We start from the raw sequence: 62,672 nt of genomic DNA on the forward strand, positions 1-62,672 counted from the left end.
GTCTTCTAATAATAATATCTGCCTTGTAGTATTAGAAAAGTGAACCATGTGTCCACATATATGCATTTAAATTAACTATATTTTAATTGAATGTAAATGTAATTGGACTGGGGTAAGCCATTGGCCATTTAGATACAAGAGTCATGACATACTTTTTTTACCTGGCTCTCTTACCACTTTATTAATGTGCTCTCCTGCATCACAGGTTCAGGTTCAAATTAATTACTCTTCCTAAATTTATGATCGCATGAATAATTCTGTGTATTGTTGCCTGGAAACAAGGGGTGGCTCATCTTACCCACGGGCTCAACTTACACCGTCCTCCCCTATAGGCTATTTAACTGATGAGGGAGACTCCCACGCAGAGAAGCAAGGTCTTCTAATTTTGTCTAGACTTAATCCAAGCTGAATAAAGAGGCTCACAATGACTTCTGAATGTTTCTGTCAAAGTAAGTCAATTCAAACAGAAAACATTTGTACTTTCAGAAAAGTCCCTCTCCCAATAATTTAAAACTAATTTGGGAGGTGGTTTTTGTAGTCAATACAAGCCTGTCAAAATGATCCTGGGCTCTCAAAACCATCTGTTGGTTCCCTAAACAGCCCATAAAAAATGGGTTTAGGTCTGGAGAGAAGATGATACATGAGTGGGTGGACGGGTCTACCTCATGGACTTGGGGTTTCTTGAGCGTGAGGCTGATGCGTCCGCCAAACTCTGGATCCGTGGATTGAATGGGAACAGGGGAGAAAAAAAGGTGGAGAGACAGAATGGGGAGAGATCAGAAAGGAAGAGAAAAAGTGGGAAATTGGGTCCAGAATTACAGCATATCCCATGTAAGTCCCAGGTGTAGGGGTTTGCCCCCTCAACACATTCCCATAAAATCTCCAGGAAAGACTATCAGCGCCGTAGATCTAGTCATAACGAATATATCATTAATCTGCCTACCTCAAACCTCGGGGGAACCCTATACGCTGTGGATAAAACGCCGAAAAGATTCCTCTTTTACAAGGTATGTTTTTCGCAGAGGAAGGGGGGTAAAGCCGCAGGAATGTTTACCTATTTAGGGCATGGGAAGTAGAAGTTGGGAGGGGGGTGAGGAGTTACAGGTCCTAAGTTGACCACATCAGAATTTTAAGAACATTTCCAAGGGGTTGAAACCGGTCAGCAAGGGCGAGGCGGAAGCGCTTAGGTTTCTTTCAGTGTGTTTGACCTGAATATTGAGACACCAGACTAAAGCGCCAGGACTTGGCTTGAATTTCTGGTCTAATAGTTAAAGATACGGCCTGATGATGAGAAAGTCTATCCACATGTCACAGATGTGATTAACACAGGTATTCTAGTAGTAGGGTGTGTGTGTGTGTTTTGTGCTATTGTATGTCTTTATTACTGTCCCTTTAGGCGTTTAGCTGGCTCTCTTATCCAGGGTGACATACAGTGAATGAGCAGGTAGGGGTTAGGTGTCTTGCTCAAAGACACTTAATCAGAGACTTCACCCAAATGGAGCATATTTACAGCGTCTCAGTTAGCGGGGATGTGACGCTTTTCTCTGTTGCAGCCCTACTTTGTGATTTAGGCTGATAGGACGGGTGTGTTTTTAGATGTGAGTCACCCTGTGGATCCAGAAAGTAACTCACTCATTCATTCATTCACTCACTCACGGTTAGCCTATCTGCCCCTAGTGGCCGTTAGGAGGCATGGCAATGTCTACAGATGACATTGAACCAGGATCATTCACTCGCCTCCTCTCTGCAATACTGCCGAACTGTTTAGGCTGCTTCACATCTATGACACTGTGTGAACTTGTTGTTGTTGCATAGAAATCATGCCTAGTTTGATTGGGGATTGTACTCTGTGTGCATGTGTGTGTGTGTGTGTGTATTGAGCTACTGTACGTCGAAACTGTCTATGCTGTATGTGTATGTGTGTGTGTTCTGAGCTACTGTATTTCATGTGCGTGCTGAATCTGAATCTGCGTGTATGTGTTTGAGAGACTGAGCGTGGGTGTGCTGATCTGTGTTTGTGTTCAGAGGAAGTGCACAGAGCAGATGTCACCATCAAACCAGTTTTTACACCACTTTTTTTTTTTTTACATGCGGGCTTCAATGTTGCTTCACCCCCAAAAGGAAAATTTTTGAAAACTCTGCAGCAGATAGATGCATAGTGGGGGGGGGGGGGGGGATTTCCACAATGGCTACCACTGTATATCGGTGACCCACTGCCCTGGATGCCAGACACCAATAAAGCAGCCATAAAGCATGCAGCAGTGGTGCATGGCTACCCCTGGTCTGAGTTACACAGCATGGCACCCAATTTACAGGGGCCACAGGTTTGTCAGGACAGAACAATGGCCACTGTTTAGAGGGAGCCTTAACGCTGCCATTTTATTTGCCCCCTGGGAAGCAAAGCAGAGTCTGCAGGGCTCTGTGTGTGTGTGTGTGTGTGTGTGTGTGTGTGTGTGTGTGAATGCACACGTGTAAGATGATGGTGAAGAATTTGTGCATTGTGTATGATCGCAAAACTTTTTACTACTTCCTGACTCTTGACCCCTTTCGGCCCCATTGGCTTTCCCCAACAAAAATCTACACTGAAACAGAGTTGATGTCCTTCATATAATCGTTGCCAGTTTCATCAGTATAATGTGAACATGGACAACTCTCTCCCACAACCAAAAGAGAACCAGAGAACTAAGAATCTTGAAAGAAACTTTGATGGCAACAAGAAACAACCAAAACTGAGTTATGTGAATTCTGTTTTAGGGTGTTTTTTTCTCTTTAAGCAAACAAACACCAAGAAGTGACCATGCTTATAGCAAATTACGCCCCCCCCCCCCACACACACACACACACACACACACACACACACACACTAATCACCACCAACACCTCATTTAGTAAAAATTGTGCCAGATAGTGCCACAAAAAAAAGCACAGTACAATGTAACACCATGTTGGCGTCTGTGGTGTATGTGTGTGCAAGTGTGTGTGTCTCCTTGTCTACATGTATGTGGACCCTTGCAGCGATAAACACACAGTCAGAGTACAACATTCTCCACAGTTTCATATGTGATTTATGCGTCTACTAGTGTAATCTAATCTGTCTCTGCACTGGAATGCAATTTTCTGAATGAAGTCCTTGGAGCAGAGTGCGAGCGGGAGCCTGGGTTTTTACTACGGCCATAAAGGCTCAGCTGAACGAGCACGGGCAATGACAGAGCCTGTTAAACTTGCTGAGAACTGCCTGTGGTGGCCTAACTGGTTAAGACGCCTAGACCATGTACACAACAACACAGTCCATGATAGGGAGCTGAAGTCGACTGGTAGGATTTTCACTGTCTCCCATCCTGAAGTGCCATGCTGATGTTTTTCTCAAAGTTTCAACAGTGACCTACATGGATCAACAAAAACTAAAGCCTCATGATTTGCAGACTGGTTAGTGATATCTGCTTATACTCAGTGTAATAGCGTATCTATGGGGATCTGTACTCCTATCGCTAATGCTATTATAGTGGGCTATCAGGTGATGTAGCGGCCATATTGGAGGTCCTCAGCTCTTGGGCAACAGTTGGGCAGCTGATTGCATTTCTAACTGGTTGTTTCCCCATCTGAACGGTTTTGTTTAGATAATGCCAGCGTATTAGCTAGCTAACCATCACAGTCTTGTAAACATCTGATTTGCACACTAGTTACTATATCTAGAAGCTAGCATACCCTGTTGAACAAAACAGCCAAGACCAGCTGAAGCTGTTTGATGGTCCCAGCTGGTTTTTGATGGACTCTGCTGGTCATTTGCTGACCTTTGCTGGTCTTAGCTGGGCAGAAATGGTCTGATGCTGGTTAAGATAATAAATGAGAACACCAGCTAAGACCAGCATAAAGTGCCCAAAAGATATACAATGTTACTCTGCTGCTAAACCAGCATTTATGGTTGGAGCATGATAAAATGGTCACCAGCGTAACCAGTTTGGCTGGTCTAGGCTGTTTGCTACTATAATGACTGTCTGTTGAAGTTATAGGCTACAAGCTGACTCTTCTCAAGTTACAACAGTGTTTTGAAGTAGCGGTTAAACTTTATTAAGACATGTTACAGACTGGTTAATGTGTCACAGGAAGTTTGGGAACTTTGTCATTTGGGAGGTTAACCCTAACCATCCACTTTCACTTATTATAAGATTACTGAATTCTACACCCACACCACTGTAAGTAAGTGAAAGAATAAAATCAAGGTAAATAAAAATGTAGACAAGAAAATGAAATATAAAAGGTGCTAGAAACTAAAACAGAATGACAATTCATAATTTGTCTTATTTATTTTCACCGAAAAACGTGTAGCCCACTACAACACCCCGCAAGGCTGTCTCTTTTGCAAGAGCACCGGGGTGACTTCATTTCCTCGCAGCATCATTGTAGCAACTCAGTCAGTCGCCACCCATCAGTGAGGCCGGACACCTCTCTATTGTTATTAACGCTAGCCCCCAAATGTAGCTCCAATGTAAAACTGTATTGCTGCGCTGACCGGTGAGCAGCCTGCGGAGAGCTGCCCCGGAACAAACCATCTGAATCAAGCGGACGGGGGGGTGGGCGCAGCGGTCTGCAAGAAACGCGGAGGTAGGCTGTGTCATTTTTCATTCCCTGTCCTTTATCCTTATTTACGAGATTCACACGGACAGTTAATGTACATTTACACTGAAACGAAGTGTAGTTTCGTTCAAAAATAGACGTATATGTTATTTATAACAGGGTCGTGAGAATTTGTAACCACGCCTCTACCATTCAGTTCCGCAACGACACTCATGAAACATGAGGTTTCCTAGGATATCTAGGATATTTAGGAATAAGCTAACAGAAATTGGCTTCAAAGCCTCGTCTCTCTCTTACGACGTGTTTTTTTTTTTGGTTTCACTGTCATTGTAAGGCAACATGTGCTGCCGTTGCATTGTAGTTAGTTATATCATGACCACAGAGTCACATGGCACAACAGTGGGCCACATGAAGGAAAAGGACGAGTTAAAAAGGGCAGCAGGGTTGAGATTATTTTCTATGCAAACCAATACATGTAGGAAATGGATTTTCCTCAAAAAATCAACAGCTGGAACCCCAGTAGGGTTGACATCAATAAATGCTCTATCATTCTGCCATTTTGAATTCAAAATATTTGCATTAGTATATGAATTGATAGTACAGTAACCATAAAGTATGATAAGGTCATTATAAACTCACTATTGAGTACCACCAACACACTGTCCCTATAACAGCATTACAGCAATATCATAGTAACTTTCAAAATGTCCGACTCATCTCTCAGAAATACTTCACATCCCTACTCTCCCTCCTGAATCAGATCCCTCTCAAATCTTCCTCCTCTACTTTAAAAAAAATTGTTGGTCAGTCTGGATAAGGGCATCAGCTAAATCCCTAAAATGTGAAGTTCATCTTTCAATATCTCTAATATATGCAGGATCCTGTGTGTAGAAATGTTATGCAATAACAATCAAGCACTGCTACCTCCTACCCTGTAAAAGCAAATCTTCAGCAATGGTAGGTTTCACTTTTTTTCTCCAAATGTTGGAACAAAACTATTTATGTATTGTCAAAAATCTACATCTGTGTGGAGAAGTGACAGAAATGTGCGTTTGCCTCAAACAGATGCAAAAGTTGTGTTGAGTGTAAAACAGTTTTTAAGATTGCCCTTGAGGCTGCAGAATCCAGATAAAGGACACACACCCACATAAGTCCGTCCCTGAGAGGAGCGTCACAGATAAGTCAGGCAGCCAAACCAACCGTCAGAGAAGACACCCTAATACTACTCACTATATCCTGCCTGCCACGATGTAAGGACCCTGCTTTGCTTTCTGTACCATTGTTTTTTTTAGTGCGAGTGTATTATCTTTGTGGCAGCATGTGCGCGCAAGTGAAAGCAAGACATTTGTTGTTGTATTTACTTTCTCTCGCTGTTTGTCTTCCTCTATGCGGCTTATCTAACTGGTTCAACATCCACTTTTTTTTATATGTGTCGTCCTCACTGGTTTCTCTAATCCTAACTTCTCTCTCGCCGTTGTTTTTCTTTCCCCAGACGTGTGTGTGTGTGTCTCTGCCGGACCCAGTCATGGCCGACCTGGCTCCAGAGAAGGGGGCCGTGCTGCTGAACGGATCCCAGCGAGGGAAGCTCTCCAAGGGGAATGAGGCCAGTAAGGAGGGCCTGCAGGCCCGGGGCCAGTGGGCCAGCAAGGCCGAGTTCCTCCTGGCCGTGGCGGGGCAGATCATCGGCCTGGGCAACGTCTGGAGGTTCCCTTACCTCTGCTACAAGAACGGAGGAGGTACAGCATTTGGCAAGGCAGAGGGAAAGCGATTGAAAAGACTGAATAACGTCTCTCTGTAAAGTCTGTCTTCATCTCTCTATCCCCCTTCCCATGGCACTTACCACCTGTCAACTGCCTTTGTCTTTTTATCTTTTTTCACCCTCTCCCTCCATGTATGTTCTTTATCTTTCTCTCTCTCAACCCAGGGAGGACTGTTTGTTTACTTTATTTGCCAATTTGTCTCACAGCTATTTTTATGCATCTGCTTGCTAAAATTGAGGAATTGCGGAAACATTCTTTCTCATGCTGTGTGTGTATGAATTTATGTGTGTGTATGTTCTTGTATTTCGGTATTTGTGAGGACCAGATGTCCTCACAGGCATAGAAAGATGAGGAAAATCCTCCAAAGTTCGGACATTTTGCTGGTCCTCAGGTTGGGGATAAGGTTTAGGGTTAAGATTAGAATTAGGATTTTGTTAGGGTAAAGGTTACTTTACGGTTAGGGGTGAGGGAATGAATGTCATCAATGCAGGTCTTCACAAGTATAGTATATGTGTGTGTGTGTGTGTGTGTGTGTGTGTGTCCAGGTGTGTTCTTCGTGCCCTACCTGTTGTTCCTGGTGCTGTGCGGCATTCCCCTGTTCCTCTTGGAGACCTCGCTGGGACAGTACACCAGCCTGGGAGGGGTCAGTGCCTGGAGGACCATCTGCCCGCTGTTTGGAGGTACTCACATCCACACACACACATACACACATACACACACACACACACACACGCAAGCCGTAGGTAGAAATTGAATAAGGAAAACTTACTCAAACACAGACTCTTGCTTGTATCTCCTTCCTGACTCACTGAGCCTCTGTCCCTCTCATTCTCTCCCTTTCTCTTCTCTCTCTTCCTGACTCCCTCTCTCTTTTACCGTTTCTTTTTCTTTCTCATTCTTCTCCGTACGGGCACAATCGTTTGAAGAAATCACGTCCGCATCAATACAAAAACAATATAAACAATTTGACTGCAATCAGAAAACGAAAGAAAGTGCCAGCGACGTGCACGTGTAGGTAGTGCACAATCAGAGCGCTCCCTGACTGCCAGTAAAAACACACACACTTGAGGCTGAATATCTCGTTCTCATGGTGTCCTGCTATATAAACAAAGGATCATGGTTAAACATTAACTTGATACATAATTACACCAGTGGAACAGAAGCTGGCATGATTGACAACACTGTGTGAAGCTATTTGAGTCGTACACTAGATCCCGGCTAATCCAAACCCTTCGGGAGCGGAGGCCGGTTGAGACAATGAAATGTTTGGATGGCAGGAATGCATTGAAGTGTTCAGAAAAAGGCTCATTCAAAATATGAAGCATGTACGCACACAAACTCCAAATTTCCTGTTTAAACTAACCCTCAGTGGGCCTACGATCTCTCGGTAGACCTGTAAGATATACTCCATCACCCCACACTTTTATTTTTTTTGGATAGCAAGCTAGACCGCCCATACAGCAAGGACATGAGGGACTTTGATCTGTCACTCTGCCCAGTCATACTTATTTCAAACTGGAATGGAATGACTAATTTGTGGGTAAATGATATGAATCCAAACAGTGGCAGTCAGTGTCCATGCTGCCCCACAATGGAGTGACATAGATGAAGCCATATCAATAGACAGACCTGCGATCGGTTTACTCAAAAAGGCTCTAATCAGAACAAAAACCCTCCTCATTACTGGATGTTACGATTTAGGGGTGCCGGATCACTATCTTGCTACACTGGCTGTATGGCCACTGTCTTGCTGAGCTGGAGCCAGGACAGCTAGAGACACAGGTCACAGTCATACAGCAGCACACATTCATACCTGGAAGCTGCCCAGTACAAACACAGGGCCTTTCTCAATCTGCATTCTTGTCTGTACTTGTGGTCAGAGTCGGGTACAGAGCAGATGGGAGGGATTCAGTGTCTTAAGGACACGTCATCAGGGTGGATGTTTGCCGACACAGGGCCTGAACCCAGGTTGTCTGGTTGAAACACGGTCTCTTTAACTAGTAGGTCAACCTGACGTCCAAGTGCCATGCTCAAGGGCACATTGACAGTAGCTGTTGTGTGTCACTTGCTCCACCCAGCTGTCCATTAATTCCAACAGGCAACATTCCAATTACAGCCATACCTCTCCAACCTTTAGGCTATCGTTTGCAAAAATGTCAAAAATCGTAATGGAGAAGAAACTCAGGAGGCTTTTGTCAGATTGATGGCTCTTGTAAAGCGGACCTTGTTGTTCTCAAGTGCAGGTGCAGCTAAGGAGCGTAGCATGCTAGCTAGACCACCTGGCAAACACACTGCAAACACAGAAAGTGCATGTAGAGCTAAAAGGCTTGATATGGCTGCTTTTTTTTATTTAAACCTGTTCCATTACATATATATTTGTGTGTGTGTGTGTGTGTGTGTGTGTGTGCTCAAGAACTAGTGCTCAAGACAGCTGCTGTGCCCCTTGGTCCATATGGCCCGCAGCTGCATACTCAAACGCACACGCATATATGCACATACGCATGCACACACACACACAGACACACAGAGTTACCAGTGCTGTGTTGACAGGTAGTTGTGCGAAGGCCATGTGTTAGCACAGGGACAAACTCTGCGTGGAGAACATGGGTTACTTCCTAAGGTGCCTATGTTTGTACACAGCCACTGATGATACAACTTACACAGACAAATGTTCAAGAAGTGCTTCTGTAGTTTTCACATTAAATAGGTGATCATTGGTTAGCAGGGAAAGACCTGAATTTCGTAAAAAGGATGACAAGACATTCAATTTGCTGATATAAACAGCCATTTGTCGACCCACTCAAGCCCTCACGAGACACTCATTCATTCCTTGTGAAGATCTATGTGGGCTGCAAGGCGTGCGCCTCAATAAATGGATGCTTTCATCTGAAAGTCAAGTGACTTGGAACCACTCATGAAACTGTGTGTCATTATGTCTGATAATAGAATATCTGTGTGTGTGTGTGTGTGTGTATGCCCATTTGTTAGTGTTTATGTGACTGCATGTGTCTCTCTGTCCTCTCCATCTCCATTGACAACACTACTGTGTTACTCCTCCTGCTCTGCCTACATTGCAGCGACAACCCGCTCCTGTAGGTTCTTCCTCTACAACATCCGCAAAATTTGACCGTTCCTTACGAGGGAAGCGGCACAACTCCTGGTCCAGGCACTTGTCATCCCCCGCCTGGACTACTGCATCGTTCTTCTGGCCGGGCTACCTGCCTCTGCCATCAGACCTTTACAGTGCATTCAGAATGCTGCAGCCCAAAATTCTCTCACGTCGCTCCCCGCTTCCAGTCGCTTCACTGGCTTCCCATCTCTGCACACATCAAATTCAAGACACTGGTACTCGCCTACAGGGCAGTACATCAGACTGCCCCTCCCTATCTGCAATCTATGGTCAGGTTCCAAACCTCAGGTTCCAAAATTTCAACGAATGCTACTTATTCCTATTAAAAGTTGTAGCTGATGAAGACTGTGATGCACAGTTGATTTCACTACTGTTGACAAAATGAACTATTGTAAGTCGCTTTGGACAAAAGCGTCTGCTAAATGACGTAATGTAATGTAATGTGTGTGATCCCACATGGCTTAATGCCAATATCTGCTTGTGTAAACCATTACAGCCGTTGTCTCTCTGTGTGTATGTGTGTGTGTGTAGGTCTTGGGTATGCCAGCCAGGTGATGATCCTGCACGGCTGTGTGTACTACATTGTGATCCTGGCCTGGGCTCTCTTCTACCTGGCCTACAGCTTCCAGGCGGAGCTTCCCTGGGCTCACTGTAACAACACATGGAACACCGGTCAGTAAGCAACATCCAACTGTACCTGACAGATAGGGAGCGATATCTGAAAACTAATCTGTATCTCATCAGCAATAAAGGACATTTTTGAACATTAATATATCATTGTCTATCAATTAATCATGATACCTTGGTATAATTATCAAATTGACTATTGTGGAGACGATGGGTAGCCTCTATCTCATACCAGAGGTATCGTTCTAGTGTTTCTCAGTTAAGACCACATTTCCCATAAATAAATGTAAAATGCAGCGTACAAGCCGGTTAATGCTGCCAGTGTTCTCAGCAATGGTCTCGTTGGTTTACGATGTTTCAAATTTAACTTAGTAATTATATATAATGATGTGAAAATGCTACACTTTAATGATGATCACATGCTTAGTTGTTCCCTGTAGGGAAATGCTCTTTCCGCTCACCCCCCCTCCCCTATATCTGACACCTCAGGGGAGGTCAGAGGTCAGGGTCAGCTACACAACAGCAGCCCTGGAGCTGGGAGGGATTTATAGTGTTGCTCAAGGACGCCTCAGCAGGGCGGATGCGACATGGAGGCTTGAGCACGTGTCCTCTGGTTGAAGAACAGTCCCCCTACTCACGCGAAACTTTAAATGTTTTTTTTTATATCTTTAAACCCAGATTAGGAAGTTAATTTGTATCTGATCTGTTCATAAATTGGTGATGTTTGCTTTGATTTCAAGAATTGATAGCTCACGTTTTGATAGCCTAAGTATAGGTATATGAATAGTTTCTGTCAGAGGATTAAAGCTGATTTTGTGATCACTGTTTCAATGTGTGAGGTGTAACTAGGGTGTGTGTATGCGTGTGTGTCTGCGTCCTACAGAGGCTTGCGTCCTGTTCAGCTACCAGAACCAGACAGCCAATGGGACCAGCCTGCCTGAGAACGCCACCTCCCCAGTCATGGAGTTCTGGGAGTGAGTGTTGCTTCCTTGTTTCTCGCTGGTGGTTTTCAGTGTGCTAGATGCAAGCCAGTACTGCGGGGTGTGAGGTATTAACAATAGTGTGTTTACAAGCGTGTGTGTGTGTTGTTTGTGTGTGCGTTTCAGGCGTGAGGTGCTCCATCTGTCCAACAATTTAGACGAGCTGGGTCCAGTCAACTGGAGGCTGGCTCTGTGTCTGGCCATCGTCTGGCTCGTCTGTTACTTCTGTGTCTGGAAGGGAGTCAAGTCCACCGGCAAGGTGAGAGGAGAACACACAAACTCGGTCGCCTTCTCCTCCATGTTCAGGAGTGTCACGGTTTCTGTCTTGACAGGCAGAAAGAGCAAGGAAATAGGGAATTTAATCTGTTTTTGAAGACACAGAACAGAGGGACATGTGCGTTGGAGTTTATAGCAGCAATTAGTGAGAAGCAGGTCACCTTAAATAGACCGCCTGTCCTGCCTGAACCATAGAACGCTTCCATTTCTGCTTCATGAGACAGATTATAGTGTGTAAGTGACTTGAAACCTAATGAATCAAATTAACCCCCTGAGCCACTTGGTTGCCCCACACATTCTCTCTTTTTATCTGTCACTGCCGTCTTAGGCTTACCGTCTCTGTCCGTTTAAATAATGTAATGTGACCTCAAATTGAATTTTCAGAAAGCAGCCGTAATAATTAGATTTCTTGCGTACTGTACCAGCCTTGTCAAGAGCCACCGTCGGCCCAAATGTTTTAAGAATGCGACGTTTCAGGGTCTTCTCTTTTAGTCTTTCATCCTTTTTCGAGCACACGACACCCATTCATTTGTAACGGAGATTCCTTTCCTGTTTCTTAATATTTCTATTTTTTTTCCTGTCCTGACCACATCCTTGGATGCTGTGTACATTCTAGGTGGTGTACCTGACAGCCACCTTCCCATATGTCATGCTGTTTGTGCTGCTGGTGCGCGGTGCCACCCTGCCTGGCGCGACCGAAGGCATCATCTACTACCTCAAACCCAACCACACCCGACTGGCAGACCCACAGGTACATAAACACAAACACACACATACACTTAAGATGCCTTTAGACCATGCAACATTACAACTCTCCATTGCAGCCAATAGAAATTCTTCCAGTCAGCTCCTATAGGTAGGCTGACCCACCCTGTCACCCTGCTGTGTAACTGCTCATCGCAGAAACATAAGTTGTAGCTCTAGTTGTAACGGGGCCCGGTAGTGACCACAGGAGAAAAAAATCTCTCTTTTCAAAGCCACAGTTTACTGCATTGAGGGCACAAGATGGTATTGTGTGTGCACAAGATAGATGTCATGCCCTCATTTCACTTAATTTGACTGCACAAGATACATTCCCTCGTTAATTCTTAACCTAATTTTTTATGCACAATTTCATAATTTGTGTGAGTAAGTTAGCAACACGTGCCACAAGTTAATAAATGCATACATTTCTAAAGTGCTCGATTTAGTTCCTGCAGCCGGTTTCAAACCGATTCCACTCGCTCACCATAATTAGTTGCATTGGCTCTACTTATTACATGCACATATTTTGTATCTATTGGCACACTTTTTATGTAATACATTTTTTTTGCACACACAATGGCAGGTTGTGTGCATGAGTTAATACTTTGTTACCATTAAATACTTTTTTTCCCCCTGCAGGACAGCCACTGCCGGGCTCCATAAGTTGTTAATATCACTTTCAGCTTTTGTGTGATTTGGTACAAATACACCTTCAACGTTTTAAACGGACATCTGAAACCATGTCTCACAACGTTTCCATTAACGCCAGTACATTTTTTATCCTGACGCACTCTGTGATGACGTCTCAGACATGGGTCAAATACTATTTGCAAATAATTCTCAGTGTTTGTTTTAACATTCTTGTCATACCAGATGGGTGGGGTTTGCCGGCATCAGCACATTCAGATAGTGTCAGGAAAGTTATCAATCACAGGAAAATACATTAAATGAACTCTCAAGTGCTGTTCCTGCACTTGTGCAAACTTCCAGGTACTCATTGTATTGTAAGACTGATTTGCACACACTATTTGACCCACATCTGCATACTGTACTGGGTGGAGGAGCAGTGTTAGACTGGGCTTTGATGTAATCTATTTAACAGCCATATGTCTTTAAGATAGACAGCTTGGCAGTATCTGATCGACCTTTGACCCCGAGTCCCATCCACCAGAGGAGAAGACAGTGAGAGGCCCCAGATATTACATACAGTACATTCTGTCCTGTAGGCTTTACACTGTGGGGCTGCTGCCCTGCTGCTAGCTGCTATTGACTCTTCTCCTCTCCTCTTCTCTTCTCTTCTCTTCTCTTCTCTTCTCTTCTCTTCTCTTCTCTTCTCTCCTCTTTTGTTTTCTTTTCTTTTCTTTTCTTCTCTTTTCTTGTCATCTCTTCTCAACTCTTCTCCTCTCCTCCTCCTCTTCTCTTCTCCTGTCTTCTCTTCCCTTCTCTTCCCTTCTCTTCTCTTCTCTCCTCTCCTCTCCTCTCCTGTCTTCTTATCTTCTGACCTTTTTCCTAATTTGCCACCAACCCCCCCCCCCCAATCCCCCCTTCCCTCTCTCTGTCTGTAGGTATGGATGGATGCAGGCACCCAGATCTTTTTCTCTTATGGAATCTGTTTGGGGAGCCTGACAGCCCTGGGCAGCTACAACAAATACAACAACGACTGCTACAAGTGAGACACTTTGTCACACACACACACTCACACACACACAAAAGCAATTTACCCACATAACGGTTCCTGAGTCTCCACATCAGACGAGTGGAATTCGTTGAAATGGATGAAAGCTCCCACTGGTCTGATGGCTTCCAGAAGGAATGGCTGGAATGGACAGAGAAAACACACTGATACAGCCCCACCTTAAAGAAAAGCCCTCGCCGCCATGTTTCCCACACTCTAGGACTCACACACCTACACACACCCACACACAGAAACACAGACTGGGCCCAGCAATTACCCCATGTCTTGTATGTAGCAGGCCAGAGCCAGACAATATTTTTGAAAATAATGTGTTGAATCATAGCCAGGTTTTACAGGTTTTTATTGCCTTAAGATTGTTTTGGCTCATTTTTGTGTTGCATAGCTTAAATTGTTTCTCCTAATTGTACCTGCATTCCTTGAAGTTGTGTCCTCCCTTAATGATGAATGGTGTGTGTGTGTGTGTGTGTGTGTGTGTGTGTGTCTCCTTCCAGGGACTGTTTCCTGCTGTGCCTGCTGAACAGCGCCACCAGTTTCCTGGCAGGCTTTGCCATCTTCTCTGTGCTGGGCTTCATGGCCCAGGAGCAGGGCGTCGACATAGCAGCAGTGGCCCAGTCAGGTGACCCGGGGGCTGGAGATGGAAACAGTGTTTCCCTTAGTAGAAGTGAAGAGGTCTTGTTTAGGAAAACAGTTCAAGGGACAGCGAAAAAGAGGCTAACCTCTAAAGAAGCTAATTAAAGTAATTTGCTGCAGTATTTCAGGCTGAGCTGTTTTAAATGTCATCTGGTTTAGAAGAATAAGAGAAGCAAATAGAGAAATACTCAAATCAATCAGTTCTTTTAAACTTGGATCAAACTTATGTGGCTTAATTGGCATTAAGTGGCATTTTGTCATAGTAATCATTAATAAAAGGCATCTCCAAATGAAATACTCCATATCAATAATTTACATCTAATGGATACTATGGTAAGAGTCCAGTGTAGCTCAATAGGTACAGCATGCTGACCTACATAAGGCAAACAACAGTACTTAGTGTTTTAAAGGTTAAAGGTCATGACTTGGGTTTACAGTTTATATCAACAAATATTTTACTCATAAATGCTACCAAATGATATATAGTCCACTTCGGTACACACAAGACATTTGTTAGAACAGGAGATAAACTCATTTTTCTCAGTTTCACTAGTGACGCAGTTACTGCTCTTTGGCTTTGTAACACTCCCAGGGTTAGGGCTTTGTTTCCCACTGAGGCCTCTAATGCTAAAAATGAACACACTCATGGTTCTGTAATGTGCTTTAGATGAAGATGTGATTGGCATGTGTCCTGTTGTTTAGTGTCCTGTCATGTTGTGTCTTGCTGTGTCATGTCATGTCTTGTCCTGTCCTGTTGTGTTGTGTCGTGTCTTGTCCTGCCGTGTTCTGTTGTGTGCTTTCCTGATGTGTTATGTCATGTCCTGTCCAATAGTATATGTCATATGTTTAATGTTTGAATAAGAGGTATCGCCTTTATTCATTATACTTCTTCTTTGGTGGTGTGTTCCTCCCAGGGCCGGGCCTTGCCTTCATCGCCTATCCCCGGGCCGTAGCCATGATGCCTCTACCTCAACTCTGGGCCGTCTGCTTCTTCCTCATGATCATCATGCTGGGTCTGGACACACAGGTCGGGCATGTACACACACACACACACACACCCAGACTGACTTTGATAGATCACTTCTAATGGCATTGATGTATTATGTGTCTTAACCATTTAACACCTACCACACGTACGCACACTTTGGTAATTGACGTTTGACATGATTTGACAGATGATGATGCAGTACGATTTCCTTTTGACCTGCACCCCAACACACACACACACACACACTCACTGACGACACACACGCTGACCCTCCCTCCCCTTGTCTTCCAGTTTGTGAGTCTGGAGGCCCTGATGACGTCGGTGAGTGACCTGTACCCCAGTCTGATCAGGCGCGGCCACCGCAGAGAGCTGCTGCTGCTGTTCGTCTGCATCGTCTGCTTCCTAGTAGGACTGGTCATGGTCACGCCGGTAGGTGGATGGATGTGTGTGTGTGTGTGGTTGGAGTTGGATAGGGATGGAGGAGAAGGTGTGCGTGATCCTCTAGCCTGTTTGGTTTTTAGGGAATAATGGAATTCTCTGTCTTTTTGTGTGTCTCTCTCTCCCTCCCTCCCTCCAGGGCGGCCTGTATGTGTTCCAGATCTACGACCATTTCTCCTGCAGTGGAGCCAGCCTGCTGCTCCTCTCCATCTTCCAATCTCTGGCCATCGGCTGGGTCTACGGTACGAATCTATCCTTTTTCCTCTCCTCTCCTCTCCTCTCCTCTCCTCTCCTCTCCTCTCCTCTCCTCTCCTCTTGCCTCACACACTCTCTATCGTCTCTTCTGTTTCCTCTTCTCTGTACGTTAAATTCTGTTACTCAGTTACTCTACGACAGTTTTGATAGGCAGGGGATGTTGTGTGTGTGTTGGCACATGCACATACATGCATGTGTATGTAGGTGTATGTGTGTTGTGTGTGGGTATAGTTAGAAACATACAGTACAGGGATCAGTTCAGTTCTGTGTGCTTTATTGTCATGACAATGGGATTTCACACACTGCCAAAGCAGAAAGTGACAAAATTAATTACATTTATTTATTTTTTATTATTCATAGCATAACTTCAAGTGGATTATTGCTATTATACATCAGTTTTATATAGAAAAACATACAAAAGAACAATGCCATGCATTGATTTAAACTATTTTTATTACTCTGCCATCACATATAGTTCAAGTTTGATGCACACACACACACACACACACACACACACACACACAGTCACAGTCACACAGTCCACTGCCTCCCCTCCTGCTGCATTCCAGTTGGGGCCGGTAGACAGTATATTAACGTGGCTGTAGCTACCCACCATTGTATGGAGTAGAGACTGGCTGTTAGCCAGGCCCATGTCTGTCTCCCCCAGGCCCTAAATCAGTCCCGGGCCCCGTCGCCTCACAGTCTCAGCCAGGCGGCCCCAGGGAGCCCCTATCCCAGCCAGACCTGAGTCTGTACAGTATTTGAAAATACTTATGGTTTAAGTGGAAGATGGATGGAACGTCCCATATAGGATAACACACAATAAGTGACAGAACATTCAGTCAATCACAGGAAAGTATTTGAGTATTTAAATTGTGATTAACAACTGATCTGAAACTGATTCCGCCCATCTGATTCTGATTCCTTGCAAAACAATTGCTGAGAATTACTTGGAATGTAATTTGACTCAGGTTTGAACTCAGCATGAGTGGTGTCACAAGAGTGATAATGAGCTACTCACTGCATATCCCATTATGAAGAAGGTTAAAAATGTCTGGCTTACACCAGTTCAGTGACTCATTAGCTTTATTCATAGGGCCGTGCTTGTAAAAGACTAAAAGAGTTGAGAATATATTCAAAACTGCATTGATGCTGATTATTAATAAAAGATTCCTTGCTATCATTACTCAGACACAAGCTAGTGTTGTCAAGGGCTTGGCTATAAATCTACAAGGTAAAAATCATAGTGGTAAAAATGCACAGAGCTGTACCATTGCAAGTGATATGGTTAAGTTGAGTAAGCTGGAGAAGAAAGTGTGTGTGTATGCACATGGAATACCAAGGAAACCTATTTTTATGAGTCTCAGAGCGGTAGTTGTGTGCAGCAGCATAGAGGAGAGGAGGAGAGGGGGTTTTAGTGGACTGGGTAAGGCAGCGGTCAGGACTGCAGTGGACCTTCTCCACTTTTTTATGACCGTGGGATTTTAACGTTTTTTAAAGTAGTCTCTCATACCCTCTCACTCCTCTGCCCTCGGCTGTGTGGGCCTACAGCAGTGGGGCACTGATCCATATGAAGGGGTTTCATCCCAGGATGAGGTTTCTACCATCTGAGAAAAGGAACACCTACTCTTACCAAATCACTTCTGTCATTACAAGTAAAATTCACTATTACTGCTGAAGTTATGAGCTATGTTACACCCTTTGCTCACAAACTGGCAATATTTTAGAGGTAGTAACCACCTATGTTTTTGAAATGTTGTTTTTTACATGGATATACAGTATTTTGGAAGGAAACCTGTCACATGCTTTGAGTTGGTTTCACAGATTAAAGGGGAATGTCCCTGAATTTTAGCTGTGAAATATGCTATTCATATGTTCTAGGACAGTTTGGTCTGTAATAGTGAATGTTCACTACTGTCTTCCATAGCCATAAAGAGGAGATACATATTACTGCTACCACTACTACTGCTATTACTACTGCTACTGCTACTGCTACTACTACTATTACTATTATGACTACTGCTACTACCACTGCTTTTACTACTATTACCATTACTACTACCACTACTACTGTTACTGTGAACCATGCTGTAAAGCAATACTACTACTACCACTACTATCACTTATACTACTGTTACTACTACTACTACTAGTATTGCTACTACCACCACTTTTACTTACTACAGCTACTACCGTGGATTATTTAGCCGCACTCCTAAATGTGAAATGGCGAAATCGAATAATGGTAAAGTCATTTGTGCAGATTGTGTTACAGTAGCTCTTTTCCAAGACTTTTCAAATCCCTTGTATTTTCCTCTATAGAGTGGTGGATACTGGGGAAAGAAAACACCAAAGTTGGCCACTACAACCAAAAATAACAAGCCAGTTGCAAACCAAACCAAACCAAACCAAACCGAAACCACACAAAGCTAAGCTGTGCCTCTCTGCCCACAGGTCCGGACCGATTCAGCGCCAACATCAGGGATATGATTGGCTACAGCCCCCTGCCTGTCTTCAAGCTGTGCTGGAAATACCTGACCCCAGCTGTGTGCACTGTGAGTGACCCTTCACCACTGACCTGCTTTGACACTGCTTGACACTGTTTCACACTGTTTGGTGTCTGGTTGCTGCGAAATAGCATACATTGTGGAAAAGGGCATGTTTATGATTTCATACAAATGTATCTCTCTGTTGATCGATCTGTCTCTCGCGCTTTATCTCTTATACATTATTTCTTTTGTAATTCTGTCTATATATCCATCTATCTATCTATCTATCTATCTATCTATCTATCTATCTATCTATCTGTCTATCTGTCTATCTATCTGTCTGTCTGTCTGTGTGTTGCTCAGGAATTCCTTTTCTTCTATGTTGTCTTTGATCTTGCTAGCAGACAGTGTTTGCTTAGTTTTACAGACATTCCATCACCTGAGGTATTATTGTTTCAAGGTTTTTCAAGATAGTCCAATCAATAATTGTGAGCATTTCTTTCTCCCAAAGCCAGAAACCACAGATTTAAGATGTGATACTTGTGATGGCAGCATATTTAACGTCTGGAGACTCTCCATAGAAAATGAATTGGAGACTGATTTTTTTGGACCCACAGAATCTTTTGAGTTTTATACCGCAAGGAACTTTTCAAAGGAAATTTTCAAATAATATTCCCTAATTTGTTTCAGATCTCAGATTTTAAGCAGTATTAGCTTTTCATCATTAAATTGGACAACATAATTGTGTATCATAATGAGGGTTAGACTGATATATCATTTTGCCAATACATTATTATATCCCAGAGTTTCCTCTATAATTAACCCAAAAAGAATTCCATTAGTCTGGGCTTCAGTGGAGAGTTTTACTGTCCCATGGTTTAAATGCTGTCTCCATCCTGCCAAGAATAAAAATATGGGGGAACACTGAATACTTGTATACTTGTAATACTGAATGAAAATGGTCTAATTTTAAAGATTTTGAATATCCAGACAAAATATCATCTGTATTTGCCTTCAAAAACCCAAATCGGTTAAACCATAATCACGATAACTCAATATCATTATTATATCATGATATAATTCTATTCAAAGGCGATAAACGATAATATTTCCCTATTTGCAAATACCAGTTGACCCAGGTCTCGTTCATCCTCTCTCCTGCAGGGCACCTTTGTGTTCTCGCTGGTGCGCTGGTCTCCGCTGAGCCTGGTGAAGGGCCTGGAGGCTCCGGGCTGGGCCACCGCCCTGGGCTGGCTGCTCACCCTCTCCTCTGTCTCCCTGCTCCCCATCTGGGCCATCTACGCCCTGGCCACCACCCCGGGGACCCTGCCACAGGTTAGACAACACACTCGGGGCTCCATGTTGTCATTTTTGCAGCGTGTGTTCCCAAAAATACATTTATGGAACACATGTACAACTTCAAAATATAGATGGGGATTTACATTTTTGTTCACAGATCTTGTTCCTCATTTCTCTCATGTGCTTTTGTTTTTTTAGCTTAGGAACACATATGCTTCTTCAAAATAGAGCCCTGTGCACTGCAAACCAGTAACACTACCTCCTAAATTCATCAGATTTGTAATTACCCTGCAAAAACTGTCCATCCATTTAGTCTGTTATTGAGTCTTATTTTCCTCAAAACAAGTGAAAAATCCTGTCAGTGGGGTGAGATAATTCCCCTTGTTTCCAATGCAGTTTCATTTGATCAGGGATCTTCTAGAAACAAGTGTCAGTATCAAGTGTCAGGATCAAGAAATGATGTGATTGAAGAGAAATAAGATTTTAAAACCCATCACTAGACTAAAAGACGTGTTAAGATGGACCAGGATGTTAAGATGTTAGAAGAACTGACTAACTGTGACCTGTGACCCTACAGCGCTTCCGTCGTCTGTGCAGCCCGGCCCAGGACTCATCGCTGGCCCTCCGCCACTTCCCCACCGACAGATCGGCTCTCCCCTTCGACTCCGCCCTGCCCCTGACCGACAAGCCCAAGGAACCGATCGCCGACATCATCGACGGTCATAAGACCTGATTACGGTCAACGACACCATCCCAACAGACGCTGCCCAGCCAATCAGGTGTGGCAAAGGGGAGGGTCAAAGGTTATTTCTTCTCCTTCAAGACCTGGTCCCACCCCCCTACTGTGGCGGCACACACTCCTACACCTTAACCACTGTCTCTTAAACATCCCTGACTCTTTCATTCTCTTTGTTATTTACTGCCTGAATGAGTTTGAGGACCAGTTTCCCAAAAGCGCCTGTAGCAAGAGGATCGTCTTTGTCTATTTTAATTATGGTGGAACAAATATGTCCTTCACATCAAGATACCTCAGAGAAGTAGTTTTGATTACAGATTTAAAACACAGAATTGGATAGATGCTACTATTATTGTTTGTTGGAGTCTTTTCAGATCTGCACAGATAAACACATGCCATCCAAGGCAAACGGCACAGCTAACTCACCAGCAATCCTGCTATTACGAAATCATCATTTCTGACCATATCTGTTGGCATGACCAACTAAAACACAAAGTAGATGTTAAATCTAAAAATACATGGTTCCAATGGGAACCAGCAAGTGGGAGACAAGTGTGTCCCTGCTGGTGTGTTAGCATGTCCGCTTAGCTGTGCGTGTCTCTCCATTGAATATATCTTTCATTCTGTTTGAATGACTTGGGTATCATCTGAAATGGCTCTATGAGTCAGACGTACATTTTATACATTGATTCATCTGAACTTTTTGTATGTGCCCTCCCCTAGCGGCTCCTAGCCTCTATGATAGCCATATCACAGAGTTACCATGGGTCATAACATGCCTTATGCCCACAACAGGTACTGCTCATGTTGGTGTTCGTACACAGCACAAGGGTTTTGTTCTTGCGATACCACTTTTTTACTGCCACTACCCAAGTACTAAACTTCAAGTAACGGCCGATACCGAGGCTTTACTTCAGAAGTAAGAACGCACACCCAGCGTTTTGTAGACATTAGGCTTTTGTAACAATTCCACACTCTTCTCTTTTCTTTTAGTTTCATGCTTTATTTATTCAACCAAATGTTTTTGGCTACATGGCCGTGGTCAGGGTGATACAAATATGATTTGGATCTGCATTAATCCATTTTTCTCTATTGGAAAGAAGCTGCTATATATAATCAGTTTGCTTTGATTTAATTTCTGACACGTAACAGTGTCGGTGCATCTCTAGTTTCTCTAGTTGCTGTTAAGTGCACTTGCTGCAAAAGTGAAAGGAAGTGTCTATACACTGTACTGAAATACAGCTGTCAACCTGGGATCCATGCAACCAAGAGTATGTGAATTGTTTTATGCAGTCCCAATACAAAGTTTTTACATTTTCAGTGGCCAGAGTTTTAGCAAGATTATCAGCTGCCACCAAATGCTATGTACAGTATTTAACTGCTGCTGTGTGGAAAAACAAAAAATGTATAAAATCCATTCAAAACTCAAAAGTACTGTATGTGAAAATAATTTGAAAAGCGAACTGCAAAAAAATCTATGCCACTCCAATTTTGACTGCTCTTTGTAGAGGACTTTGTAGCACAGGGTCAGACGATTGAATGGTAACTTGTGTAGTAGAACTATGAATGTTCACATTAGCTATAATGTCTCCTCAGATGCTTTTTCTGCCCAACAGCTGCAAATCAGAGATGGCAAGTCAAGAAATGACTTTCATTTTCTATGCACTGTAAAGAGATTTGAATTTTTAGAATAAGAAATTGCTGTTTGACAGCACTGTAATGTGTAAAAGAAAGCAATAGCAACACGTCAACTGCTTAAAAATATGCTGTTATGTTTGTCTGTACCATAAGAGCTTGTTGATTTGGTTCTGGGGTGATACGTTAGGAGTAAGTAAATTAAGAGAAATCATTTTACCACTGTACAATAATACCTTCATTTGATTAAAAAGGTATTCCTCCCTTGATCTTCTGCACATTGTCTTGATGCAAAAGGATTCAAAAATGCATTTTTTGCACACACTGAGATCCACAGTATTATATTTTATCAAAGTGAAAGAGAATTTAAAAAATGTGTGAATCTATGTGTGGATATTTAAAAAAGTATAGTTTAGAAGAGAAGTCACCCCCATCCGTTTGTTTAAAGGGCAAAATAAATTCATAACATTCCATATCATATATTACTCAGACTTTTTCTTGAGTTTGTAAGGGGGTTTCCTTTGAGAACTGCTCTCATTCTGTCCTTCTTACTGTATTACGCAACATGAGGTCCTTTCAATGCGTCTCAATGGGATTTTGAACTCACCATTACAAACTGTACTGTAGTACAGGATGGGATGTGCTGTTCACTGGTGAAATGTATCTTTTTTTTTATTATTATGGTACAAAAACTCCAGGGTGATGGATATTTTTTGAGTAAGTGTGACGTGTAATATGCTCTCTATGGTAACTTGAAGGTGTTTTTTTCTGTGCACTGTCATTCAGACATGGGTCAAAAATCAAACTGAAATCCTTTTGAACGCTCCTCTGAGATACTTTAAGCTGATCCAAGTGTTCTGTCACCTCTGTTTACTGGGCCGTATTTTGATATGGCTCTTTATTTTTAAATGGGCTTGTTTTGTATGTGTATCATCATTTTCTTATCTAAATGGAAAAAAATATATATCTTTACTTTATGGATAAACATGCTTGTGTGTGTTGACTGTATTGATTTCTTCCATGAGAGAGAGAAAGAAATTTCTTGCAAGAGAGACAAATTGAGTGAGAAGTTGTGTGTGCAAATGTGTGTGTGCGTGTGTGTGTGTGTGTGTGTGTGTGTGTGTTCCACCTTAGAGAATACCTGTGGCCGAGGCTACCTGTCACCCAGGAGACACTGCTCTCTCCCTCAGCGCCATGGTAACAGATGGATGCTGGCAACACACCTGCGTTCTGCAGAGAGAGTGAAGAAATGAAGGGAAAGAGAGAGTGAGTAGTTTAACGGAAGAGTGAAAAAAGAGAGAAGAGAGTTGAATCAAAAACTGTAGAGTGAAATAAGTGAGGCAGAGAGAAGGGAGGGAGGGGGGAGTAATTATCCAGAGTGTGCTCACACACACACACACACACAACCAGCCATTTAGCCGTCATAAGAACCATTCCCTTTATCTGCAGCACTTTCATCCTGATGGGAATTGTTGGTTCGGCATGAGGATGAAGGATGACAGGAGAGAGGAACGGATGGAAGGATGGAGGGAGCGATGGAGCGAGAGAGAGGGATGGAGAGTGTGTGTGTGTGTGTGTGAAGAGGGAGGAGAGGGAGTCATGGAGACGAAGAGAGAGAGAGAGAGAGATGCAGCGCTTGGGGGAATTCTGACACCACCACTTAGAGCCTGGCGGTTATGTAAAAGGCTCGGGTGTCAATTAGCCGTATTGGATTCCCTCCCCTCCCCTCCCCTCCCCTCCCCTCCCAGCCACTGTAGCAAAAGGCTCGGTTTCACACACGTGGCTCGGCACGCGGGCGAACACACACACACACACACACACAAGTTGTTTTGGCGACGCACAATATTGTATGCGCCCCCGCCTTCGCACGTGTGATCCGGGTTACCGTGTAATTGTGCGTTCTATGTGTGTAGGGGGGCGGAGGAGGGGAGGGTGTATTATGTGTAAAACAGCAGCCTGTGTGTGTGCGTGTGTGTGTGGATAAGTGGTGGGGGGGGGGCGGTTTATGTCCATATGGTTCCCTTGGCATACATCTCTGTTTCAGATGATAGGGGATTAAAAACCATCCAATGGGTTGAGTGTGTGAGATTCAAAGAGGAGAGAGGAAGAGGGAGGGAGAGAGGAGGAGGAGGAGAGAGAGAGGGATATGAGCCAAAGTGTGTGTGTGTGTGTGTGTGTGTGTGTGTGTGTGTGTGTTGTTGCAGTATGTGTAAAGCATTGAAAGACGCTGAAACGCTATGGAAAGTTGCCTAATTTTTCTCAGGCTCGACAACGTCCAGTTTGCAGCTGCGAAGCTTTTCCCCGATGTATTCAAAATCCTTTCTGTGTACATTTGTCAGTTAAAAAAAAATTGTTTCCTTATACTAACTTATGGTTTGAGATATCAGTCTTATTATTTTCAGGACCAAAAAAGGCTGAAAAGATGCACACAATGCCTATGAAGACAATCTGAAAAAGTTATGTCATATTGTCACACGTGCCAGATTTCTTTCTAGGGTGGAAAACCCTCTGGATTTCGAATTTAGATCATATGATACACTGAAACCGCTACAAATCGAATTCCTTAAGCCCCTCTAGGCCGAGATTCCCACCCTGGTTATTCAATAGTAGTACAAACACTGTCTCCTCTCACACACACACACACACACACACTGTTATCTTTATACGGATTTAGGATAGTCTTTGCATACAGACTTCACCCAATATCAGTCTCTCCTCCCCAAATCCTGTCCCCCATTCCAACACACACACACACACACACACGTAAGCACACAAGGCCTGTCTGACATCACACTGTCCTGAGCAAACATCCTCTCTCACACACTCTCAGCTCTGCTTTGGGTCTGTCTTTATGGGCGTCTTTTACTGCGGGCAATACACTTGACAGTTGGGTGAAAGGGAGAGCATCCTGGGTGAGAAAAGAAAGAGAGAAAGGGGAGGAAAGGAGGGAGGTGGGGGGGGCTCTTTACCTCCGTTGCATAACAGCGTAAGAGTGTTTTTCGGACATACTGTAAGTTCACCTCGACACTGGATCCACTCCGCATTGGTCACCATCTTGACGTTTGTGGGTGTGTGTGTGTGTGTGTGTGTGTGTGTTTGTATCAACGGTGACACGTCAGCAGGCCGTGGGAGACGAGGACACTCTTATATCACTGCGAGGATAGTATTACTACACACACACACACACACGCAACATGTATTTGTTCATCTTCAACAGAGGAGGAGGAGGGGGTGTCGAGTGACATTTTTTTGTGGAGGCTCGGCGTTCATCAGTGCAGGATGGGTCTTCTTCTTCTTCTTCATGCTGGCGGTCACGGATGTGGGACGCTCCATGTGTGGACCGTACCACGCTGCGATTTGAGAGGGGTGCCGAGGCTTATGGCGGCAGCACATGGTGTTCCGTTTTGGCCGCGCTTCCCACGCTCCCGCCCACACACACACACACACACACACACACACACACTCACACTCACACACCCACTGGCTGTATCCCAGCTCCAGCCAGGGCCGTACTACACACACACACTGCTCAGTCACGTACCGGGAGCTTTGGATTAGTGCTTTTGGAGAGCCGACATTGGGCTCTCACCCGCTTGACGCACCGCGGCTGAAATGGAATATCTGCTTTGAGTTCTCAAGTTCGGCGTTTTGGGGGGTGGAGGGTGTGTGTGTGTGTGTGTGTGTCGACAAGGAGAGACCTCCCTCTTCACACACAAACACACACTGAAACCCCTTCTCTTCAACTAGCTATGTGGAGTCCTAAGGTAATAGCGATTAGGTGACTCAGCAGGAGCAAATGAACAGGGTCCTGGGAGTCTTAAGAGTCACTACAAGCCATCATCTAGTTGGATGCCCTGTCAGAGTGTGTGTTTAGGTGTGTGTGTGTGAGAGAGAGAGAGAGAGAGAGAGTGAGGTATGCATGGCTAAATCCCTCCAAGCACACACAAGTACGACATCCCATTGGCACCGCCACACACACTTCCCTCAAGCTACAATAAATAATCAAGACAGCTCCCGGGACAGTTCCAGACACCTCCACGCATACTCACACACCTGCAGAGTCCACACACACACACTCTCTCACACACACACACAACTTTTTTCTTTCTCTTACACAAGTGCAAGAAAACAGCACCTACTGTATGCATACTGACAGACTTCCTCTATCTTCTCCTACTCTCTCTCTCTCTCTCTCTCTCTCTCTCACACACACACACACACCATTAAATGTCTCACGCAGGAATGGTGAACTCCCTGTGTTCTTATTCTGGAGTGGCCATAAATTATCTATTCCCCTCCAGTCCCCTCCAGTTGCTGAAACTCTGCAGTCAGACCCTGTTGGACTTCCCCTGTGCCTTCAATTATTAAAAGAGGCAAAGTGGCAAAGTGTAAAAATAACGGACCGCTGTTTAAATAAAGACGTTTCCCCTGGTGAGATAAATGGTGTTGGTGCTGGGAGCGACAGGAGTGGCTGTTTAGGAACTTCTTGTGTTTTGTTGATGACTACAACTTTTTTTTGGTTACATACAAGTGATGCTGACGATCTGAAATAGGCTAAAACACACTATAGAGAGGGAAGAAGGGGTGATTGTCATTCTCTATCTATGAAATAGGTTTTTACCATTAGGCTACAATTTTCTCATTTAGGTGACTTTCTTATGTACTTACACTAGGAGTGAGCATGTAGAGGTTTAGTGTCTTGCTCAATGTCACTTTGATAGGAGAGAGAGAAAGAGAGGGAGAGAGAGAGAGAGATTTTTACAGGAGGTCTTATTTTTTTTCTGTCTCTCCAGATGATTTTGAAGCTTTTTGGATAGACTGACACACACACACACACAAACCACAAACTCTCTCTCTCTCACACGCACACAAAGCATAAGGGGCCTCCCTCTCCTTTGCTGAGGCAATGGGAAATATTCTAGTGACAGCATTGTTCAGGTTTCTCTTCTCTCCTCTCCTCCAGCACTTGACTTTACTCTGATTTGAGGAAGGGAGGGAGAGAGAGAGAGAGAGAGAGGGAGAGAGAGAAAAGAGGGGGGTGGAGAGTGGTGATTGAGCGCAAAGGGGGCAGGACTTTTTCTCTCCGGGTCCTATTAAGAGCAAACTTTGTGTTTTGTTCTCCAAGTTCAGCTCACTGCTCTCAAGCCTGCACCACTGTTTTCCCTCTCTCTGCTCTTTCTCTCCGCTGCTCTTTTTCTTTTCCATTTTCCCCCCTCCAATGCTTTTGTTTATTCGGTTGTTTGGTGCGTTACTTTTCATGGGGGGTTTGGGCACCGGGAGGATGCGCTTTTCGGCGGAACATACAGTCAAAGTTGTCTCTCCGACTCGTCCAGGGTTGTTTTAGTGGAGATCTGGATGTTTTTCGTGCTGGAATGAACAATGGTGCGGCTCTCTGGTGCTCCGGCCGGGGGCATGCTGTGGTTTCGGCTACTCTTGTTGTGCGTCGTGAAGTTGGATCTGGCAACCGGTCTCTCTACTCTCCAGGCTTTCTATCCTCCACCTGCGAACGGCTCGCTTCTCACACCTGCCCGGAGGACGGAGGGGGTCGTGCGGACCATTGACCGGATTTACCACGGAGGAGGGAAGGTGGGCTACCTGGTGTACCTGGATGGGAGCCGGTTTCAGCTGGACATGGAGAGGGACGAGGCGGTGCTGTCGCATCACTTCAGCCCCCAGTATGTGCTCGCTATGATGGGGGAGAGCCCCGCGCCTCTGCAGCGGGAGTGCGTGTACCGGGGGACAGTGGACTCCAACCAGGAGTCCCTGGCCGTCTTCAACCTCTGCGGCGGGGGTCTCGAGGGCTTCTTCGCCGTGGAACACGCGCGCTACACTATCACGCCGATCATCAGGGCGAAGGGACACGAGCACGACGTGCGCGCCCTGCAGGACAAGGACGCGGAGAGCGCGCTCCACTTGTTCACGCGGGAGAGCTTCAGCTTCGAGGCCATGCGCGAGGGGCGCGAGAGCTGCGGGACGCGCGACGGGCGCAGGGGACGCAGGGATGCCGCGGGGAAACGCCGGCGGAGAGGACGCGGGAAGGGGAAACGGGGCAGACAGGGGCTCGACCCAGAAAACGAGGAGCACGACGACGCGCATGGTAGGAGATGGTGGAGTCGGCTCGCCAAAGCGGCCGCTGTGGAGACCGGCAAGCGGAGCAAGAGGTCGGTCTCCCGCGCCAGGCACGTGGAGCTGCTCCTGGTGGCGGACGACTCCATGACCAAGAAATACGGCAAGGACCTGCACCACTACCTGCTCACGCTGGCCTCCATCGCCTCCAAGTTGTACGGGCACGCCAGCATCGAGAACCCCATCCGGCTGTCGGTGGTGAAGGTGGCCACGGTGACGGAGAAGGAGAAGGGGCTAGAGGTGTCCAAGAACGCGGCGGCCACCTTGAAGAGCTTCTGCAAGTGGCAGAACCAGCAGAACCCGCTGGACGACGACCACCAGCACCACCACGACGCCGCCATCCTCTTCACCAGGCAGGTAAACAAACTTTCCTCCCTCTTTCCGCACCTCCTGTCCACTCCTCCTAGCGCCTGGCAGGCTCACCGGGGCGCCAGGTCCGCCTTTCTTCAGTCCCACACACCGGAGGAGAGGCTGCATAGCGCCCCGGTGTGATGCCAAGGCAGGGCGGAGTGACGCCATGGTTTGTTTTTATTTTGATAGGGCACGCGATGGCAGCGTGGTTTACTGTATGCAATAACGGCTGGTTAAGTGGTTTATTGTATCTGTTAAATACATAAAATACGTCGTTGTTATAAAAAAGAACACATAGGCTATGTTCAATAAATCTTTTTTCTTATTATTATTTTGTTATTTTTCAGCCCATTAAGCCTCATTGACTAGTAGCCTAACAAACATCGATGCTAAGTAACACATAAGCGGGTATGAGAGTTTGACTGGCACAGGTGTGTTTATATATTCTAGATATTTAGAGTAATGCGGTCACGGGTGTGCGAATACAGTAGACTATTATATTAATGGCTGTCGTTAATATTTAAATGAACAGTTAAGCCTTTGCGGTCACAGGTGTGTCTTTATCAGGTAGACCTGTTTTATAACGGGTTTGACCGTGACTCAGTCTACTATCTGCTACTATAAGCAGCTTTCCACAGGTTTATCGGTCATCTCCTTCTACTTGTATTTGATTCTCTCTCTTTCTCTTCTCTTTCTGCTGATTGTCGCGTGTGTAATGCGGCGCAGCGTCTGTGAAACAGCCATAAAAACTGTATTTCCTGCGCCTGGTGTTTTTCTAGGCAGGCTCCTCTGTCTCCAGCCTCCCCCTCCCAGTCCCCTGACAGCCCAAAGCCTCGGAGTGTGTGTGATCCGAGGCGCGCGCACGCACATTCTTCCCAGGGTAGGAGGATGTAGTTGAAATCAGCTGCTGGGTGCATTTCAGAAATATCCCTAAAACCCCTTGAAACTGCAGTTAATTAGGTAGTCATCCCAGCCTAGCACTTCCTCTTTCGCTCTCTCTTTCTCTCTCTCTCTCTCTCTTTCTCTCTCTCATCACTCCAGTCCGCACATTTTTTCCCAGTTACTTTTCCAGCGTCTGTCAGCTGGGGCTGGGAGCTGTCAGAAAAACAAACACATCCACCCTGTGAGAAGCCATACGTTTACCTAGACCACACTCATTTATCCCTTCTTTCACCGTGTCTTTCTCTCCCCTCCTCCCTCCTCCTCCCTCCCTCTCCGGTCTGAAGCCGCAGGGCAGCAGCAAATCTCAGTGCATTTTTCACCCCTTCTGGTGTGGCTTGATGGCGGTTAGCTCCACTTGACGTGTCAGATAGCTCTCCTTGGATTGCGGTGTGTTCAAGTCATGCAAGGTCTTGTCGTGGCTGAGGCGGAGGGGTATTACCTCGGATCTCCTGGCGCCAGCGCCAAGTTGGCACAGCGGCCGGTAGTGCATACCTGAGGTTAGCAGGTTGGCAAAGTGGCACAGTTCCTGTGTGCCAGCCACCTCATGGCTCCCCGCTAACCCTGTGGCCGCTACACCTGCATGGGAAGACTGAAACTTCCCAGGCTGTAGTCGGTGCCATCCTCGGAGGATGGGTTGGGCATGGAAACAGCTGTCCAGATACCTCGCCCTGGCAGAGGCAGGGCAGGAGGGCGAGGATCTAAACAGACAGTGGACTGTAATGGGACATGACAGGCAGTGTGCTGTGTATTTTTTGTCTATTCTGCTTGGGCTTTGAGCCTGCTCAGATACCCATCTTTGCCCTGGCACAGTCCTCAGTGTGTTCCCATCTACAGTGTCAGTGTCCTGCCACTGAGTTGCACCACTTTTTTGTATAGTCCATGTTGGGGTTTGACTGATATAGGTTTTTGAAGGTCGATACCAATATCAATCATTTAATATTGAAGTTGCCCATACCTTTTGGTGCTTATATTCAATATCTTTAAATTTGACCATTTTCATGCCATAAGTTACAAGTATTCAGTGTTTCCCCCTTAAATATATTCCTGTCAGAGTGGAAAAGCCTCTGAAACAGCACTTCCAGCATTTGACACTAAAACCCTCCACTGAAACTCAGGCTAATGAAATTCTTTTAGGGTTCACAGCTCCTTAGGGCAGGGTGACCCACCACACCTATTTAATGGCAGGGCAAATTCTGAGATACACTAGGCCTTTGAATGAAGAATGAAGACAACATGACTGTCTGGCAGATATCTGGTATTTAATAAAATGCCAATATCGGCCCAATATATGAGCCATAGTATACCATATATCAGTCTATCCATAATCCATGTCTCTATGTTTTACAGGCAGTGTATAGTGACATACATTGCTATGGATGTGTGAACAGGATCTATTATGGACATAGTTGGTACATAGTTGGTATGTTGACTAACATGGATAAACCTCTGAGAGACACTGTGAGGTGAGTTCTGCAGGACAAGTCTGTGCAATTGCAGTTAAATCCGGTCAACATGTTGCTGTGTGCTTACTTGGCAGAGCCAGCAAAGCTAATAGGTGACCTGCAATTAAGGTCATGACCTTAACAGAGGTGAAAGTTTAAGTCAGGAAAGGAGCCATTGCCTTACTTTAACTTTGACCTCTGAACTGTTTGGCTATTAAAGGCCATTATCAGGAGTCTGTGTTTTGGCTGAGCGCTTAGATTGTTGTTACTTTACTCTTGTGTGTCAGTATCACAGGCAGAGAAGCAAGGTTTAGGTTTGTTTACTTTTAAACACTGGATGAAAATAGACCTACTTTGTGTGTTTCAGTGAAAGTAGAAATTCTTCATCTGAATTTTTCTTTAGGAGATTCTTTAGGAATCTGTGTATTCACTCACATTGCAGCTTATGTATTCTAAAGAAAAATATCAGAACGTGATATTTGTTAGAAAGGTACCACATTATTATGCCATTATACCAAATACCCATTTTGGAAAAAGCAGCTGAAGGATATCATCCAATGTCTTGAATATGGATGATCCAGTCTTGAAAAGTGTTCATTTAGCCTTTTCTATACAAAGTTTTTTATTAAAATTTGTTTTTGCTATTAATCATTCCATAAGAGTAGTTGTGAGAAGAGGAAAGGAGCCCACACACTGTCAAAAGTAGTAAGAGTAGTTGTGACATTTTTTCAAATTGTGGATATTGCATTTTGGCACAAAACTCCTCATTTTAGAAACAGGATAGGCCCATTAGTGCTTCACTGAGGGAATGCCAGTCAGGAAATAGCCTTATTTGGCTCAGGTGCCTCGTACCTTGTTGCATTTTGGCTTGAAAAAGAAAAGGGATTTTGATGTATGAGTGAGAGAATGTCAGTGTGCAAATTATTTTGTCAGGGCTTAGGAAACTTTGTAGCCAAAATAGAAAGTTACAGGGGAAAAAAGGTAGTTTTAACTGTTTGTTACAACAAATGATCTTTCTATTATTCCATCATACTGAATGCAACATAATGTACTTGAGTGATCATAGTTCAGCTGAAACTGTATTCCGCTCATCTTTCATCTCTGTGTTGGACCGACTGTGAAGTGGATCGTGATTATTGTAGACCGCTGAACTAGAACTGAAGCTCATTCAAGACTTCATGCCTGTAAAGTCAGACCAGCCCATTGTTTGCAGATGGAGAGTGAGGAGGAGGAGGGGTAGGGGGGGGGGGGGGTAACGGAGTGCACAGGGTTGGAGGGAACTGGTCTCTTTGTGGTCGGGTCCAATTACTCCAGCGCCGGCACCCCCGCACCCGGAGTGAGATGACCCGTGCGCCGGTGTCACCCGGTTCCACACATACCAGCACCAGAACAAAACAACAGACACATTGAGGGAACCCGGGCCGCTCTGACTGTGTGTGTGTGTGTGTGTGTGTGTGTGTGTACACTAAATGTTACGTCATAGGAGTCCGATGCATGCCTGCGCTCCCTTATTATGAGCTGGGACAGTAGACAAAGCCCTACTGTAAGGTGGACAGAGAAAGAGAGAGAGAGAGAGGGATTTGGAGATATTGACTTACACACAGTGCGTTCACGCTACTTTTTCACTTTCTCATTTGCTTCATGCAGTAATACTTCAAATATTTGGGTAGGCATTGCTGGCAGTCGGCACTTGTCATGCCGGTGATATTTGAGCGTTGACTTTTTCAACTGTTTCCACCGGGGTTGAGGTCAGTTCACTTTCAATTCACTCAGTTCAAAACTACAATAATACAGATTAGAGACTTTGTTCTCCTTCATTTCTTTACATATTTCATTTTTATTTTAGGCATTTATCTGACACTCTTATTCCAAGCGATTTACAGTGAGTGCATTAGTGGAATGAGATTAAAATCCTAGATCACCAAAAGTACAAGCAAGAGGTCAAGGGTCAGAGCCATGCTGCCCTTACAATATTCCTGTGACAATAGAGTGATCATGTAAGACAGAATAGCTAGAAAAAGAAATAAAATAAGAGCTAAGGAGAGAGGTAGAACAGATTTCTTTGGAGAGCAGTCAGAGTGAGAAGGAGAGGGAATATCATTCATTGATATGAGGTACTTCTTGACAAGATGAGTTTTCAGTCTACAGTGGAAGATGGGGCGTTCCCCTGCTATTCTCACTGGAGTGGGACGGTTATTCCAATTGTTTGGGAGTGAGGAAGGAGAAGAGCCAACATATGGGAGTACAAGTCCCTGTTTACCAGAATCAGGGTTTTGAATTATTTAAAAGAAATTCTACCTCCTGAATTGACTGAATTAGAAGTGAGTTTGACCCAAACTATTGTAAATCACTTTGGATAAGAGCACCAGCTCAAATACCTAAAATGTACACAGAGAACAGCCTTATGTAATGATGATTGATGTAAGATACACATTGATGTAGACACAGCATGTACCTATCCGCAGTCCATTTCCTCTGCCGTCTCCTCCACATGTTTATAACACGTTTTCATGTCACTTATATGGGAACATGTGCACACGTGTATATTTTGGCGTGACAGATACGCTGCAATGTGCTCTCCTCCCTTTCCTGTGCTCTTGTCTCTTCTCCTCTCCTCTCCTCTCCTCCTCTCCTCTTCTCCCCTCCTCTCCTCTCTTCTCCTCTCCTCTCCTCTCCTCCCCTTTCCTCCACTTCCATCCTTTCTCCTTGGGTTTATTATTATCATGTATGTGTGAGTGTGGGTTTCCGGTGTCCTTGTATTTACCAGTTTCCCTGTTTCTGTATACATCACGTGTGTGTGTGTGTGTGTGTGTTTTCATGCAGTACAGTGTACAATTCCCACCCCTCGCCCTCCTCGCGACGACTTTCTCTATTTGTTTTAACTGTTCTCGATATTTCACACATGCTCTATTTCGTCTGCCGTATGTTGACAACCTGCAGAAAGCTCTTGGATCCCAAACCCTCGACCCCCAATCTGTCGACATGCGCTGCGGGCCAGAGAGTTCAGTCCCTGCTAAAGCTGCCCGGTAACAACACACAAGCCTGCTTCACTCCACATAAAGTGATGCGTGAGCGACTGTAAATTGCGCTCCTGTTTGCAGTCACGGTCTGAAGATTCCTTTGAGTGCAGACTCGGCCGATTCATGTTTCCAAGCAGTCATTGCTCAGATGAAAAATAACAGTCCACTCAGTTTAAGTGGCCATACTGTTATCTTCTTAGTGAAGTGATTTTGCCAGTAGTTAATAAAATGCGTGACTTGTGCATTCAGTCATTTGTCCAATCAGTGGGAGATAGTTAAAGAATAGGATTACCTTTGGTCCACACAGTTGAATAGACAGGCCCATGTAGAAGTGAATGAGAGGTGTAAAGTGGCCAATCATTGCTAAAAATCTGCATTGTGTTCACTATGATGCAGCTAAACATGTCACAAAGCGTTTCTGCACAGCACAATATGAAAACAACATATTAAACTGCTCAAACAGAGGCAGAAAATGTTCTTTACCTCTAAACTAATAAGTGGGGGAATAGTAAAATTTGGCCCCACTCACTATCTAGGGGCAATCTTCCTTTCTAGCCACACCTTGCAGTGATGTCTCTCATTGCTTTGGCAACCTGTCAATCACAGTGACCTCTCCAGTCATTGGTGGAGAGCTGGTCCCACTGGCTTTCGATTAGCAGGCTTGTTGCAATCAGTGTACAGTGTATTTTCACTAGATTCATGAAGTTCACCAGCAAAATGGCTAAATACACTCTCTAAGAGGGATATTGTGTGTGTGTGTGTGTGTGTGTGTGTGTGTGTGTGTGTGTGTGTGTGTGTGTGTGTGTGTGTGTGTGTGTGTGTGTGTGTGTGTGGTTAACAGAAGCCTTGACTCAAATTGCTAGTGGTTTTGTAACACAACGAGGGTGCATACTCCTGAATGATCGCACACACACATACACATGCACATACACACACACACACACACACACACACACACACACAGCTTTGCTCGTCTCCTGACCTGCACAACCAGCTTGCCACCTGTTCTTGTGGTATTTCTCCCAATGTTTCTGTAACTCCTTGTTCCCTCCATTCTTCTCTTTAATTTCCGCCGTCCTCCCATCCTTTCCCTCCGGCGTCTGATTCCTGAACTTATTTCTCTTTCTCTCCCTCCCTCCCTGCTTTTCTCGTCTGTCTGTGAGAGGCCGCCGGGTGAAAACGAAGTTAGGAAGAGGAGATACGGAAGAAGAGAATAGCGTAGTCGACAAGGATGTTAATTTGTGTCTTTTAGCGACATTTCAGGCGTTTACGACCCACCGCTCTGATTCATTTCTAAAGGAACATTCCCATTTTCTTGCTGTTCACCCACTTCCTGTAATACTGTGTTATCCTAATAATGAAATCCATGTATACATGAGAAAGTGAGACAAAAACAAAGCTCTCATGATAGAGCCTGGGAGGGATCGAACAAATAAATAAACTGGAAGGAGGTGTAAAGAAAGAGAGGGTGAAAGAGTGTGGGAAATGGGAAAAGAGAAACAGACCAAATTTAAAGACAAACACGCTTCTCTATACATTCTGTCACTGTCTGTGTCCCACTCAAAACAAACAGCCTTCCTTCAGTGGGTTTCAAGCTTGTCTGCGCACAGAAAAAAACCAAAAAAAAACCCTCTTAGCATAGAGTTGGCTCACACATACACACATGCAGCGAGTGTATTTGACTTGCCCTTTGTTTTGCTGGTGTGTGTCCTGCAGTCACTTGGCAAGAGCGGGCTTTCCCTTCATGGACAGTGTGTGTGTGTGATTGTGTATGTGTCCGTGTGTGCATATCTGTGTATGTGCTTGTATGTGTATGTGAGCGCGTAATTGTGTGTGTGTGTGTATGTGTGTGTGTGTGTGTAAGGCAGTACCGCCCGGCCAGTCGTGTGTGTGTGCGCAGAACACAGAGCGGTTTGTTCCGAACTGATCCGCCCGGAACGGGTAAACACCCTCCCCAGAGAGCCTCTCACACATTACCCAGCAGGCCTGTCAGCACCACTTAACATGACGATTCATCCTCTCCACGGGACATGTATGTGTGTGTATGTGTGTGTGTGTGTGTGTGTGTGTTCCTCATTTGAATGTATGTACACATGCATGAATGTTTGGCTGCATGTCGCTCTATGTGAGGAAGCAAGCATCTGTGCATGTAGTGTGTGGGCGCCCGAATGCACATATACATTGAAAGCACGTTCTTTCGCATTGTGAGAGTGTGTGTGCATGTGTACGTGGGCGCCCGTGTGCACGCGGCTATCGCGAGCGTGCGCTTGCACCCCGGGGTGACAGTGTGATTGAGTGATTGATCTCTCTGCGCAGAGCGAGGCCAGCCAGCGCGCCCCGAGGCCTCATCTGCATGGATGTGTGTGGGAGTCGGCGCGCAGATCAATGCACAGTGTACTCTGGCAGACAGAGAGCGAGAGAGAGATAGAGGAGAGAGAGGGAGGAAGACAGTGGAAGAAAAATGAAACAGGGAGAGGCTTTGAAAGAGAGAATAAATGAGAATCAAAAGAATAAAGAAGAAGAAAGAGGGAGAGAGTGGATGAGATGGGGAGAAAAACGGAAAGAGGGAGGAGAGACAGAAGAACAGTCGCCGAGGAAAGATGACTTTACCCAGTGTATATTAAGAATTCCTTCCATTTAGCGTTGTCACGGTAACTGAAATTCCGATACCACTTCAATAACATTGCAAAAGATTGAATTCAATATTGAATTTTATTAACTTTTCGTCAAATGTGTTTAGCAAGCTGAAATTCCTTTTCGATGTCGCCTCCAGGGGGCGTATACACACAGACTGGAATAGTAGCAGAAGAAGGACCGGAATAGAGCTGTAGTCTGGCTCTCGACAAAATTCATCATGCAACAGCTGAAAACATGGGCTTCAAACAGTCCCATGTCAAACATTTTGAACAGAATCCCACTCCACCGAAACTCGTTGGCAAAACTGGGCAAATGTTGTCCAAGTCAAGTGTGGTAACTTATCAAATATTCTCAGTGACTGTGACATTGCTTGGTGGTTTTTCTTGTTTGCCGTGGTATTGTAGCAGTATCAGATTTTTAGATATTAAACTTAGTATTGTATCAAAGTCAAAATACTCCTTCCTTATTCAGTTGTTCCCGTCTTTGCACAACCCATGCCTCAGTTGTCTCAAGGCTTAGAAATCCTGCTTAAATCTGTCTCCCCCTCAAGACTGAAGTGGATTTAATGGGTGAAATCGATGAGGGATCACAGCTTTTGCTTGTCATCACTTGGCGAGTCTGTTCCACGGGAAGAGCAGGTGGTCCCGGTATCTGGTAGATTCAAAAGAAAGATACGTAGACGTATGGAAACGTGTTTTCGAGAGGGAAAGATCCCAGGCAGGCAGGCATCCTAGAGGGCAAGACAGAAGAGCAGCAGACAGAGCCGAGGCTGAAGAATGTAGTGAGCTGAACAAGAAGGAGCATGATAGCTGGAAGGTCCTTTATTAAAATCCAACATTTCATTTCCCCCCTGCCTGAGGAAAAGGAGATGGTTGTTACAGCTATTTCTTTCATGAAGGCACAGAGGGACGCATTACCAAAAGATTCCCGAGGGCCAAATATCCATCCGTGTTCAAGGCTATGACTGACATTCTCAGTGTGTTTGTTGCTGCTGAAGATGTTGCCTGCATGAACACGATTTTGAGATTTACACTGCACTGCAAAAACATGCATCTAAAAAGTCATTTAGTTTAGTATTAGTCTTTCAATCTTGTTCTCCTTAAACCAAATGAAAAAAAAATTGGTATTGATATAATTCCACTTGCACTGCATTTCCAAGTGCATTTTAATCTATTTAGGGAATGTTCTTGAAACAAGTGCATATACTGTATGTTGAAATAAGGCAGATCACTCAAGATAAAGGCATTGCTGGCATGAAAGTAAAACTCACGAAGGATTATCACTTAAGATATTCGCTGACAAAAGATTTACATATTTGTTGAGATGTTGTATTTTTGAAATATTGAGCAATTAACATCCTTCGTTCATGTTATTTACACTACCAGTCTACACACCTGACTAAATGTACTGTGTTTTTCATAATCTTAAAGCCATCTTGATCTAAAGGCTTATGCTTGAATGCTTGAAATTGTTTTTTTAGACAAATATAAATAGTGAAGTTGATGCCTATGTGTGAATTTCTTCCCAAAGCCTTTGCCTTTCCATAAAGGCAAAGGGCGGCTACTTTAAAGAATCTAAAATATAAGATAGTTTTGATTTGTTTAACACATTTTTTGATCACTGCATAATTCCACTTGTGTTATTTCATAGTTTTGATGTGTTTACTACTATTCAAAAATGTGAAAGATAGTAAAAATAAAGAAAAATGTGTGTGTTTGGTGACTGGTAGCTTATCCAGTTGAGACCTAGAATGGCTGGTGCATGAGAGACTTGGCCAGGACAGCAGTAGCGGCCCACTGACTGTAGCTGTTTCCTCTGCTCAGGACCTGTGCGGCCACCACTCCTGCGACACCCTGGGCATGGCGGACGTCGGCACCATCTGCTCTCCGGAGAGAAGCTGTGCCGTCATCGAGGACGACGGGCTTCACGCCGCGTTCACTGTCGCACATGAGATAGGTAGGCATGGATACACACACACACACACACACACACACACAAACACTGATGCAGGCACGCCGGAGCATGCGCTTACACAATCTCTCAGCACATCTTTATTGTTGATTAATATCATGCAGGCATTGTCTGATGTCATACACCTGATACCTGAGCACTGTTTTCTTTTCTCATTCCTGCTGCATGATAGATGTCCGAAACTGTGACAACTCCCATCATCATATTTCCCTCTCTATCTTTCTCTTTCTCTCTCTATTTCGATTTCTATCTGTCTCTCTTTGTCTTCATTCCATTTTGTACTTTTTTGCACTTTTTCTGTCATTCCTACTTCTGTCTGTGTCTCTTCCTCTGTCTCATTTTTCTCTCATTTTTTTTTGTTTTCCTGTCTCATTCCTCTGTCCCCCTCCATGAGAAAAAAGCAATAAATGTATTTATTAACTTTCTCCTGAGTCAAGGAAAGTAGGATACAAGTTAGAAACACTGGAGGGATCTTCCCAATGTCAGGATGTAGTTGAGGTGTTTGAGTCTTGTTAGTAATTACAAAGTAATAAAGTTATGTATTTTCTGACTAAAGTGGCCATGACTCCCTTTCCCTTCTTATGTACATGCAATCAATCTCCCTCCACCTTGTACCTATATTCTCCCAGTCAAATGTCTCTTCTCTGTCTGTCCCAGGTCACCTGCTGGGTTTGTCCCACGACGACTCCAAGTTCTGTGAGGAGCGCTTCGGGGCCAGCAGCGACAAGCGGCTCATGTCCTCCATCCTGACCTCCATCGACGCCTCCAAACCCTGGAGCCGCTGCACCTCAGCGACCATCACCGACTTCTTCGACGACGGCAACGGTGAGTCTGGGAGGAGGGAGGGGAGGCGGGGGGAAAGGTAGGAGCAAAGGGACAGGGGAAGGATGGGTTCATGCTTGTGGTTCAGACAAATTTGTAAACAGCATCTGTAAGTCTTTAAATATGTCAGATGTCAGCATAGCAAGAACTCTTCCTAGCCAATACAAGCTTTGTATTAGCATGATGCAGTTGTATCATTAATCTTCAGTATTTTTATCGCTCTCCTGTTATTTGCTGTTGCGATGACCCGGTTGCCCCTCAGGGAACAATGAGGTTCCTCTTAATCTTTTCATCTATGATTGACGTGCATTTGAATCTGTGAACTCACAGACTTGTGATAGGTCACCACTCACCACTGTTTACTGTCAGTTAAATCAAATAAATCAACCAAACATTACAAATAATCTCTTTGTTAATAATGAGTAAGTTATTTATTAGTCTATTTAATCCCATTTACAAACCACATACTGGCTGAAGAAGAGAGAAGTTGCGCTGCAGGCAAAAGACAATTGTCTGGGCAGAAAATCAGAGCTTTATCCAAGATGAGCCACACTTTGCATAGTTTCATTAATTAGTTTCAGTCATGAATGCCAGATGAGCATTGTTGGTTGACATTTTACTAGGCAGCTCCATTACTTGCAGCATGGTTCATGTGCCAACAGTATCATTTCAGGCTTGGCAATGTCTGTTGCTGTTCCACCACTTTTATTGAGTGACAGGTCAACTCTAGTTTGGCAATAGGTTAAAATAGATTGGCAAAACACCAGGGACAGGCAGCAGGGAGGGCCAAGAGTCTGCAGGTTTTCATTCAACCAAAGACTGCAGGGGATTTCACTGATTAGCACATCTTCAACAGAGAGGAGGAACTAACTAGTGAAATCACCTGATGTAGTGTTGGTTGGAATGAAAAGCTGCTCGGCCCTCCATGGCACATGGCCGCCCATCCCTGCACACCCCAGTCAACAGACTAATCTAGAGTGGTATATAATCTCAAAATGTGGTTGCCTGACAAAAAACGACCACAGACCCCCTTTTTAAAACCCCTTCTCCTTCTGTCCTCTCCTCCGTAGCCGAGTGTCTCCTGGACCCTCCTCGCCAGGCCCTGCTGGGCCCCGAGGAGCTCCCGGGGCAGAGCTACGACGCCGTCCGCCAGTGTCGCCTGGCCTTCGGCCCCGAGTACACGGTGTGCCCGGGCATGGACGTGTGCGCTCGCCTGTGGTGCGCCGTGATTCGCCAGGGACAGATGGTGTGTCTGACCAAGAAGCTGCCAGCCGTGGAGGGCACACCCTGCGGCAAGGGACGCATCTGCCTGCAGGGGAAATGTGTGGACAAGACCCGCAAGAGGCACTACTCGGTAAGAGAGAGAGATGGATGGATGGATGGATGGCATGAGGGGAGAACGGTTGAAAAGGACACGTAATGTTTGGATAGAGGAGGTGTGAGAGAGAGAGAGGAACAAAGAGGGAGAAAATCTAAAATAGATTCCTTTTGTAAAATTTTCCATTTCTTATTAAAGCCGTTTTTAATAGTTCAAGAAGTGATATTTTAAGCACGAACCAAACACACTAAGACAATGCACAAACTTGTCTTTGGGAGAGAGAGAGAGAGAGCTGGACAAAAAGATGGAGGAATAAACTTTAGGTATAATACACAGGACAGATACTCAGAAAGAAAAGGATGAGGTAGAGAGGGAGACAGAGACACTTAAAGTGGAAAAAATGTCATGGGATATATGTATGACTTCATTGTGTGGTCTGATTTGTGCCACTGATGACTTAGGTTATTTGTTCTAAATTCAATTTAGCCTTAATGAGTTAAAGGACCGAGTGTGTTTCTGGCAGGCTCTTGACACTGTGCGAGTGTGTGTGTGTGTGTGTGTGTGTGTGTGTGTGTGAGGGAGGAAGAGAGAGCGAGTCAAAAAGGAGAGGAAAGAAGGAAAGAATATTTTCTTTGTGTTTATTTGTCACATGACATTTGAAGAGTCTGACTGGATCCTTGGCAGACTGCGTGTGTGGCATCGGCCCAACTTCTGACTTCGTTTTCTCTGCCTTGCGTGACGACCAGTTTACTGCTCACACAAATGTTAAGCCTTCCATTTTAGATGGAGCCTCAACCGCTGACTTCAAAACCTTTGAGCCTCTGTATATTTCTTTTGGTATGATTGCAGAATAAGTAGCTTTAACCGTGGAAAGAAATGGTTCAATTAATGGTTCTATTAAAACACAGCAATGGCACTAAATTATGCGTTAATGTGGAAAAATCCTATCCAACGAAGCTCTTCAGAACTTTTGAGAGATCGTAGAATTAGTTTTCTCTCGTAAAAAGTCAAGTGCTACTCCTCCAGTCACTTTTATCACCGATGACTCATGCGCCACTGGTTGGAAAAACACAGGAATATGTATCTTGATCAGAAGTCCATATTAGCGTCAGAATTCGGTTCAGACTGCGCCTCCGGGGGGAAACATGTGAGCTAGTGCTGTCAGGCCACAGATCCAGTTATGCTGTCCTGAAGAATGGCTTTGAACATGACATTAGTGACTCTCATTTTCATCACATGCAATTTTATCACATGCGGATGGCCTCATTCCTCTCTCTCTCTCTCTCTCTCTCTCTCTCTCTCTCTCTCTGTCTCTCTCTCACATCACACTGCATGCCTAGTCTGTCTTGATCGCGAATCCCTCTCCGAAGGGGTTTCCCCGCGACACGTGGCCTGGCCGACAACCAATCTGACTTCCAACATGTCTGATAAGCGCTAATTGTCCTCTCTCATCTCCCTCCCTCTCTCTCTCCTTCGCCCTCCTCCTTCATTTCTCTTCATCTCTCTCTCTGATCTCGCTCTCTCTCTCTGTCATTTTCTCCCCCCCCTCTCCATCTCGTCTGTCTCCTCCTGCTTTCATCTTCCCTCTCTCCTCTTCTCCCTCTCCCAGGCGTCCAACCACGGCAGCTGGAGTTCGTGGGGTCCTTGGGGTGCGTGCTCTCGCTCCTGTGGAGGCGGGGTGCAGTTCGCCCAGCGTCTGTGCAACAACCCGCCGCCGCGCAACAACGGCCGCTACTGCACGGGCAAGAGAGCCATCTATCGGTCCTGCAGTGTCACGCCATGCCCCGCATCCAGTGAGTGTGACAGCCTGCCAGACTCTGAGACTCACATACACACACACACACACACACACACACACACACACACATTACTACATATCACTGCTGTCAGGTGAAAAACCTTGAACCTCCAAAACTGCAAAGCCAAAGAGCAGTAACTGTAGGAGGAGAGAAATTGAGAAAAGTGACTTAAATGTTTATCTCCTGTCCCAACAAAACTACTGTTGGTAATATAATTGGATAATGCATCATTTATAAGCATTTGTGGGTATAATTTATGTTGATGTGAAATCTAAACCCCTGTTATGATTCTTGACCTTTAAAGCACACAGAAATAGCCACTGCTGTTTGCCTTTGTATGGAAGAAATGTGTCTGGGTTTTCAGGAATTATTATTATTTTAAAGTATGTAGCATACAAAATAAATAGTCCTTCATTTCTTTCTAACCTTTTTTGATGGAACTTTTCTGCAGCTAAGAACCTCCGCCAGGAGCAGTGTGAGGTGCGCAACGGACCCCAGACAGATCCGAAGGGGGTGAAGACCTTCGTGGAGTGGGTGCCAAAGTTCGCAGGAGTCCTGCCTAAAGACGTGTGCAAGCTGACCTGCAGGGCAAAAGGAACAGGATACTATGTAGTCTTCTCTCAGAGGGTGAGTTTTAGAAGAGCTTTTAGTAGAGTGGGGCTGTAATAAACATTATTATTTTTACGGTTATGGTTATTGCACATCTAAAAAGGTCCTTATTGTTGTACACTTGCATTTAATATTTGGCTTGTGATAATGCTGGACAAGTTTTCTAATTGGAGCAGTGAATTCATAGAAACTTCATTCATTCATTCAAGACACCGCTTACATGTATTGAGGACCAGTTTTAGGACTATGCATCTCATGATGATAATGATGATGATAAACATGATAATGATAATTAATGCTGATAGTGACGAAAGATATGACAACCATGATGATAATGACTATGGTGATTCACCATTTTTGTGGCACTGTAGATGGGCAACAATGTGAGACGTTGTCAAAAACATATTCAGATGTTTCCTATGTTGGATATTCCTGGCAACAAGTTGATCCTATTTGATTAAAGCAACAATGCTGAAGCAACTCTGTGTACTGTTGCCTGTCAGCGTTACCCAAAAAGGATGCAGTGCTCTGTGACAACAACAACAATAATATTGAAGACAATAATGAATATATGACTTTGTCCCTCTGTAGGTGATAGATGGGACAGAGTGTCGACCTTACAGCAGCTCGGTGTGTGTGAAGGGGAAATGTGTACGGACGGGCTGCGACGGCATCATCGGCTCCAAGCTCCAGTTTGACAAGTGTGGTATATGTGGAGGAGACAGTACAGGCTGTATAAGAGTAGTGGGCAACTTTACCAAGAAGAGGTGAGGAGAAGACATGCGTACTGTATAAACAGACACTGCATGTTAGGACTTGAAGTGATCCTAACATTATAGAAAAACCTATATTAACAATCAAATACACAGGCATGCATGCACAGACATTCGCTCACATGCTTGTAAACCATAGAGAGGAGTCTTAACGTTCAGAGATTAAAATAGAAACTGACTTTATTATATCACTTAAAGAAAGGCCTACTATTTCTCACCGGAGAAAATATCACACATTTGTTCATTTCTGATTCTTCTGGTTCAAAGTCTGCAGATCTGACCCCTCTCTCTTCTCCTCCCCTTCTCTCTCCTGCTGAACAGTAAGGGCTACACTGACGTAGTGAAGATCCCCGAGGGCTCCACCCACATCAAGGTCCGCCAGCACAAGGCCAAGGACCAGACTCGCTACACCGCCTACCTGGCCCTCCGCCGGCCCAACGGCGAGTACCTCTTGAACGGCAAGTTCATGATCTCCACCTCAGAGACGATCATCCCGCTCAACGGCTCTGTGCTCAACTACAGCGGCTGGAGCCAGAGGGACGAGTGGCTTCACAGCATGGGCCCCGGGGCCCTCCGGGAGGCCCTGGTGGTCCAGATCCTGGCGACGGACGCTAAAAAGCCCCTGGATGTTCGTTACAGTTTCTTCATGCCGCGCCGGACGGCCCCGCAGCAGCAGCCGCAGCCACCGCCTCCCCCGGTCGTCCCCAACCAAAAGTCCACCCCTCTGCTCAGCAGCACGACGGTCTCAACCACGACGAGGACCACCACCACCAGCAGCACCACTACATCCACCTCTGCACCCCCTCCGCCCCCGGGTCCCTCCACCGCACCGCCGGGGCCTCAGTGGGTAACGGGGTCCTGGATGACCTGCTCCAGGACTTGTGACACGGGCTGGCAGAGCCGGACGGTGCAGTGTAAGGACCGGGAGGGCAAGCTGTCCAAGGGCTGCACCCTGGGCGCCCGCCCCTCCGCCTTCAAACACTGCCTGGTGAAGAAGTGCTGAGGCGGCAGGAAGAGAGAGACTGAGTCGAGGATCAAACAAGTCGTTAGAAGAAGTTATAATCTGTAACTCTAGCTCTGAAAGGGGTCGTCAGTGCTGGATGTAGGACCTTGAATGGGACAGTCAATTTAAGATGTAGAACCTTAAACAGGACCGTGAATGTGGGCTGAAGGGGGGTGGACCAGACACACAGAGACTCAGAGACAGAAGACTCTGCCTTCACCCCTACTTGCCTTGCCCCTATATGACAGAGAAATGTCCTGGAATTGTAAAAGCTATGCAGAGGACATTAAATATGGAGGACAATTTCCATATAAAGTGCAAATAGCGGGGACAGTTGCCAGGCCCTGGCATAGCTAAGGACTTACGTTGCATGTCATTTACATGTCGACAATAATTGTCTGTCTGTCCCGTCGACTCCCATCCCTGGAGGCTTAGTGTGTATTGCCCTGTAATGGTATGTGTGTCATGTTGATTTTTTATGCTATTCCATATGTTCTTATCACTGTGGGGTTTTGGAAGTTTGTCCTTTGTCCTGTTTGTGTCCCAGACAACCGCCCCAACCATGGGAAGCACTCATTACCCACTCTCTCATTTTCGTCGAATCATGTCCCCGTCCCAACCCCTATGCCCCGCCCACAACCCCGCCCTACCTTATTTGACCGGTCTGCCCAACTTCCTCTGTGGACTGAAAACCAGGAAGCAAGACAAGGAACTGGAAGAACATAAAGTAGTTCCCATTACAATTCTAAAACAAAAGAACAGGAGTACAGAGGACAGATTAAGATCCCAAACGTTTACTTGCCAACCGAGGATACATCGGATGACGACTCGGCCGACAAGAACGAACGGGAAGCCCGAGCATCGCAACCAAACTGCGCTAGAGTCTATGGTAGAAAGCCGGCAGAACCAGCTGGGAGACCGAACACCTGTGTGTCTTAACTGACCGCGTCAAGACCACAGTCCATCTTGGATTTGATAATCGCCTACAGTGTAGAAACGACAGCATGGTGGAAAGAGAGAGTACTGTGGCCTTCAGAGGACAAACCTTGCAACTGTAAGATTGACAAAAGGGCAAGGCGACCATGACACTCTATAACCTATAGAGTATATGATTTTGACATGTAAATAGGTTTGGGGCAATGCTTGACATTGTGTGTGTGTGTGTGTGTGTGTGTGTGTGTGTGTGTGTGTGCGCGCGCACGTGTGTGTGTGTGATGTGTGCACCTGCTTGCACCTGTGTGTATCCCTGTGCCCACGCCTGTGTTTAAAACACGTATGTAACATAAACATATGTGACACAATAGTGTTTTTGTCCTCTACTGCATCTATAAGCTCCTTGTATCTTCCCTCTCAGCTCCGTCTGTATCAGTCACTATGCTGGTGCTGGGAGGTTTACGTTCCCTGTGTTTTCAGACCGACCGTCTGCCTCTCTGTTTGTTTGTCTGTTTATCTGTTTAGGAAACAAACAATGCTAGTATGACAATGTGTGCCCTGGATACTCGCAACGACAGCAAGAGGGAAACTAACCCTGTCCTCATGCAATTCAACTCCACCTCACCCTCTCTCTCTGTTTTTCCCTCTCTGTCTCTCCCTCTCTTTTCATCACTCAATCCCAATTCCAGGATCCACTCATCTATCCAGTCGCTTCATTCACTAGATTGACACTACCAGACCTTGGAGATGTAGTATTTGCAAATGAATAATTCATTTTAACCTGTTTTCCTCCCTGATGGGTGGCGTTTGCCACATCACAATTCAGTTTGTGCCAGCAGATGATCCATTACAGAAAATAGAGTTTCAAATACCTTCCTGTGATTATCTAAACTTTCTGGCACTCATTTTATTTTCCTGTGTGGCAAGCCCCACCCATCTGGCACCTATGTAGGATAAAACAAACCATCCAAAATATTTGCAAATGCTATTTCACCCAGCTCGACATACCACACACTCTCTTCCCTCGCCCATTCAGATTTACACAAAGAATACACAATGTAAACATATTTTTATACAATTAATAGATCTCTCATGTATGTGTTAGTATTCAACCATATTTACACAGAAAAACACATGCAAACACACACACACATTTAAACAACGCATCTTGTACACAGTATTTGCATAACAAACACACATGCATGTAAGCGTACTCACACAAACTATACATTTTTAAAAGTTTTACACACATTTTTGAAAATTCACACTCATTTAGACACATAATAGCACCACACACACACACTCAACACACACACACACCCTACTCGGACTCTTCCAGTGGGAAAGACCCTTTCGCTGAACGACAGAAACACAGCACTGAACTTGTAATTTATTGTTTGTACAACTGGTATGTGTGAATAAAAAACAAACGTGATGAGTTTTATTTATTATAGTAATTTTGTATCAAATTACTATTTAACTTAGGAATATGACTGTGCAGAATCATTCCTTTGTAAGAAAATAGTGTTTTTTTCTAGTCATCCACATGAATATATGTACATAAAAATCTATATATTTAAATATCTGTGTATCGGCGTCGTTCATTTTGTCTTGGGTGTGATGCATTTATGGAAATGTTGCATATACACACAAAAGCGAGTCTGTTTCATCTTATATTTTTATCTCGGAAACAGTGAAAACATGGAGTCAACACATTACTGATGCATCATAGTTTCTGTTGGTTGTTTTGTAGTCTGTTGCATGACGTGTCAGGAAACCTAGTTCAAAGCACAGTCAGGTTATGTGAAGAAACAGGTTGCCCACTACTTTAACCATATATTAACCATACTGCTATAGCATAATGAGACCAATAACAAGTTAGGGTTAGTTAGTTAAAAGTATAAAAATTTAGTTATTGGTGACAACAGATGACAACAGATTTGAAGCGTCTATGAAGAAGCAAAGGTGTCATTTAGCAGTCAATGGGCAGAGCATGGCACTAACATCACCAGGGTTAGAGGTTAAATTTACACTGATGCCACCCATGCTGAAGATGTACTTCATGCGCTTATTTTGGGTGCAAAGAAGAAAGACAAAGCAGCAAACAGTCAAGTGATGAAACCCCTCATGTGCTCATCCCACCTCTACTCCTCGCTACTTTCACAACGTCTGAATAGGAGTATGAATATTGAGTGGATTTCCCTCTCTTTGGAAAAATAGAAGTCAATCCAATTTTTTTCCTGGCAGCAAGTCAAGATGCTCATGTGGTTAAATCAACAATGCTGAGGCAACTCATTGGATAAAGTTGGCCTGTGATAAGTCAGCTGAATGAGCTGAATGTCAAACATTTGTATGTCATTTGCATGGCTAGACCAAGTGAGTGTGCTACAGTTGATTCCTGGCAATGGTAGGCCAAGACCATGTGTGTGATGTCACATGTTCAGTATTATCAGACACACTCTGCAAATTCACAGGTTGATAAGACAAGACAAGATTAACTTGATTCATCTCTATGGAAATTGGGTGGCAGCAGCAGCAGAGAACAGGGAAGTAGCAAAACAGTAAATTCAACATGTAAATTCAACATGTTGAATATTAAAGATAGTCTTCATCATGCTAAAACGCAGCTGTTATTGGCTAGAAAGAATCCTCTAGATGTTGACTAAAGACAGATTTACAGATTTAAAGATGTCTGCAGTTTACAGATCTATAAACTTGCACACTAGCGCAAAGAGCATAAGCAGGATGTGCAAACGTGCATCATCCATTATCCAGGTTATGAGATTTACAGAGCAGATGTGCCGATCTGCATCGTTAGCTGTTCACACTCAGATTTACAGATGGAAGTCATCTGTGAGCAGAAACGTGCCTATAGAAATATGTGCCTGCTCATGTACAGAGGAGTACAGACGAGTTTGCACGCATCTCAGTGCAGGCGCTGCTGCAGGCCCAAACAGATTGAGTTATGACAGGAGGACTGTCACCACTGTGTGGCCTCTTGGAAAAATATGGGATACGTGGGAGAAAAATGCCTCCCACACCATTAACAATATGCTAAGATCCCTCTCTGACTTCATGTTGATTTTTCCATTACTTTACTTTAACTTGTTATGATAAATTATGATGAATCTTGGCTATATCAACAGCAGTATTCCATTTCATAACGTAACAACAAATTCTCCTCAGCACGGATTTTCGTTCCAACCAAACACTACAGCAGCTGATCTCACTGATTGGCACCTTCAACCAGGGACTAATCAGTGAAATCAGCTGCTCTAGTGTTTGGTTGGAACGAAAACCTGCAAACTCCTGGGTTAGGATGGCACTTGGTTGAAGACTATGGCTCTAGAGGGATTGTTTACTGGAGAGGAGCTGACCTCACCAGGCCCAATCCAAGCCTAAAACCCCTTATGAGGCACTGGAGTTTGCCAGACTCCCTTACAGTTATAATGGTTATAATATATTTGTCAGTGTTCATTTAGCTCTGACAGAGTAAAAATCACCACTCTGCCAGTGTTTATACAAGAACACACCCATTACAGTTAACACTTTTGGAGTTTTGAACAGCTGTCCCAGAGTCATATCAGCGGTATGAGAGGACAAACAACTCTCCAGTCAACACTTCTCAACTCCAAATAACTGTCACTGGAAAATCAACACTGGAAAATTTGCTGATATTTGTATTTTCTTATTACGTCTTTGTGCCTTGATGAAAGCAACCCATGTTTTTTTTGCCCTACTGCCCAATTTCTGATAAAATTGTCCGTCTCCCAGGTATCATCGCCTCCATTGCAATTCTGACCCAGGATCAGTACCTTAAAGCAGAAGCGCCTCTCAGCCCATGACTCCACACAGTACAGATTTATTAGTGAGCCTCTGCTGCCTCCATGCGGCCGGTATCCTCTACTCTGCAGCCTTACTGGTCTCTAAATGTGATGCCGCAGCGCCACCTGTCGGCCGAACTGCTGATCGGTCTCTCGAGCCGTGGAAAGTGTCTGCAGCGGGCTGGGGATTTTCCTTGGCTCACACCTTCCATCTACTGGGAAATCACGAAGCTGCAGCTATTCATTTTTCTGACCTGTTGCTTTTAAGGTGGACTTCCATAATCTGTGCCTTCATACAGACTCATCAGTGAAGTTTGTTTTGGTGAGACAGACTTTAACTTCTGGTGCATAATCCATTAGGACTCACGCACCATTTTATAGAAAGTTGTTGCAGTGGAAATTAGCCTAATAAGCTTTTTTTGAGGTCAGTCTAATTTATTTTGTACCTGTAAAGATTTTTTTAGACCACCAGTAGTCTCACCACAGGTCATAATCAAAATCATTAGTCATGTTTTTGCTCATTCAACACTCTAAACTTGTCCCCCAAGAATCACTCCAATATTCCTATAATATAGCATAGGGACCTACAGTGTGTTGTAAACAGTAGTGAGTTCACAGTAAGTTTACTGTAAGTCTATTAACCTCAGGTCTCCTATAGTATTATATTCTTATAATATTCCTATAGGGACTTATAGTTTTGCTGTGATATTTAAGGTCCGTACAGTAGCCTATTCTTTCAAATATCATTGTGTTACTTTAGTTCTTTTTCCTGGGACTGTTCCTGAGCAGTCTGAATTTTAAGTTTACTTTCTACCATATATGGAGTTTCACCATTTTATTTGTGATGTCCCTCGGTGCACTTTAGATAATGCGATCCCTGCTTTGCCAATTACTTTAAGGAAGCTCCAGAGTAAACTCTGAGTGTCTGTGTTTGAGGGTAAGAGCTGTCCGGGCGGGCGGGGGAGAGAGCCCGAGGAGCGGGGCTCCGGCTGCCTTGGTCTGAGCGGAGAGGCAGCCGGAGAAAGACGCCGCTCCACCTTAAGACCTCACCGGCCCCTCTCCGCTCCCTCTCCCCGGGGAGCGGTGCTGCGGCACCCGGCCACGGCGCACCACAGCCGGCTTGGCACGGCGGAGGTGAGTATGGTTCCCGGAGCCCCTGGCCAGTGCGATACGGTTACCATTCCCCGACCTGTTGCCATCTGCCTTCTCCAGTTCCACTAACACCACATCACCGCTGCTGCAGATCAGCCACTGCTGCCTGTCACCCTAATTTATGTTGTAATGTGGATACAGGAGAGGCTTGAGTTTTTCAGTAAGAGGTGTCAGTGAAGGGGTTTCATTACCATACCATAAATGTATGCGCTCATGGTGCTGTAAGGCGCAAGGCGCTTTGGATGAAAATATCCACCAAATAGCATGTATGACTATATGCCATTAATGGCATATAGTCATTCATATTTCATAGGGGTTGGTGTGTGTGTGTGTGTGTGTGTGGGGGGGGGGGGGGGTATCTCTTGATCCAAGCATCGACAAGCAGAGTATGAAGAAGAAGAAAAAAAAGTTTTCTCGGCCCAAAGCGTCCTATAGCCTACTCCACGATGATTGATTATTATGGCAACGCTCCAGGTCGTTGCGCACGGGATCTGGCCCCTCACATCAAAGTAACTCAGGAAGGGGGTGGTCTCGGGGCAGGGGGATATATAGGAGGGACCGGCTCTATCCTGACTGCAAGGCAAGAGCAGAGAACAGACTAGACGGGCCAGCAGAGGAAAAACCTGCCCCCGAAGTCAAAGACAGAAAGAGCTAGAAACTGAGACAGCTGCTGAGTTTTTGGAGAAAGAGCCGCAGACGCTCCGACCTGTTGGAATTTACTGCTTTCTTTTTGTGAGGCTTTTTTTGTCATTAGTCAGACTTGCACATAACTTTAAATGAGTTTTGCACTGGATTTGATCCCTTTTTTAGATTTTTGTGAGTGTGCGTAATTTTGGGGGACAGTTTTATGGAAGTTAAAAGACTTGGGGTTTGTAGCTTATAGTGGAAAAACCCTTTAAAGGATTTTACTTGCTTCCTCGCAGACACTTTATTATCAATTTCTCTTTCCACTTGACGGATTTGACAGTGATATGATGTGGTTTTTACGCGTTTCGTTTGGTTTAATTGCCGCTCTGTGCGTCGGCGCGGTGCGCAGCGCCTGGGAGGAGAGCACCGTGGTGCCGGTCAGACTCGACCCGACGGCCCGGTCGCAGAGCGAAACCGAACCGTGGCGGACTCTCTCCGCAGAGGAGACAGAGAAGGAGGCGGAGATGAGGGTGTACCGGTTGGACGTATTTGGCAAGGAGCTGCTCTTGCAGCTAGAGCCCGACCAGACCTTCCTGGCACCGGGTTTTGTGTTCCACGTCGTGGGGAGTCCAGAGTCCGGGCCGCCGCAGGAGCCCGACACCGGAGCCGAGCCGGGATGCTTCTTCTCGGGCACGGTGAACGGAGAGGAGCGCTCCGCCGCTGCGCTCAACCTGTGCCACGGACTCAGGGGCGGATTCTACCTTGACGGTGAAGAGTACTTCATCCAGCCCCTCAACTCCAGTGACGCGCTCCCCACGGAGGAGGACGTCCACATGATCCGCCGGAGAGGTCGGGCATCTTTGGCTGAGGAAGGGAGCTCCAAGTGCGGGGTCAACGAGGACGAGGAGAGGGTGCCAGAGAATCTGGAGAAAAAAGCCAAGCACGGAGCCGCTAACTCAGACCAGAAAGGTAGGACTTCAAAAACAGAAGGCACATTGCACAACTTTTACATGCTTTTAGGGACACCACACTATCACTTTAATGACGTTAGGGACCTGGACTTAATTTTGTTGTGTCCAGAGGACCTTTTATTGTATCAGCAACATTTTAAGCTGACGCCCTTATCCAGAGCAACTTACTGTGAGCGCAACAGTAGAATAAGCTTAAATCCTCAGATCACTGAAATTACAAGCAACCAAAAACAAGGAAACAATGAGTACCAGGCCCAGGGCCATAGTGCCTGAAATATTCATGCGAATGAAATGAAATAAGGAAAAGAAAAGAATACAAAAGAAGGAAAAGAAATAAAATAATAAGAACTTTTTATTCTACAGAATCTCCTGAAAAGCATTAAATTCGAGGTAGAATGAATGTGCAGACCCAAGCTGGAGTCATGTGTGCGCCAGGGTGCACAGCAAGAGTTAATGCGCAGTGGACTCAGCTACCTTTGACAGCTCGAACTACGCACTACCAGAGAGGAGGGAGGAGGAGGGGGGAGGAGGAGGAGGAGGAGGAGGAGGAGGAGGAGGGGGGCTTCTCCAAGGGCAATGAGGAGGAGGAGTGACTGAGGGAGAGGAGGGGAGAGGAGGGGGGGTACGGGGTTGGGGCCAGCCAGAGCCGGCAGTGCTGAGACGTGTAAACTCGCCTCCTGGTACAACTAGCACCGTCAGACATTTTTTCCCAAGAAAGGATTTTCTCCCTTCGCCTTTTCTCCCTCACATAATTTTCCACCAGAGAAGGTCATTTTAGGAATGTGGACCCTGAGGAGGAGGGGCCGCCGGTGGTGTGACGCTGAGTCACGGCAGCCAGGCTCCTCCAGGCACATCCGGAGATCGCAGGCTCTCTTTGGAGCCTCTATCCCTCTGAAAAAACGAGGCTTTGTAGCCCATATTTAGGACACTGGTTCCAGGCCACAGTATAATTTTTGCATTTTGTTGCAGACAAACTAATCCATTCATATCAAAAAATAACTGAAAGAAATCTCAGAAGTTACTTTAGCACAAGCAAAAATTAGCCCTGAAACCTGATATCAGCTGACATGGTCCAAGAACCTGTTTAAGTCTGTTTGAGTTTACATGGTCTGACCTCTCTCTCTCTCTCTCTTTCTCTCTTTCTCTCTCTCTCTCTCTCTCTCTCTCTAAACCTCCAGCTCACCACAGGACCAGGCGTTTCGTCTCCACCCCTCGCTACCTGGAGATCATGCTGGTGGCCGACCAGTCCATGGCCGAGTTCCACGGCGCCGGGCTCAAACCTTACCTGCTGACCATCATGGCTGTGGCGTCTCGGCTCTACCGACACCCCACCATCCACAACTCCATCAGCCTGGCGGTGGTGAAGCTGCTGGTGGTGTACGAGGAGGAGCGAGGCCCCCAGGTCTCATCCAACGCCGCCTTGACCCTCCGCAACTTCTGCCAGTGGCAGCGGCAGCACAACCCGCCCAGTGACCGCCACCCTGAGCACTACGACACCGCCGTGCTCTTCACCAGGACGGTAAGCTGGAGAAAGAAAGGAGTTTGTGTGTATCTGGATGTGTTTAAGATAGAGAAAGAATCAGAGATAGACAGAAGGAACGAGACATTTAAGAATACTCAAACTCTAACATTTTGGTCTCTCTCTGCCCCTGTAGGACCTCTGTGGTGCCCATTCTTGTGACACCCTGGGCATGGCAGATGTCGGCACGGTGTGCGACCCTGACAGAAGCTGTTCAATCATCGAGGACGATGGGCTGCAGGCGGCATTCACTGTGGCACACGAACTGGGTAAGATGCCTCTCAAAGCAGAAAACAGTGTCAGTGTTTTGGTGCGTGAACGTAAGAAAGTTAAAGGACCTTTGACATTTAATATGCTAATCCATGCACTGAAAGAACTCCACCCTCTACCCAAGTTAACCATCATATTTCTTTTTTGTATCTCTTCTCTCCTTTCCTTCCTCCGTCCCTCCTCTATCCTTCCTCCTTTCATCCCTCTCTCCAGGCCACGTCTTCAACATGCCCCACGACGATGCCCAGCTGTGCTCCGGGGTCAACGGTAACCACTGGGGCTCCCACATGATGGCCTCCACCCTGTCCAACCTGGACCAGCAGCAGCCATGGTCCCCCTGCTCGGCCCTCATGGTCACCACCTTCCTGGACAACGGCCACGGTCAGTGCCTCCTGGACAAGCCAGTCAAGCCCCAGCCGCTCCCCCAGCCCCTGCCCGGGACGGTCTACGACGCCGACCGCCAGTGCCGGCTGACCTTCGGCGAGGAGTCCCAGCACTGCCCGGACCTGAGCACCACGTGCGCGGCTCTGTGGTGCACGGTGACCACGTCCAACGGTTTGCTGGTGTGCCAGACCAAGAACTTCCCCTGGGCCGATGGAACACCATGCGGGCACGAGAGCTACTGCCTGGCAGGACAGTGTCTCACTAAGACCCAGGCAGCCAAACACCAGGTAGAAACTAGATCCAATCCAACCGCACTGCAAAAGATCAACCCACATCACATAAGGCCAAAGCAATTAACACATTGTAAACATAGTCACAAAACTTTGAAACTTGGCAGTAGACATAGCAAAATTGGTTCATGTTTACTGTACTCTGCTTGCTATTAGTGAGTGAGTTTTCTTTTATGAGGAAACTATTGGGAACCAAAGTGCTTTCATTATTATTTTAACTTCATTTTCAATTTACATTTTGACTTGACTGAATTGACCCCACTCCAGTACTGGACATTTTAACACTGTAATGTGCATGTGCATGTGCTTATATGTGACTGACAGCACTGTCCTCTTTGCTTTCAGACTCCTGTGAACGGTGGCTGGGGACTATGGGGTCCCTGGGGCGACTGCTCTAGGACCTGCGGTGGAGGGGTGCAATACTCCTTCAGGGACTGCGACAGCCCCCTGCCCAAGAACGGGGGCAAGTACTGCGAGGGCAAGAGGATCCAGTACCGCTCCTGTAACACTGAGGCCTGCCCTGATACCAACGGTAAGAGATCTTAGCAGGACAGAGCCTGAAATATAATGTTGAGGTATAATTTTTTGTATTCAGGTTTACAAACCGATAAGTTCTCTAGCTTGAATACATAAACTCTGTTTTGATGTACCTTGCACATTGGTGTGAAAGTTAACATGCAGGTCAGGGTGAACTAGCAGTAAATCTGACACCTCTATCTCTCTCTTTCTCTCTTATTTCTCCATGCAGGCCTGTCATTCCGTGAGGAACAGTGTCTGGCTCACAACGACATGTCAGCCCAAGTGTCCTTTGGTTCAGGAGAGGGAGTCGTGTGGGTACCAAAGTATGCTGGAGTGTCACCCAAGGACCGCTGCAAGCTGGTGTGCCGGGCCAAAGGCACTGGATACTTCTTTGTCCTCAAGTCTAAGGTGAGGAGCGAGGTTTGACTGACGTGTGTATGATGCAGTGTAGAATGTTACAACCTTCCCAGGGTTTTGGTTTGTCTCATAGTCTTTTCCCGTACTTGTGTAGACCTGCAAGTTGAGGGGGTCAGCTATTGTAATATCTCTCAGCCCTTGGGCTACTGCCATGCTGTGGAGAGGACTAGCTTTTTTCCTCTTAGAAAATAACTGTAACCCTTCCTTCTCTTTTTCCCTTATATAACTGTCTCACCAGACAGAGCTCTAATGTTCCGCTTGTGTCTCTTTGCTGCCCCCAGGTGGCCGATGGAACACCCTGCAGTCCAGACTCCACCTCAGTTTGTGTTCAGGGCCAGTGTGTCAAGGCTGGATGTGATCGTGTCATTGGCTCTAGCCGGCGCTTTGATAAGTGCGGTGTGTGTGGCGGAGACGGCTCCACCTGCAAAAAAGTGTCAGGGTCTCTGGACCGTGCCAGGTAAGATTTGACAATCTTTTTGGTTCTGCCTTTTTGAAATACCTGTTACTCAGAATCAGCAATCACCTTTATTTGTCAAATACATTACAATCTATTGCAAGATTGCTTTAAGTATCCACTGCTGGATGTGAAAATATATACTGCTAGAAGCAAGCATCACTGCATGTATACCAAAATGTATTTTTTATGGCTAGGTTTGACCCTCCTCCCTCTCTGTCCTTCCAGGCCTGGTTACCAGGATGTTGTGACTATCCCTGCCGGGGCCACCCACCTCGATGTCAAGCAGCGCGCTCCCGGCAACGGTCGTCACGATAACAGCTACCTGGCAGTGCGTCGCCAGGACGGCAGCTACCTGCTGAATGGCGAATACAAGCTGATGACCCTGGAGACCGACATCGCCCTGCGAGGGGCGCTCTTGCGCTACAGCGGCTCCTCCGCCACCCTGGAGCGTCTCCGGAGCTTCTCCCCGCTCCCCGAGACCCTCACCATCCAGGTGCTGTCAGTAGGGGAGTCCCCGAGGCCCCGGGTTAAGTACAGCTACTTCGCTCCTAGACCAAACAATGCTGCTTCGGCCTCCAACAACGGAGGCCGCCGGCCGTCCATCAATGCCATCCGCGAGGTCGGGGGAGCCGAGTGGACCCTGAGGGAGTGGGGTCCGTGCTCCCAGAGCTGCGGAGGAGGTACGCAGCAGAGGGAGGTGGTGTGTCTGGACCCCCAGGGCCGTCCGTCCAGGGACTGCCCCGAGGAGCTCCGCCCCTTGGCCTCTCGGTCCTGCGCCTCCCAGGCCTGCCCCTCCTGGCTCCTCGGAGAGTGGTCGGCCTGCTCCAAGACCTGCGGCCGAGGCTTCCGCAAACGCCCGCTGCGCTGCATCGGCCACGACGGACGCACACTAGCCCACGAGAGCTGCGACCCCAAAGACCGGCCGCGACCCCTGCTGGACTTGTGCAATCAGGGTGTCTGCTAAGGACTGCTTTCATATTCTGTCCCATTAATCCCCTGTCTCCAACCTAGAAGATCAGCCCTCAGAAAGACTCTGATCTTCACTGCCTCCTTCTTCCAGCACACAATCCAAGAGGCCTATGAATGTTTACATCCAGAGCAAGAGTGCTGCAGCTTTCAGTGGGTCTAACAGTTGCCCACATATCAATGGGTCCAAATGACTGAGACTGTAACTGCCAATCCTTCCTCGTCTCCTTCCAGCCATTTTGGGGCCAGACGTTGGTCCACTGCGGCACTGCCACCTCACTGCAGCGATAAAGACTGCATGCAGCTCGCTGCCTGTCTGGCTTCATAGCACAGCGGTGGCACACTGTGCCCCCATTAAGGGGAAGAGTACATGGACATTCCAGTTTTCTTTAAAAAAAAAGCATGCTGCTTACCGTGCCAATGTCATGCTTGTGTGTGTGAGTGTTTGAGTGTGTGTGTGTGTGTGTGTGTGTGTGTGTGTGTGTGTGTTGAATCTATAATGTGTGTGTATGCTGTTTGTCCAAGCTGGGCTGGACAGACACATAAGGGTAGGGGAGGTTATTGCAGAGTATATAAAGAAACAAATGAAAGAGAATAGTACATATTCTACTTACTCACCCCATCAGGTATGGAAAAAAGATAGCTTATAGTCCAACTTTATTTATCACAAACCTGCAACACTTCATACATCTTTATTATTGCCAGCGGCACATTGTAACACATTGTCAATATGTCTCAGTACATCAGACTTTGCCTTTTAGCCATATCTTGCCCTCATCTAAACAGACCCAATGAGGGAACTGTTGAAAGACCAAAGAAGAGTGTGTGAGTTTGTGTGTATGTGTGTGTGTATGTGTGTGTGTGTGTGGAGATCTAGTGAGGGACTTGTCTCCTGCTACTACTTCATAAGTAAGTCTCTCCTGCCTTCTGCGAAGGCACGTTGTTGTTTTTTTTCTATCAAGTTTTTTTCCCTTTTGTACAGAATATCCAAACATTATTTATTTTTGTACAGCCTGTTAAATATAATCATGTGGCTTTTTTAATATTATTTTTTATTTGTTATTTGTTATTGAGACCACAGAAGGAAGTAGAGTATATAGAGTATTTATACAGTGTTATATATATATGGTCCTAGGTTCATGAATAAAGTATCACATTGACCTGTGCACCCAATGTCTCCGGTGTGGTGTGTCTATTTGAAACGGGAGGTCCATTGATTTGCAACTCCACGCACGCGCACGTGCACACACACACACAATTCGTATTGGATGATGTCAGCTAGCTCCAACCATATAATTTGTATGTAATATATGTTTACAGCCACTAGATGGGAGTATTTCACTACAGTCTCATCCAGTCATGTTATCCATGAAAGGAAAGTCTGGTAACTGACTTTTGAAGCTCTAGTAAACTAGTTCGAAACCTTTAGCGACTCCCTAACTCCCCCCCCTGATAAACGTCCCACCCTCCCTATCAGCCACAGATCACACACATGCATCTTCCAGACACACATTTGCTTATCACTTGCTTGTGATAGAAGTCAGAGTCTTGATGTAGGATAAGGTGGATAAGCTAGTTCAGGAATCAGGAGTTTGACTAAGTTTGACTATCACTGCAGGGTGTCTGTCAGGACAGGGTAGACAGGAATTCCTTTTAAAGGGTTTATTCAGGTTCAGGGTGTATAGGTATGTTTATGTGTGTGGTCTGGAAGGGAACAGGCAGGAAAATAGGACATTACAATATTACAGTGCAAGTGCAGGAACTTACCAATTATACAATACTATATCCTCATATACTATTATCAACTACCATAATAATAATAATAATAATAATAGTGATAATAATACTCAGTTTACTAAGTATACCAAATTACTGCCCATTTATCTTTATAGAAATAATAATAATAGTTTGATCATAAAGGAATACCCATACAATATCTGAATAGGCTATTGGATATTTGGGATACAAACATAGCAATACCAAGCAAGGCAAACAAACCATTGCATGATGAAACATGGCGGCGGCACAATGAAGCTTGTGCCTTCCTACAGCTATATGCTGTCCAGTGGCCACACAAGATCCATATCATATTTCTTACACATAAATAGTCTACTAACAAATACATGAAGGAAACTTAACAGGCACGTTAATAAGGTGGCCTATAGTGACATGAACACAGGCACAAATTCAACACCAAGCACCGCTCTGGGTGCGCGGTGTTGCGCAATCAACCTCCGAAGCACATGTGCCACAGACAGCACACCCGCTCCAAGTGGCGCAGCAAGGTGCCGTCAGACTACATTCAACCAATCCACAATTACTATTAATTGGTAGTCATGAGATGACAGTACAAAAACTATGACTTTATAACCTCACACTAGGATAGAAATAATTATTCCCGCAATAACGCTAGCTTGAGTTATACAGGTAGAACATATAAAAAGCGGCAAAAAAACGGGAGAAAAACAGTCTACTTAGCCTACTTAGTTTTCAAGGACTCACACTTGAAGGAGAAAAAGGAACTAAGGAACACCCTGAACTTCTACTATTAACTATAAAGAAAGGTAGGCCTACTGTAGGTAGGAACAATCCACTCCGTGTAATCTTGTGAAGAACTGGCTGAATTAGACTACTGAATAGGGTGGAGTAGTAAAGGGGCATATCTATTGGTCATTGGAATGATTGACTAATTTATCAGCCAATAAACACAGGAATTGATTAAATGGCGATTAACATTACAACTAATTATAGAGCAACATTAGGAAAGTCATTAAAACGTCCGTGACCTAATCACCCTTTTGTACACGTTGACGTGGCGGCCTGGCGCCGACTCTGTCTTCAGAGAAATCAAGGCTTCAGGTCTGTCTCGTGACATTTGTCCTCCCGGTCTCACTCAGCTATCTTTCCTGCGCGGTCTGATAACGCAGAAATGCCACAGAAAAAGCCTTTAAAGAGTCAGGATGGATATTTGCCTCAGAATTCTTACCACCGATTCTGTTACGCTCATTTTTGTCCCTAGCTCTCTTTCCCCCTGCGATACTATGATTGCTTTGTTTCAAATTCTGTGAGGTCAAGCACCCTCCTCTGAGCTTTTTGGACCCCAGTTTGGAGACCACATGGTGTGAAAAAGTACCGAAGCACTGACGCTAAAAAGTTGAAGTTAATGGCACTTCCTCTTAGGCCCCGAGGAAGAAGTCCCCCCGCCTCGCCTGCGCCCATTGCAGCACAAAGGAAGTCATTATCCTGTAATTATGGATGGTTTAGAGGAAGATTGGCCATCTCTGTAATCTACGTAACGGCATAATGTGTCAGCAGATTCAGTCAACAACTGGTGTGGGCGAAGATGTATCCTTTGTCCTTTTTTTTTCTTTTTTTTTTTTAGTTTGAACTCAAAAAAAAGTTTGGGAGAAAAACACTGAGTGAAATGTCTTGTGTCTCCACTGAAATTTTTTTTCTTTTCTTTCTTTCTTTCTTTCTGTCTCAGGTCTGCGGCTCCGTTTTTACCTGCTTGTTTCTCCCTGTCTCAGCATCACCACCACTACATCTACAAAACATCTGGAGGCCATTATGAATCATCGCTTCTCAGTGTGGGTGGCATTTCCCCGAACTAAATTATCTTCATCCTTTAACCAAACCTTAATTGCCCATAAAAGTTTTAAATTATAGCAAAGTTGATCAGGTTTTCAAGCTTCAAAGAAATGTTATTTGTATATTATGAATAGCAGTTCATATATGCCAATGTATACTTTTTCAATATGAGGTAATGCTAATGAATGCCATAGCCTTGAATTGGTATGACCATTTAGTTCAGGCAAATATTTATTATGCCCATGCACGCACGTTCACTAGTGGATAAAATCTCCATCTGAAATCATTTTGGCAAAATCTTTCTTTGATACTTCCCATGTAATCTACACTTCACCAAAACAGTGTTAAACTGAATTGGGCAACAGCTAAACAACCCAATGAAATGCCACATAAAGAACTAATATGATCAGTGCAGGCTATGGAAAGCATATGGATAGTTTTACAAAGTTATGGTAGAAAATTGGCTTTGTTAGAGAGTGATTATGCCTTTTTATGAAACATTTACACTCCTAATTCCTTTACATATGAGTTACTTATATTGGCTTTGACTCTTGAACTTATTGGATGCTTGAAATGATGCTGTCCAGGACTTAAAGTTTATTCTATTGACTTTACATAAGAATAAGAGCGTCAGTCAAGCGTCTTGAATGTCAATGAGACCATCCCATAACCACAAGGTCTCAGACTCAATTAGAGCATCAAAGCACTCCTGTTGAAGTGTCCTTGAGCAAGACAGTTATAGCTAAGGTCTTGCATTTTCTAGACTTATGAGCAAACCACAGTGTCTCGGCCAAATATGCCTAACAGTTGTACAGCCTTTACCAGTGGTTTCCAAAGGGGGGTCCAGAGACTTCCAGGAGTCCTTGGGGGGTTCCAGGTGGTTTCCAGCTAAATGAGCCATGGTTTAACTCTTATTTCCACTTTTATTTCTGTCTCTGCAGGTTGGAACAAGGAGAGGTGGTGTAAGTGTGTTTTGATCAGAGGTTTCAATTCTGCCTTCCCACCATTAGAGACAATGATCCACTTCTCTGCAAAATTGTGACAAAACAGAAGTCTCTCAGATGGGGTTCTTCAGCACAAAATCTCCCTTTGCCTAATGTGGGTCTGTTTGGGGGACTTTGACATGACTGTGGGTTAGACAGTGGTTTTCCAGAAATCAAGGCACTGTTGTATGGAGAGGATGAACGAAGTCTATGTCAGTGACTTTGAGTGTGAGCTTGGGATTATAAACTTCTGTCTGACTTATTCTTTTCATCAAATTTGAATTATCCACATATATTGGTATGGCTTGCCTGAGGATATTAGGCGAGCCAGATCAGTATCTTCTTCATCTTAAAACACACTTTTATAGACTCACTTTTCCAAGAGATCCTCACTCCAAGAGAAGTGCAGGTTATCTGACCTTGGAGATTAGCATCAGTAGTGATTTTCAGCATGTTATGCTCTTATCTCATCGCTTCTAGGTTTGCTGTTTTATGTTCTGTAGCCTATGATCTGTATTTTTGCATGGATTTAATTGTTTGTTAGTTGGTTGCTGTCATTTTACTATGTCTTTCGTCTTTTTTGGTGCTATACAAATTTATCATCATCATATCATCATTATTATTATTATTCATGATCTTTGAATGTTACTTTATGCTTGTGTGGTGTTGTTTTCAAAAGAACCTTTTGGGGTTACATATTT

The 62,672-nt window shown here is 45.1% G+C and overlaps 3 protein-coding genes across 4 annotated transcripts; all 3 read left to right on the top strand.

Annotated features, from left to right (window-relative positions):
* Positions 1-3,305: 3,305 nt before the first annotated feature.
* LOC139641470 (sodium- and chloride-dependent GABA transporter 2-like) lies at positions 3,306-23,208 on the top strand. Its single transcript, XM_071515881.1, has 15 exons — positions 3,306-3,426; positions 6,068-6,311; positions 6,881-7,015; positions 9,997-10,137; positions 10,976-11,066; positions 11,199-11,331; positions 11,965-12,099; positions 13,658-13,761; positions 14,280-14,404; positions 15,333-15,445; positions 15,698-15,835; positions 15,984-16,086; positions 18,554-18,654; positions 19,753-19,923; positions 20,465-23,208. Exons 1-15 carry the CDS (start codon positions 3,412-3,414, stop codon positions 20,618-20,620), a joined length of 1,905 nt encoding a protein of 634 aa, XP_071371982.1. The 5' UTR covers positions 3,306-3,411; the 3' UTR covers positions 20,621-23,208.
* A 4,303-nt stretch (positions 23,209-27,511) lies between these two features.
* On the top strand, positions 27,512-47,544 carry LOC139641468 (A disintegrin and metalloproteinase with thrombospondin motifs 5). The gene is made up of 10 exons (XM_071515880.1): positions 27,512-28,233; positions 28,312-28,741; positions 38,600-38,732; positions 39,405-39,572; positions 40,640-40,923; positions 42,497-42,680; positions 43,138-43,313; positions 43,887-44,062; positions 44,390-44,734; positions 44,843-47,544. Exons 1-10 carry the CDS (start codon positions 27,638-27,640, stop codon positions 45,069-45,071), a joined length of 2,721 nt encoding a protein of 906 aa, XP_071371981.1. The 5' UTR covers positions 27,512-27,637; the 3' UTR covers positions 45,072-47,544.
* Positions 47,545-51,571: 4,027 nt separating this feature from the next.
* Positions 51,572-58,566, top strand: adamts1 (ADAM metallopeptidase with thrombospondin type 1 motif, 1). 2 transcript variants are annotated; one of them, XM_071515879.1, is made up of 9 exons: positions 51,572-52,062; positions 52,111-52,576; positions 53,757-54,097; positions 54,234-54,366; positions 54,581-55,038; positions 55,387-55,573; positions 55,790-55,968; positions 56,259-56,434; positions 56,660-58,566. In XM_071515879.1, exons 1-9 carry the CDS (start codon positions 51,952-51,954, stop codon positions 57,396-57,398), a joined length of 2,790 nt encoding a protein of 929 aa, XP_071371980.1. In that variant the 5' UTR covers positions 51,572-51,951; the 3' UTR covers positions 57,399-58,566. The 2 variants fall into 2 exon arrangements, with proteins under 2 accessions (XP_071371980.1, XP_071371979.1); XM_071515878.1 differs by having other exon boundaries at positions 51,572-52,576.
* The last annotated feature ends 4,106 nt before the right edge of the window (positions 58,567-62,672 follow it).

This window comes from Centroberyx affinis, unplaced genomic scaffold (assembly GCF_046629955.1).
Source record: "Centroberyx affinis isolate AG114_WGS23_722 - 3 ecotype Tasmania unplaced genomic scaffold, CSIRO-AGI_Caff_v1 ptg000375l_1, whole genome shotgun sequence".
NCBI lineage: Eukaryota > Metazoa > Chordata > Actinopteri > Beryciformes > Berycidae > Centroberyx > Centroberyx affinis.

Coding starts and splice junctions, on each gene's coding strand:
- LOC139641470 (XM_071515881.1), top strand. Junction 14,405..15,332: donor AGCAGCAGTGGCCCAGTCAG/GTGACCCGGGGG, acceptor TGTTCCTCCCAG/GGCCGGGCCTTGCCTTCATC. Junction 16,087..18,553: donor GGCCATCGGCTGGGTCTACG/GTACGAATCTAT, acceptor CTCTGCCCACAG/GTCCGGACCGATTCAGCGCC.
- LOC139641468 (XM_071515880.1), top strand. CDS start 27,638: ATGGTGCGGCTCTCTGGTGCTCCGGCCGGGGGCATGCTGTGGTTTCGG. Junction 28,234..28,311: donor GGGCGCGAGAGCTGCGGGAC/GCGCGACGGGCG, acceptor GAAACGGGGCAG/ACAGGGGCTCGACCCAGAAA. Junction 42,681..43,137: donor CACGCCATGCCCCGCATCCA/GTGAGTGTGACA, acceptor ACTTTTCTGCAG/CTAAGAACCTCCGCCAGGAG.
- adamts1 (XM_071515878.1), top strand. CDS start 51,952: ATGATGTGGTTTTTACGCGTTTCGTTTGGTTTAATTGCCGCTCTGTGC. Junction 55,574..55,789: donor GGCCTGCCCTGATACCAACG/GTAAGAGATCTT, acceptor TTCTCCATGCAG/GCCTGTCATTCCGTGAGGAA. Junction 55,969..56,258: donor TCTTTGTCCTCAAGTCTAAG/GTGAGGAGCGAG, acceptor TGCTGCCCCCAG/GTGGCCGATGGAACACCCTG.